The sequence below is a fragment of the Pantherophis guttatus genome, chromosome 2 (assembly GCF_059756535.1).
Source record: "Pantherophis guttatus breed Tessera chromosome 2, ASM5975653v1, whole genome shotgun sequence".
Lineage (NCBI taxonomy): Eukaryota > Metazoa > Chordata > Lepidosauria > Squamata > Colubridae > Pantherophis > Pantherophis guttatus.
Genome location: NC_142064.1, coordinates 85382311 through 85454399, shown reverse-complemented (window position 1 = coordinate 85454399; position 72089 = coordinate 85382311). Strand labels below are relative to the sequence as shown.

Here is a 72089-nt window from a genome sequence, read left to right as displayed (position 1 = left end):
ATGTACATTAATCAGCATACATTAAAATGAAATTTCGTTGCATAGAAAATGTTAAGTGAATCTGGTTTCCCCATTGACTTTGCTTGTCAGAAGGTTGCAAAAGGTGATCACATGACCCCAGGACACCACACCATAACAATCATAAATGTGAATCAGTTGTCAAGCATCAGAATGTAAATCGTGTGACCATTTGGATGTTACAACGGGCATAAGTGTGAAAAATGGTCATAAATAACATTTTTCAGTGCCATTGTAACTTCGAATTGTCACTAAGTGAACTGGTGTAAGTCGAGGACTACCTGTACCAGACTAGAAAACCAATGCTATTTAGGTCAGGATAACTTTTACCAAAAAGCAATAAAAATGGAATCTTTTAAGTTGGAATGTGCTTCCCTCTCCTTCTTCATGTGAACTAGGGAAGCACTTGTCTGAGTCATTTACTCATATTACATTCTTGGCCTGGGCTCAGAGACTAGACTAGACTAGACTAGACTAGAGCTGGAAGGGATCTTGGACGTCTTCTAGTCCAGGAGCAGGAGAACCAGTGGTGAGTTTCAAAAATTTTTACTACCGGTTCTGTAGGTGTGGCTTGGTGGGTGTGGCATGGCTTGGTGGGTGTGGCAGGAGAAGGATACTGTAAAATCTCCATTCCCACCCCACTCCAGGGGAAGGTTACTGCAAAATCCCCATTTCCTCCCAATCAGCAGGGACTTGGGAGGCAGAGAATAGATGGGGGCAGGGCCAGTTAGAATTTTTACTACCGGTTCTCCGAACTACTCAAAATTTCCGCTACCGGTTCTCTAGAACTGATCAAAAACTGCTGAAACCCACCTCTGAGGAGAACCTATACAATCTCAAACAAGTGACTGAATGTTGAGTCTCATGCACAGAAGAGAAAGCAATTAGGGTTGCCAGGTGTCCACTATTTGAGCGGACTGTCCACTTTTTTCACATTATGTTCACTATTTTTTTTCACAAAATAGTGGACATTTTTTTTATTCAAAAGCTTTATGATGAAATGGTACGTAATCTAAAGCTGTACAGTCTAAGAGAATAAGAATAGGAGAATCGTGTTTTGTCTTTTTTTTCATAAGTTAGAATGAGACAAAGATCAAATATCCATTGAACTCGATTCTCCAAAAAAATTAATGATGAGATTAAAATAAAAATATATTATAAAATTATGTACAGTTCACATTTTTAAAATGTATTGTAGCTTGTGTCGACTGACCTAAAATGGCGTGTTAAAATGTTTGTAAGAAAATATATAATTTAATTGTAATTTTTTTTAATTTTTTTACTACTTAACCACCACCACCCTGCTTTTCCGCTATTTTTTGGAAGCACACTTGGCAATCCTAAAAGCAATTGGTTCTTAATTTTCTGGTTTGGGTGAGATGGAAAAAGCTGTAGTGGAATCCAACAATTGGAGGGCATCTTAACCCATTGTGTGGACAGAACTCTTGGCCATCACTGTGAGCAATGTGGAAGAAAGGGTTAAAATCCAGGAATGGTTTTCTTAAATAGACTCTCTCTCCAAACAGTTTACACACAGAAGAGAATAAACTGGTGAATGTGATGGGGAAAAGCTCTTAGGAAAGGCTAATTACAGCAGGGGCTAAAAATTGAGCCATAAATTTAGATGCGCTGCTGCTGCTAATGACATAACAGTATTTCCTAAATAAAGTTTAGTTTTATTTTCTTTCACGTAAGACGCAGCCTTGGGAATACTTCCTCATAAAAGACTGGACTCCTAACTGCAGTGCCTCTCACTTCCTGCACTGTTTCTGCTATACAATCTGTCCAATAATTACCACAAGCAAAAGCAACAATATACCTATAAATCAGGGTTGAAAACACAATTCAGTTCTCTGTTTTGATGTTCTGATTTGGGACAGAGCCAGATAGCAGGCACTGTTTGATTATAACTATTGCTGATTAGACTGAGGAAGAATTAGGGCATGTAACAAAAGGAGGAGAAAATGTACGTATATTAGAGAAGATTTTGTATACTATGGGTTTTGCATTGTGATATATGAACTGGATTATGTAATAATCGGATTATATAATAATTCTCACAGCGGAATGGTTCTTTGAATTTTTATTTCCCACTGGGAAGGGTTTGTAGCTCTGTAATGGAGCCTGTGCTTTAGCTAATTTCAAGGGTTGCATCTTCAGTTTAAAAAATTAGGCAAAAACCTAAATTTTGTGAAAAACCTTAATCTACAAATTTGGGAGCTCTGTACTAGTCAGAATTGACAGTATTGGGTGGGGGGGGGGTGAAGGATCCTGGGGTATAAAGCAGTGGTGAAATCCAAATTTTGTTACTACCGGTTCTGTGGGCATGGCTTGGGTGTCATGTGGCTTGGTGGGTGTGGTGGTGGGTGTGGCAGGGAGAGGATACTGCAAAATCTCCATTCCCTCCCCATTCCAGGGGAACCATACTGCAAAATCCCCATTCTCTCCCTACTCCTGGGGGAAGGACATTACAAAATCTCCGTTCCCATCCCACTCTGAGGATAGCCAAAGTTGGTAATTTGCCAGTTCTCCGAACTACTCAAAATTTCCGCTACCGGTTCTCCAGAACCTGTCAGAACCTGCTGGATTTCACCCCTGGTATAAAGTGCCCACTTTTGTTCTCAGTTCAGTCCAGATCTAAAAATTTTAGCTATTAAGAAAACAATCTCATTGAAGTAATGCTTTCATTTACAACAGAAAAAAGAAATCAAAATGGTTTGCTAAACTAGATAAGCTACTGGCTTAAGACAAATAAGAAACCTTTGTACACTAGGCAGTCCAATTTTAAAACTCACCATCACAAAATCAACAAGAGCTCTGAGGGGAAAGACGGTTTAGTAATAGGAAATATAATAAATAAATAAATAAAATAAAAATTAAGAACAGCAACATTTAACATTTATGTCTAATAGTATATCCAATAAATATCTACCTCTCCATGGTCACTTTCCTATTCTGAGTTAAGTATGATTCTTATTTCTCATGAATTATATACCAGAGGGGATATCAGCACATTGGGAAAAATCCCCAAGATTTATATAGGCATTACTTGTCCTCATGAAAAGAAATCTATAAAAGTGCATGGTGGTGATAGCAAAATACCCCAGTGATGGTTGACCAGGCTTAGTGAGCATTTAATATAGAGTGATTGGAGGCATGGAAGAACCTGAAAAATCAGTTGGCAGATGGCTACCAGATCTGGACTGCAAACATTTGCATGGTAAGAAAATAGTGGCAGAACAATACATAAATGCCAACAGAAGAGAATATTTGTAGTTCAGTGTTGAATTAGGTAACTAACAAAGTGTCTGCATGAAAACAACTAAGCTCAGAGAGCACCAAAGACTTTACAATACAGAAAAATCCCATCTATTTACTGCTATCTAATGGCCCTCCAGGGCTTTGCTGCCAAGATTTGGGAGCCCTACAATGTTGTTGCTGTGACGATGCCTTAGAACATTCCACATTATAGCATTTTGTTGAATTTTCCCCAGTGTATAATTTACCATCAAATGGTTTAACAAATGAGTCCCTCTGGATTTTACCCTGCTAGTAGTTGCTGATCAGAGGGGGCAGTGCTCATCTCTGTTTCAAGGCCATTGAGCCAGTGCTGTCTGAAGACATTTTCACCATCAAATGGTAGAGATTAAAATTAATTAAAGGAAATAGTTTTTACTTCATTGATAAACCTTATCATGATATCTGTCTGCTCCAGGGGTGAAATCCAGCAGGTTCTAACAGGTTCTGGAGAACCGGTAGCAGAAATTTTGAGCAGTTTGGAGAACCGGCAAGCACCACCTCTGGCTGGCCCCAGAGTGGGGTGGGAATGGAGATTTTTCAATATCCTTCCCTGGAGTGGGGTGGGAATGGAGATTTTGCAGTATCCTTCCCCTGCCATGCCCACCAAGCCACACCAGACCATGCCCACCAAGCCACGCCCACAAAACCGGTAGTTAAAAAAAATTGAGCAGACCAATTCACCACTGGTCTGCTCATTATATTAGCAAACAGGATGCTGAAAAAAAAAGATCTGTTGGTTTAGACTGAGTTGTATTTCCTTAAGTCTTTCTCCTTTTCCAGCTCAGCTTTCATTTGCAGTCTGTATATATTCATACACAAGACAGTCTGATTGATTCTAGTGGAGATTGTGAGTAAGTAGCAAATTCCTTTCCTTTCTCAATCCCTGGCAAATTTTCCTCTGAACCCATGCCAATCATTCTTAACTCCAGTTTGAACCCAGAGTCAGCTGAAGGATTAACACAGAAAAGCATCTTTGGAAGAGAAAGAGCGAGGCTCCAGTGAACCCTTAAATTCAGGTTGATTTGAATAATGAAAGCATTTTGGAGAACAGGCTGTATTCCTTACTCATCTGACATTATGGCAAATAGGAGAAGGACAAGGATAGTGTATGATGAGAAATTACATGTCTCGCCAAAAGCAGCAAGTTTTTAAAAGATGCTAACAGAAGTGACCTCTCTCTCTCTCTCTCTCTCTCTCTCTCTCTCTCTCTCTCTCTCTCTCTCTCTCTCTGTGTGTGTGTGTGTGTGTGTGAGAGAGAGAGAGAGAGAGAGAGAGAGAGAGAGAGAGAGAGAGAGTAAGTTAAGTGTCCTATCTATGTTTTATTCAGACCCTTGTATACCAAGGATTAAAACAAGGCAAGCAGCCATGCTATTTTAGGTTAGAAAAAAAGAGGAAATCAAAGTTAGGTTGATAGTGGGTAAAATAGGAAAGAAAAGCTTGTAATTTCCTCACTTGTAAATACATTCAAGGTTAATGTGCAAAACAGCAATTATTGTAGTTTGGTCATCATTGGGCAATTGCTCTTTCTTCAGTAAAGGACTTTGTGCTTTTAGTTTGTATGCTGCATGCGGCTTGAAATGGTGGGATAGGTTGTTGGAGCACAATCATCCCTAAACAGATCTCCTGAGTATAAAATCATTTACAGATTAAATTGATTGATTATGTACTTGATGAATGCACTTTTTCTTTGGAACACAAAGAGCATCCTCTTCCAATTTTATCCTCATGGGAATCCTATGAGGTAGACTTTTATTTATTAGTTTGATTTATATCCAGTCCGTCCTCCAGGAGCTCAAGTCATGAATATCTCCTTTCCTGCTATCCTACAGTCACATTTTATAATGGAGAGAGAGAGAGAGAGAGAGAGAGAGAGAGAGAGAGAGAGGGAGGGAGGGAGGGAGGGAGGGAGGGAGGGAGGGAGGGGAGGGGAGGGGAGGGAGGAGGGAGAATCAAAATTATCCATTCCACTTCCATGTCTGAACTGAAATTGGATCAGGGTCTTCCCAGGCCAAATCCAGCCCCTAGCCACCATACTATACCACACTATTCATCACTTTCACCAATTCTTCTTTCTTTGAGAAAATAGAAATATGACAAGCTTCATGTAAGAATCAAACCATTCCCTTCCTTTCCTCCATCTGCCTTCTTGTCTTCACTGATCAAATAGAGAGTATAAATTTGTAGCTTTTTTAAAAAAATCTCTAATATTCAACAAACTGTCTTTTTCCTCAGTAATGTTTCTTTCTGCCCTTGATGTATTTGCATCTGAATAGATGGAATTCAAATTAAAATTTTCAGGTTAGAAAAAAAGAGGAAATCAAAGTTAGGGTAATAGTGGGTAAAATAGGAAAGGAAAGCTTGTATTTGCTCACTTGTATGTACATTCAAGGTTAATGAAAATAAAAACTTAGTTCTAATAGAAAAAAATATGTATTTCAGAATACCTAAACTAAGCTCAGAACCATCAATCAGCAACCAATTATCATAGCTCTTTGGATTGCAAAGTGACAAGTTTATTATATCTCTGTCAAAACTATGACATTCTGAAAGTGGCAGCTAAAGGAATTGATTCTTAGTCTGCTTTGGCCTTGCACTGACCATTAACTCTAGTTCTGAATACCAAAAGTTGACTATAGCAGGATAATAACAAGTTTGTTGTGAAATGCCAGTTCAGCTGTTGCTGCATGAAATATTAAATATATGGCTTATGTGGTTAAGAGTCCATTTCAGCCTCAGAAATGTCTGTAAGTTGCTTCTTGTTGCCAAAAAGAAAATGAAGGAGATTGACTATTAAGAAGAAGCAAAACTGAGATAAGTGCTGCAGATTGTTGCTGACATTAAAAAGAAACTGCAAGTAGTGATTGTGCAGAACGTTGCTATGGATAATAGCAATTAGGTATTATTTTAGACTAATGAAAAGAGCAGGGTTAGCTTGGACTGCTGGCCTGCTTAAGTCTAGTGGATTTCAGAAGAACAATAGGAAATAGTGCTTCCGAACCCAGAAGCTGAAGAAAAGTTTTGATTACAGAAGCAAACATATTTTGTCTGGAAAAAGAGTAGGTGTAAAGTTATGGCTTGTCTTTTAGATGGTCAGAACGATGCCCGACTGAAATCTTTGAAGAATAGAAAATAGAATAGGTATGGAGGCGGCCTTGAATAAGAATTTCAAACTACTGAATAAAAGACAGCTTAGCCCTGAAAGAATCATGGGGCTGGAAGAAATCTTGGAGGTCTTCTAATCCAATCCCCTGCCGAAGGCAGGAGTCCTTATATTATCCTGAACAAATGGTTGTACAATCTTTTCTTGAATACTTCCAGCAATGAAGCACACAGACTCCAGTAGGCAAGTTGTTCCATTGATTAATCATTCTTATTGTCAGGGAATTCTTCCTTATTTTCAGGTTGAATCTCTCTCTCTCTCTGATGAGTTTTCACTTATTGTTTCTTGTCCTGCCCTCAGGTGCTATGGAGAATAAATCAATTCCCTCTTCCCTATGACAGACATTCAAATATTGGAAGATAGCTGCAATGTTACCCTTAGCCTTCTCTTTGTTAGGCTAAACATACTTAAGACATTCATCAAAAGTTAAACGTATCCTTAGCTGTTCATCATACAGTTTAGCCTTCAGACCCCTTAACATCTTTGTTGCTCTTCTCTGCACTCTTTTTATAGTCTCAGCATCTTTTTTACATTATGGTGACCAGAATTGGATGTGGTATTCCAAATGTGGCCTCACTAGTGCAGTATAGAGTGGTACTATCACTTTCCATGATCTTAACCCTATCTCTTTGTTGATGCAGCTTAGAACTGCATTGGCTTTTTTGGAAGCTGTAGCACAGTGCTGGCTCATATTTAAGAGATGATCAATCAGGACACCTAGATCCCTCTAATTCTTACTACTGTTGAGCCAGGTACCTCCAATTCTATACATATGCATTTGGTTTTTCCTGCCTAAGTACAGGATCTTAATTTTCTCACCACTGAACTGCATTTTGTTGGTTAAGGCCCAATGCTCAAGTCTGTCAAGATCCTTCTGAATCTTAAGTCTAATCTTCCAAAGTGTTGGCAATTTTCCCCAGCTTGGTGTCATTACAAATTTGATGAGTTCCCCTTCTCTCACCTCATCTAGATCATTTATCAAGATCTGAAGACCATTGGGCCCAAGATAAAACCTTGAAATATCTCACTGTATGCTTTCCTCAACCTAGATGTAGCTCCACTAAGCAGTGTACTCTGAGTGCAGTTGCAACTGTTAATTCATCTGGTGGTGGTATTGTCTATTTGACATTGTTCTATCTTATCAAGAAGTGAGTTGTGGTCTACTTTATCAAATGTCTCACTGAAGCTCAAGTACAATATATCCAGAACATTCCCCTGATCTACTAATTTAGTCACTTTATCAAAGAAGGCAGTAAAGTTTGTTTGACATGATCTGTTTTTAACAAACTCATGCTGGCTTTGAGTAATCACCTTGTTCATTTCTCAGAAATCCACTGTGTGACTATGTTTTCTGGGTATTGATGTCAACCTAATTGGTCTGTAGTTTCCTAGATTCACTTGTGTACCCTTTTTGAAGATTGGAATAACATCAGCTCTTTTCCAGTCCTCTGGTAGTTCCCTGGTGCTCCAGGAGTTCTGAAAGATTTCATTCAGTGATTCCAAGATCACAGGGAGGAGTGAATGAGAAACGCTGCCCTACCTTGATTAACTTTGATATAAAGGGAGTGAGTAGGTGAGAAAGAATCTCTGTCAGGCTTTCAAGATGCTATTGTTACATCCTACATCAAAAAAAGGAGTTCTAGTTATTGTTTAAATGTCTCTTTTCTAGCCTAACCTACCTTGAAGGGCTGACATGTACTGAAATGGAGAACAAGAAACAAGCTTATAAGATGTCTTAGAAAATTAATCAAGAATCAAAGAAACAGAAAATTGATGAGATATTTAGTGGCTACATGAGGAAGCCAAAGAAATAACCAAGTAAACAGTGCAAGTTGAAAAAAGGAAAGCTTTTCTGTTCCTTTATTGCATTAGGAAATGAACCAAACTCTCTTAATATCAGATGGAGAGTTTTATGTGCACCTGAATTCTAACTAATCATGTTCATTATAGGCCTCTAAGTCCCAGTTTAAATATCGGGAGCTTTTGACCAATTCAAGTAATCATTTTTAAAGTATCAGCTTGAAACCAGTCTTATATAGCAATTGCCATGAATTCTACTACTGCCTTAAATAATAAAACTAGTTTTCCAGCTTGCTTACTTTATAATGAACCAATTGAGAGGTCAGTGGGACCAAAATGTGGTATATACATTTAAAAAATGGCTACAATGTTTATTCACAGGGCTCAAGAGGAATATAATTCTATACATCTATGCACCTATACACCTTGCCTGTAAGATAGGTCCAAAAAATATTGTTAACTAGCCAAGGGTCACCTAACAATTTTATATATACTTTACATTAGATAAAACTCTTTTCCTGGAAAACCCTTCTGTACTTTAGTGAAGTGGCATAATGTTAGCCTTTTGAGATACTCCAGACAAGAAGCACACACAAGTACCCAAAAACTAGCTCTAACTTTATGCAAAGATTAGATTAATAGAATCTTGCAAATCTGAAAGTACATCTCTTTCCCCCTTTACTTTTACAATCCAAAAAACTAGGGAAGGACCCTTCTGGGAGGTATGCCATGTTTCTGCAAGCTCATCTGCTGCTTGTCTGATTGTTGTCTAGTGTTCAGCTCTTCCTCCTGTCTCCCCAAGTCATCCCACATATATTACACAGAAGGAAAGTAGCAACATCATCTGAACAATTATTTCTCCTTTAATTCCATAGTTGGTAAAAATCAATGGAACCACCGCAGCATCAAATGAAAGAAGAATAGAATAGAATAACAGAGTTGGAAGGGACCTTGGAGGTCTTCTAGTCCAAGAAGATCTAGTCCTGCTTAGCCTAGTCCTGCTTAGGCAGGAAACCAGTGGTGGGTTGCCCCCGGTTTGGACTGGTTCACAAGAAATAGTAATAAAACTGGTGGGAGGCCCCGCCCACCACCCCGGATGTCATCATTGGTGATCTGCGCATGCGCAGAAGCAAGGCAAGGCGATGACGAGCGATCCTGTTGCGAACCGGTAGTAAAGGTAAGTAGAACCCACCCCTACAGGAAACCCTATACCACTTCAGACAAATGGTTATCCAACATCTTCTTAAAAACTTCCAGTTGGAGCATTCACAACTTCTGGAAGCAAGTTGTTCCATTGATTAATTGTTTTAACTGTCAGGAAATTTCTCCTTAGTTCTAAGTTGTTTCTCTCCTTGATTAGTTTCCACCCATTGCTTCTTGACCTTCCCTCAGGTGCTTTGGAGAATAGCTTGACTCCCTCTTCTTTGTGGCAGCCCCTGAGATATTGGAACACTGCTATCATGTCACCTATAGTCCTTCTTTTCATTAAACTAGACATACCCAGTTCCTGCAACTGTTCTTCATATGTTTTAGCCTCCAGTCCACCAATCTTCTTTGTTGCTCTTCTCTGCACTTTCTAGAGTCTCAACATCTTTTTTACATTGTGGCAACCAAAACTGAATGCAATATTCCAAGTGTGGTCTTACCAAGGCCTTATAAAGTGGTATTAACACTTCACGTGATCTTGATTCTATCCCTCTGTTTTTTGTTTTTGTTTTTATTTGATTTATATGCCGCCCTTCTCCGGAGACTCAGGGCGGCTTACAATGCATTAAGCAATATGTTTATGCAATGCGTTAAGCAATATGTTTATGCAGCCTAGAACTGTATTGGCTTTTTTGGCAGCTGCTGTACACTGCTGGCTCATATTTAAATGGTTGTCCACTAGGACCCCAAGATCCCTCTCACAAGATGACTTTTTCAAATCAGGTACGACTTTGGCAACTTCGTGGAGATTTATTGACAACAATACAGAAGCCATTTGCCACTGTTTTCTTCTGGGAAGTTAATTTAACTTTCCATGCTAGACAACAGCTGGTTTACTCCTGATGTTGCTGAAAAAGCAGCTTCCATCATCATAAGAAAAAGTGTTCTTTTTCACAAGAGCTCTGTCTAAGGAGCAGGAATTAACAATTATCATAGCCTCAATCACAAATCATAAATTCAGTCTAATGAGGTTAATTGAAAAGCTTCTCCTGAAGATATTTCTAGTGTTACCAATACTGTAGTTCTTTGCTACATGACATGTTAGATGACAAGCAATCTTTTATCCAGTCTCTTCTTGCAACAAGATGTAATTTATTTTGTTTTTATTCAGATGAATTAAGTTCATCCATCTTTTCCAGGTTACGTTTACACAGTCACTTGCAAAGCTGAGACTGCATATTTGAACTAGCACATTGAAAATAAGGTCAGCTTCCTTTCCTGGAAGGTAGCTTGCATATGAAGTAAAATGGTCCATGAAGGCTATAAGGATTTGCTGTGCAAAATAATTTTGACTTGAAAAGTTTAACATTACTAGATACTTGCATCCTGTTTCTAATTCAAAAGCATTTAAAATCAATTCAGCCTGATTTATTTTCCTGCTAAACAGTTTGGGGAACAATTGTAGTTGCTACCCGCATCTCATCAGAAGGCAGTGCTACAGTGACAGTAGGACACAGCTAGTAGAATTCCCCCTTTCATTTAGCTCTTAAATCCACTTTGATTTCTGGAATAGGCTTTTTAAAATAACAAGTAATAGTAATAGGTTTCTTGCAGTGAAGAAAGAACTTTTACTTTTCCTGAACAATGGCATTAATTTCCTTCCTGGAGGAGATACATGAAAATTCATGTATAAAATTCATACCATGAGCTATTAATATAGCGCTACTAAGAGCATCAGGAAACGACAGAAGAATTGGTGACTGCGTCCAAGCATGAAAAGGGTTCCAAGTTGGGGGAAAAAAGGATTCTTTCCATCCAATCTTGCTGGAAAAAAAGATCTAAAAATCAAACACGAAACCACTGTGAAATATCAATGAAACTTTCAGGTGACAGCAGAAACTAGCATCTGATTTCTTGAAGGGAGATAGGGACTAGAGCAGGGGTCAGCAACCGGTGGCTCTGGAGTCGCATGTGGCTCTTTCATTCCTCTGCTGCGGCTTCCTGTTGCTGGTCGGCTCCACAATTGATAGGGCTTTCGGTTAGGACAGGTAGAGGGAAAAGGATGTTGCGCTAGGAGGAGACTTTATGGTAGGGCAACCAACTTCCAGTCGGCAGAGGAAAAAGGACGCCGTGCTAGGAGGAGACTCTATGGTGGGGCAACCGACTTCTGGTCAGCAGAGAAAAAAGGACACTGCGCTAGGAGGAGACTATGATGGGGGAACTGGACTTCCGGTTGGCTCCAGAATTGAATGGGGGCTTCTGATTAGGAAGCCCCCATGGCTCTTTGTGGCTCTTTGAGTGTTTAAAGTTGCCGACCCCTGGACTAGAGGAACATCAACAAAGAGAATGAAAAACCTAATTATTCTGGGACACAAAAGAAATAGAAAGAATAATGAAAGCACACGAAGATCAAAGTATCATTGTATCTGTCCCTTGTTATGTTTCCTTATTATGTGATTGGAATAAGAGCCCAAGTGGGATACATTAGCAGTGTCTATGAAGATGAGTTAAGTTCCTCCCAAGAAATAACTTAGAAGAAAGCAAAGGTACCAATTAAAACATGCTTAATTAAAACCAATTAGATAATTAAATAAATAATTAAATAATTAAAACCAATTAGACACTTAGACTAACAGCATTTTTATAGTATATGCACAAGTTAAAAGAGATCCCTTATTCAGGTCATATAGAGTCTAATCCTTTAGTATAAAGCTAAATTTATACTGGTAAAGTTTTGACAACCACATAAGATAGTTTTGGAAATACATGCCTGGCGGGGGGGAAAGCACACTTTTCATTTGAGTGTTTGTTATCTTTTTAAGACTGCATTCCTTTTGTGTAATACTGTGGGCCAGAACTTTTTAATGTACTGTATGGCTCTCTAGATTAGTGATGTATAGCAAACCAAGAATTTCTTTCCCTCAGAAAGTATCCAAATTGTATAAGAATTGTATTCCCTATTTCAAGATTTGAGTCATAATAACAGGATGCCTAAGGAATATCTTTAGTCTCGCACCAGTTTGTAAGGCCAGTGAATGCTACATCTAAAATTCTTTCTAGCATTCCAGATCTTTGACAGAGAAGCCAAGCTGATATTGGAGCAGAAAGAAGTTCTTGGAAGCTGGTAAAATCCAGGAGAAAATTATAATCAACAAGAGAACGGAAGGTTTTTTTTTTTTTTTAAAAAATTCAAACGATTTTTTGGATCCAAAGATCCAAAATGCTAAGGTAGTCATAAATTCCAATGTTATTAATCTGGGATAAATTTCTCTAATACCTACCTTTTAAAAGGAAGTTACGGAGGAAATTATAGTTTCATAGATATTTTGCTTTCAGTGTTGTTAAATGGAATTCTCTTAATATCCAGTAATGAGCCACTAATGGAATGCATAGACCCAATCATTACACTGTCCACAAAATATGTTGGTTATTGAAGGAAAACTGCAAATAAAACATATACCAAAAAAAAAAAAAAAAAAGGAAAGAGGATGTTTGGAAGAGTGAACTATGTGACAAAGTGCTAAGGTATGGAGCAGTGATGAAATGTAAAATTTGTTACTACTGGTTCTGTGGGCATGGCTTGGGGTGGTGAGGTAATGTGACTGGGTAGGTGTGGCTAACTTTTTTTGTTTTACTTTTTTAAAGCATTTTTTTTTACAACTTATTTGGGCGAATAGATTGTAAAAAAATGCTTTTAAAAGGTAAAAAAAGGCTCTGACGATCACAGCTGTGGCACGTGATCGTCAGAGCCTTTTTTTAACCTTTTAAAAGCAGGAAGGAACAACACCTGGGCAGGTGGGCGGAGCCTTGTGCCGCCATCGCTACTGGTTCTCCAAACACCTGCCACAATCACTACTGGATCGCCCGATCCGGTCCAAACTGAGAGCATTTCACTCCTGGTGTGGAGTTACATTAATAGGAAGACTGAAAAAGGATGGTAGAATGATTGTGGAAGAGGCTATGGAGGTGAAAAATGCATATAAGAGAATAGTTGCTGCCAAAATGAGGAATGTATTGACAAGTATCAGGCAATGACCAGGTGCCAGAAAATTGGTTCTTTGAGGATCCAGAGAAAGATAAATAAGTAAGGAGATTTTAATCTTTATTAGCAGGGAAGACGTGATGGCTCAGCAGTTAAAGTCACTGATCTTCTCAGCTGGAAAGCTGATAACCTAGGTTCAAGACCCGAGCACCATGCAACAGGATGAGCTCCCATTCCTGCCCCCAGCTCCTGCCCATCCAGCAGTTTGAAAACATGCAAATTTGAGTAGATAAATAGGTACCACTTTGGTGGGAAAGTAACAGCGTTCTATGAACCTCGGCATATAATCATGCTGGCCACATGACCATGGAAATGTCTTCGGACAGTGCTGGCTCCCTTGGCTAAGAAATGGAAATAAGTGTCTCTCCCCCCTCCCCCCAAGAGTCAGATACAACTGGATAGGGGAAATGTTCACCTTTTATTAACTTTAGCAGACAGATGTAAACAGAAACACAAAAGTATAGCATGCCAGGGAAGATGACAAATCTCCATTCAGCTGTTGGAAGTCTCAGTGAAACAACAGGGAAGAAACCCCAAAATGGCCAGATTATAAAGCATCAGGGCTTATGCCTGGGTTGAAGGTCAGAGGGCAATACTAGGATTTTTATTAAAGCCCAGTATTAAAATCTCATAACCCTGTTCCCCCGGTAACAAAATTGCAAGGCCTGACCTTGATTGGATGATGCATCTCTTTATCATGTAAACTGACAGAACTCTGCGATGGGAACAAGAGTCTGGGAATGATACAGATAAACCAGGGTTAATCCAAATTTCCTACTGCTGTGTGAAGATCCCCCCTTTATTTAACAAGCAGGAATGAAAAACAAGCGAGCTAAACATTTTTGTGACTCAGAATGAATTTTAAACTTCTTAATGTGAAGGAGAAATTAAAAGATGTCACCACACTCTTCAAAGTACAGTGGACTTTTGCAGGGCCTCCACAAGGGTGAAAAAAACATATTGTATAAATTGCGTATAGATAAAGAAAATGCAACGAGAGAGAACAATTAATAGTTAAGATTAAAAGTGGCAGGAAAACCCCCCTGAGTGATTTGATGAAAATAAATTGTTTTGGAATTGGATGACGAGGGGTAAATAAAGAATGTCAGAATGAGAGGATTATTTTTTTTTCTTTTTGAAAAAAAAATGATAAAAAATCATTTGGATGAAACTGAAATGCTTCAGACAAATACAGAAATGATCGCAATATGTGATATGTCCAACAGTGGAATCAAAATAAATTATATGTCTAAGAAGCAATTCACAAGAAAGAAATCATAAATGTTACAAGATGTTGGAAAACAGTAAGTCTGTTGGTGTAGATGCAGTAATCGGGCTGCCACAAAGAAGAGGGAGTCAAGCTATTCTCCAAAGCACCTGAGGGTAGGATAAGAAGCAAAGGGTGGAAACTAATCAAGGAGAGAAGCAACCTGAAATTAAGGAGAAACTTCCTAATAATGAGGACAATTAATCAGTGGAACAACTTGCCTCCAGAAGTTGTGAATGCTCCAACACTGGAAGTTTTTAAGAAGATGTTGGATAACCATTTGTCTGAAGTGGTGTAGGGTTTCCTGCCTAAGCAGGGGGTTGGACTAGAAGACCTCCAAGGTCCCTTCCAACTCTATTATTCTAATTAGAGAAATATTAAAGTATGAATGCATGAGATGTTACTGATGCAGCTGTACGCTTTAGTGAGTGTGGTCCACCAAGGAGCCTTATATGGCCAGCCAACATTTTTTGAAAATTCACTTTTACTTGCCAAACACCTGGGGGAAAAGCCAGAACATTACAGCTCTTCTAAATAACAGCAGATTGGGGGGTCATTTGGATCTCAGAGGGAACTTGTTGATACTGTTACGTAGGAAAGGTTGAAAAAGTTAATGTAATAGCTATAAGTGTATCTCAAAAAATATTTGGCAGAAAGATGGACAAAATGTGAGAAATACATTATAGTATAGCAGGCTTTATGCCACATGGGGGCTATGCAGCCCAACTTTTTCCTCTTCAGAAAATAATTGAGAATTATATGCCTGTGAAGAAGAAATGTTATTGGACATTGTTATTTACAGAAAGCATACAGGCTTGAATTATAGAATGTTTGGTATTGAAAGTTGGTTGTAGATGTGGTAAGGATGGTACAATAGAAGTAAAGAATCAAAAGTAAATTGAATACTTATAGAATGGTTCAACACTGAGCAGGGAATAAACAAGCATATGCAATGCCACTTTGGATGTTTAACAGAGGTGGGTTTCAGCAGGTTCTGACCAGTTCTGGAGAACCGATAGCGGAAATTTTGAGTAGTTCGGAGAACCGGTAAATATCACCTCTAACTGGACCCGCCCCCATCTATTCTCTGCTTCCCGAGTCCCAGGTGATTGGGAGGAAATGGGGATTTTGCAGTATCCTTTCCCTGCCACACCCACCAAGCCACACCCACCAAGCCACATCCATAGAACCGGTAGTAAAAAAATTTGAATCCCACCACTGTTGTTTAATCTATGTATGGATAAATAGTGGCTTATGGTGATACAAGAGTTGCGTTAGGAACATGATTGCATATTGTTATGTAGATATACATATTACTGGATGAACTCAGATAATTTGTAGTAAACACAAATTCATGATATATTATATGATGTGATGAGGTAGACAGAACTGAAAATTAATATTTCCATGACAAAGATGTAACAGAAAAATGGAGTGAGCATTTATGACAAACGAGGCAAATTGCTTCAATTGACTGCAATTTGTATATTGGCATTTCTTTCATAATCATTTTTAATAAGTGAGATGGGAATGGACAAAATTATGAACATGTGTGAGGGGAGGGCTGCTCCACAACTTAAAATAGCCTTTTGGATGCCATTATTTTCAAAGGTCTGATTTTTAAGGTAGCATCAAATTAAACATATGCTTGCACAAAATATTTTGGCCATTTTTAAAAAGTGAACTTGCAGCTTGCAGGGCCTCTGGGTATCTTCTTTCAATCAAAACTGACAGTGACTGCGAAAGTCTTTGTGATTTGTTAAAATTGTAACTTTTAAAACACCGTGAATATGCTTATGTGAAAGTTTTCAAATTGCAAGCAGTCACTGTCAGGAGAACATTTAAAATTAAATGCTGCACTGGGAAATAATTTTTAATAAGGTCTTCGCCTTGCATCTTAGAGTGGGAAAGAGATAGATAAAGGCAGAATTTTATTCTATAAAGGCCCCATTGCTTTGTTAAAAAGGAGAATAGTTTGGAAAAGGGAAGATCGAAATCAACGATAAGCATGTATAGTGCTATTTTCTCTGTTTACCTTTTTTTAAGATTGTACAGATAGTCCTCAAAGTTACGACTACTCATTCAGTGACTGTTCAAAGTTACCATAGCATCGAATGAGGAGGGTTTAGGACAGGGGTGAAATGCTCCCAGTTCGGACCAGATCTCCCGATCCGGTAGCAATGGCGGCGGGTGGTTCGGAGAACTGGTAGCAAAAATCTCTGCACCCCCCCACCATGCCCAGCTGAGCCGCACAATCATCAGAGGCTTTTTTTTTTACTTTTAAAAGCCATTTTTTCTACAACCTCTTCCGATGAAAAAATGCTTTTAAAAGTTAAAAACAAAAAAGCCTCTGATGATTGTGCGGCTCAGCTGGGATCCTCAGAGGCTTTTCAAAACATTTTTTTCTGCAACCTCTTGGCCGAAGAGGTGGTAAAAAAAATGCTTTGAAAAGTCTCTGACGATCCCAGCTGAGTTGCCTGATTGGCAGAGGCTTTTCAAAGTATTAGAAAAAATACTTTGAAAAATGTTTTTTTTAAAAAAAGTTGGCCACGCCCACCCAGTCACATTAACCCCCCCCCCCACCCACCAAGCCATGCCCACAGAACCGGTAGTAACAAATTTTACATTTCACCCGTGGTTTAGGATGCAGTCCTCTGCGTTCTATTCATTACAGCATCCTCACTGGATTGTTGCAACCATACACGCTTCTGTTTTTTCTAGATTTCAACATAATCTTCCTCCAGTGCAGGGCTATATTACCCTAGTGGTAGTAGTTATTTAATCTTAACTCTTTTATGTACTTAACAGCAGCAGAATAGAAGTGGAATGATTGTAACTGAGATGTCAGTGCCCAACTCATGATTCTGGTCACAAAATTGCAATTTCTGATGTTTCTTGTTGGCTTCCCACAAGCAAATTCAATGGGGAAGCTGGCAAAAAGTTGGTAGTAGTTTCTACTCTCACTATCTTTTTGGCCTACCCATGCTCCATAGTGCCTATCTGGTGTACTATCTACCTCTCTGCAGCACCCACTTACTCACCTGTAGTCCACAGTACTTGCCCATGGCATTCCTCTGCAGCATTTATGCACCTGCTCACCTGCCTGTGTCACCCCACCATAACCTGTTGCTCAGTGGTGAAATCTGAACCGGTTTACTACCGGTTCGCTGGCTGCGCATGCACAGTGCATACCACACACCAAATGTGAGGTGTGCACACGCAGTGCATGCTAAAAGGAGGCATGCAGTAAGTGGAACAGCGTGTGTGTGTGGGGGCAATCAGCTGTGGCACACAATCTTTTTTTTTTACTTTTAAAAGCATTGCTTTTAAAAGTAAAAAAAAGCCTCTGACGATTGCGCTGCTCAGCTGTGATCGTCAGAGGCTTTTTTTTTACCTTTTAAAAGCATTTTTTCTACAATCTCTTCGGCTGAAGAGGTTGTAAAAAAACTACTTTTAAAAGGCTCTGACGATCCCAGCTGAGTTGCCTGATCATCAGAGGCTTTTTTTTCCTTACTTTTAAAAGCATTTTTTCTACAACCTCTTCGGTCGAAAAAAAAGTAATTTCTGATGATTGTGTGGCTTAGCTGGGCATGGGGGGGGCAGGGATTTTGCTACTGGTTCTCGGAACCACCCGCCACCATCGCTATCGGATCGGGCAATCCAGTCCAAACCGGGAGCATTTCACCCCTGCTGTAGCTCTCACCCATAGTTATCATTTCAGCAAACTGCTTACTTGAGTTTCCTGTCACTTCTGGCTTAATGAGCTATGCCAGGGTGTCAAACTCACATCATCATGTGACATATTGGGATTCCCCCCACTTCACTAAACCATGTGTGAGCTTGGCTAGCGCATGACGCATCTGGCCTGCGGGCCAGGAGTTTGACAGCCCTAAAATATGCAGTTTTGGGATTAAAAAGAGCAACCAATACTGCTCGGATTGCCGTTGCTAAATGATGCAGTCACGTGACATTGTGCTTTATAACCTCATTGCTTAGCAACAGAAATTCTGGTCCTAATTGCCGTAGTGACCCGAAGACTACCTGTAGTTCATAGGCTTAATGAGAAAAAAGCACTGATTTATTTACACTTCTGGCACTCACTAAGAAATTTAAATCCATTGGCTAAAGTGGAGATATACTGAATCACAAATGATAATTCCATAGAGTCTAGTGCTGAGGCAACAGATCAAGAAATATTCTTTCTTCCCTAAAATCTGTGGACTGACCTTGGATTTCTTCAAATGGTTTTTAAGCTCAGGTACAGAAGTAAGGGGATGTGGTGACTCAGTGACTAAGACGCTGAGCTTGTCGATTGAAAGGTTGGCAGTTCAACAGTTCGAATCCCTAGTGCTGCATAATGGGATGAGCTCCCGTTACTTGTCCCAGCTTCTGCCGATCTAGCAGTTCGAAAGCACGTAAAAAATGCAAATAAAAAAATAGGGACCACCTTTGGTGGGAAGATAGTGTTCCACGTGCCTTTGGCATATAGTCATGCTGGCCACATGACCACGGTGACGTCTTCAGACAGTGCTGGCTCTTTGGCTTTGAAACAGAGATGAGCACCGCCCCCTAGAGTCGGGAACGACTAGCACATATGTGCCAGGCGAACTTTTACCTTTACTTTACCTTACAGAAGTAAAACGTAGTTAATCGGGTCATAACAAATAGAGGAAATCAATTTGCTTCCAGATTTTGGAAGGCCTGCTTGCAATGATTAAATATTAAAATTCATTTGTCATCTGCCCATCATCCAGCTTGATCAGCCTGCAGCTTAGCGATCCACTGAGTCTGAGAGGGACCATCCTGCTGAGATTAGATCTGAGTGAGGAATTTCTCAGTTTGTGCCTTGGGCTTATTTCACTCTGGAGTTTTATTACAGGCTGTTTGACATTCAAGGCCGAACTGACAGACATCAAGAGGCTTCCCAAGTATTTCCATCTCTGCTCAGTGATTAAAGGATTTGTTCCTTCTTTACTATGCAGCACAGAGTTTTAGGAGTTTCCATGTCTTTCTCTGGGATGATAACTGTGCTAAAATAGTGGGTCCTTTTTCTTTCACCTTATCCAGCAGGAGTTTAGAACGAGAATGAGGTCATTGAGGCAGCGTGTCACAAGGCAACATCGATAATGCTTGTCAGCCATTATAGGGGCAATCCATTGTCTCTGTGTGGAAATGGCTGCTTTCTCTTTTGGTTCCTTTTTAAGCATTCATGTTGATGTGACAGCTAAACATCCCCGTGACTGTTCAAAAGCAAAGTTAGGCAGCACCTCTAAGAAGGAGAGGTTGCGGGAGATTAAAAGCAAAAATATATTATATTAAACATCAGACATTATCCTACTTAAGAGATCACCTGCTAGGTTAGAGATATCTTTTTTATTCTTACTGTTTCATGCTAGAGTTGCCTCACTTAAAAGTCTGGTTTGGAAGCATTATTGTTTCAGACAGGAAGACTGTGCAGAGAGTGGCGAGGATAGCAGAAAAGATTATTGGCAGTTCACTTCCTTCTATCCAGGACATAGCATATAAGCGATGCTTGAGCAGAGTCCGCAGGATTGTCTGGGATGCTAAACATAGCATAAAAAGTAAAGGTAAAAGTTCCCCTCGCACATATGTGCTAGTCGTTCCCGATTCTAGGGGGCAGTGCTCATCTCCGTTTCAAAGCCAAAGAGCCAGCGCTGTCCAAAGAAGTCTCCATGGTCATGTGGCCGGCATGACTAAACGCCAAAGGCACATGGAACTCTGTTACCTTCCCACCAAAGGTAGTCCCTATTTTTCTACTTGCATTTTTTACATGCTTTCGAACTGCTAGGTTGGCAGAAGCTGGGACAAGTAACGGGAGCTCATCCCGTTACGCAGCACTAGGGATTCGAACTGTTGAACTGCCAACCTTTTGATCGACAAGCTCAGCTTCTTAGCCACTGAGCCACCACATCCCTTACACATAGCATACAGAAGTGCAATTGCAGAAACAATCCGGAAATTCAGGCATCATCAAAGTATAGTCAGCCAATCAAAAATTAGAAGAATTGAGGTTCGGATAGCCATTGAATTTAATGTAACTGAATTCAAACAAAACAGACTTAGATATGGTAACATCACACAGCAAGATACATTTAACCATTTGGATTCTGATAGTTAAAAGTTAAGCGATCAATTTAAAAAATAGCAGACAAAAGAATTTATGTATAAGCAACATTCTCCAATATTTCGAGAAAAGAAAAAAAAATACTAAAATTGTGATTAGTCTCTATGGAGAATGGGGGTAAAGAGGAAAAAATGAACTACCAAAAGTTCTTCATTAAGATTTTAACATTGTACTTTTTTAAATTTTACTTCAGTATTTCAGTTTTCTATAACCATGCTTCATTTTCCTATCAAACAATGTAAAGTGATCATATGTTTATAATATAGGTTCCTATTAAAAAGAGAGAGAATGGCAGGAAAATATGCTAGGGTGTTTCCAACAAAGAGCCAGTGGCCAGTGGTAGCTACCTCCACCAGATTTGACCTAATTAAGGTTTTGATTGCTTTGGTTTCTCAAGAGGTTGACAAGAGAACCTCTTCTTTCAGTTCCCCTGTGTTTGCAGCACATTCTTGGGGTGGACAGTTGCTCCATCATCTGACTCATTTCACACCTGGCTTAGTCAGTTTCAAGTGCTTGATTATTGGACATTTGTCCAGAGCTAGCTTCTCTGCAGCCAATTCCTCCAACTCAAGAAGTCCATAATATATGCAAACCTAGCAAAACACTTGAAAATCCTGGTTCCAGTCACATACAATACTGTCCATTTTCATCCTTGCCCACTTTCTGCAACTTCCATGTCCCAAATATCAAAGTGAGGTCCTTGACGATTCCAAGGGCATCTCATCTTCCAATGCACAGAACCAAAAACATCAAAGCTAGTGGTGGGATTTAGCCAGTTCGCACCACTTTGGGAGAACCGGTTATTAACTTTCTGAGCAGTTTGGCAAACTGGTTGTTGGAAGAAATCATTAGGGCAGAGAACTGGTTGTTAAATTACCTGAATCCCACCACTGATCAAAGCCACAAACAAACAAACAAAAACATGGTTCAGTACAAGATATGAAGCCAGTCAATAGCTCCAACCAGCCATCCTAAACACTATGGCTTTTAGTTGTCATGGATTTCATCTCTCAGGATTCTAGATAACTAAGGGAAGAAGTTAAAGCTTCTTTTTTTCCTAACGATAGCCTTAGGTCAGAGTTACTTGAAACCTCAGTGGATTTCTTCCACTGTTGTTCATGGATAAATATAAAGATAATTGCCCTGTTAGTTGAGAGGCTATAGCTCATTCCTGGTGGCTACCCTCTGAATTTCTAAGCCAACTATGGAATGGGAATAGTTAAAGGGTAGCTGATATGGAAGGCCAGAAGGAGCTGGCCTAAGCCTCATGCTTTGTTTATTCATTAGTGGAAGGTACTAAATAAGCCCCAGATAATTATTGACAAAATCTTATTTTTTTTTACAAATATAGATCGGCCTTTTCAAGGACACACATTAACGTTTTCTGTCTTACAGGATGTATGAAGGCTCCATATCCAGAAAGACTGCCAATAGGGAATGGGAGAAATAGAATCAATGGCTCACATTCTTTATCATACTTAATAAGAAGTATAAACAAGCCAGACACTGAAAAGTAATTTATTTAAAGGTTTAAAGGACATCCCCAAAATTGTTTATTTTGCCCAGATATATATCTCTGCACAAGCTGTATGAAAGCATAAATGCCTTACAAATAATAAAAAAAGCATCAGCAGGCTTAGCCAGGCAAATATTTACCTGTTATCTCCCTTTAATATTGTATGTCATAAAGTTATTTTCTCTATTATTTTTTCTTACTCTTTCTTGCATGTACTCAACCAAGGGTAATAAAGTAGCAAATAAAGTAGACAGGTTTTACAGATAATAGGTTTTATAAGTTTAGTTAATTAGGTCAGCTCAACATGTTTTATAAGGTTGGGGTCTATAATTTTTTATGTTTAATTTACCTATTTTACTTCTATGCATATGGATATTTTGCTGTATTTTTTTTTTTGCACTGGTCACTAATCATAATAAAGTTTGTTCCAATCTATTCAATGTGTTAAATAGTTTTATCATTTCAGACAGATGTATTCCTAATCGAGGGGTATCATCTAAACATGATGATTAGATATCAATCAATTCTGATAATAATTTGTATAGTTACCCAAGATCACATGGTAATATATCAGGGTGAAATTTTCTTGAGCATTACAAAAAGCTTTCCTTTGGGGAAAAGCATCAGAAAGCTGTCCAGAATCACTTTATCAGTGAGATGGACAACACAAATAAGTAAATAAATAGATAATCAAATAAGTGTGATCTACACACTTATTAAGAGTATTAAGTTGTTGCCTGGTCTTGGTATGTATTTAAAACACTTGTGTTTGGTGGAATGTTGTCCACAGTCTTGGTTGTCTTTTGGTGCTCTTCAATTTCAGAAGAATTCACATGAACTGGACACAGAACCAGTTACATAACAGCCTTGCTTTAAGGTATTCTGAGACAACATTCGAAAGGCGCAGATAGATAGTTGAGATGTATTATCTGGGTTTTACCAATGACTTATGGATTCTCCTGGACTAATTACCCAAACTACTGATAAATCAGGACTTTAATTATAACAACAGTTTTGAAGTCTTATGCAATACATTTGATTACGCAAATGCAACAATTTTCAATGAATTAGCCATCTGTTAAGCCCACGTGATATCTATGTTGTCAAAATCAGTATGTTTTCCCAACAACTGGGACTCAAGATACCAATCTTGCATAAACAAAACACTTCAGATAATGTCAAGTAGGGATTTTTCTATAAAGGCTCCTATGAGAAGACATCTTGAATATTTTACTAATTCCAGGTTATTATTTACCCAAATGACACAGATTTTTAAAAAATGAATAAATAGCTACAATGCATTTCCCATCCATTATACTGATTTTCAAAAAAGATTCTATATAGTGGCAGAAAGCTGTAAAGTACTAAATATAATTTGAATCCTAATAACGTCTTAGATTCATGTCTGCAAGATTGTTAGTGTGCAACTGAGTGTCTCCTAAAGCCTTCTTGCTGGAGCTGGACTGTGGGAGTTATATACCATGCCTGCCTTCCTATCAGTGGTTTCCATGTTTTGCTATAAAATAAGCTTTAGCTTTTCATTCCAGTTTTGCAGCTGACTCTGGAGGAAAATAGTCCGTACCTTTCTTGATGCAAACTATCCTTATATATACAGACATGGTTCATGGAATTTTAGCCAGTGTGCCATGAATTATGCAGATTTTTGCCATGAATAAAAAAAGAGCCTGCTATAAAATTTGAAATGCTATGCATTTGAAGAAAAATGAAGCCCAAGCTAGTGTCTGTTTATTCAGTGGATAAATGACAGCTGTCACCATAATTTCATGCAGTCCTTGGGAATCTTACAAAGCTGCCGGTTAATTTTATTATCCTTTTCCAGTTCATTTAAATAAAGAGGATTTAGGATTTCTTTTCACCTTATCCATTTCCATTATTATCCAGTTTTTCCCAACCATTTTTTGTTTTAAAAAATCTTCTAAACTCTATTTGGAGGGGAAATGTAAGTGTGGGACGTGAATGAATTTTTCATTGAGCAGAAATTCTCCAGTTCTCTCAAGGGAGAGATTATAGGTTTTTGGGCTGTTTCTGCTCCTGATGGTGTTTCTTTGCAGATGGTAGTAGCAGCAGAAACCTTTCTACCCGTTTGACCATTTGGCACTGTGATAGCATATTACAGCCCAGGGCTGCCTGCCATCCTGTGAAATATTCAGCCAAACATGCTCACCATACTTTCTCACAGACAGGAATTTTCCCATAGGAAAAAAAAGGAAGAGGAACTGTTGCTGAGCTGGCAAGGGAGAAGAGAGAAGCAAAGACTTAAAAAGAGGGAAGAAGGCTGTAGTGTGGCTGGCAAAATCAACATGGATTCTACACAGTACTGGCTGTTGATGGCTTGTTGGTTCCAGGAGATCCCCAGAGTAATATTTTTTTAATTGGTTTTTATTGGACAATTTTTAATAGTTTTTAACTATTTTCCTCTTTGCAACATTTCCGCATCAGTGTACATCTGTTATATATCAGTGTACATCTGTTATATATCCATATTTTCCAGGGTGAAATCCAGCAGGTTCTGACAGGTTCTGGGAGCGGAAATTTTGAGTAGTTTGGGGAACCGGCAAATACCACCTCTGGCTGGCCCCAGAGTGGGGTGGGAATGGAGATTTTGCAATATCCTTCCCCTGGAATGGGGTGGGAATGGAGATTTTGCAGTATCCTTCCCCTGCCATGCCCACAATGCCACGCCCACCAAGCTTCACCATGCCTATCAAGCCACACCTACAGAACCAGTAGTAAAAATATTTGGATTTCACCACTGCTGCTTTGCCTCCTATGTTTTTAATATACTGGTCATGTAATCTTTGCCTTGCCAGGTCTGTTTTCTACTTTTTATTTGGTCTTTCTTTTACATCGGTGTGGTCTGTTCACTCTTCAGTAAGCCTTTGTGACGTATTAGCTTCAGCATATCTTCTTCACTGTTCATCCAATATTCTTCCATTTTCCTATTTTCTTCTTTAACTGTCTAGTGTACTTGCAAAATTCCATGCCCACCTATGCTGTTTGGTATTATATTGTGCCTTTGAGTCAGTGTTGATTTCTTGTGGCTGCCTAGATTAGCCTCTGCAATTTTCTTGGCATGATTTTTTGGAAGGGTTTGCCTTTTTCTTCATAGGACTGATGGGACATGGCTGGCTGAATGTCACCCGGATGGCTTCATGCCTAAAGCAGAACTAGAAATCCATTCACCTGGTTCTTAGTCTGGTGCCTTAACCACTACACCAAACTGACTTTGAGCAGTAATTCTTAAATTTAAGTAGCAATGTACCCAATTGATTGACAATTTAAATTGAATATATACCCATTACAAAGTTGGTTGCTTTAAAAAAATACTTGGACAGCTCCCGGTAGTATCTGCAGGGTGATCAAAAAAAGTGAAAACCAAAGTGATTGAAATCTCATCCATTTTGTAAAGGCCTTAATGTCATATACATGTTTAAAGGGGAGAGCATTGTGCTGCTGGAACTTTCCCTTTGCTTTTTTGATTATTACCTCTGAACACTGCCAGCTGCTCATAAATCCAACATCCGTTTCTTGCTGTTATGCTGCTTACGAAAGAAAGAAAGAAAGAAAGAAAGAAAGAAAGAAAGAAAGAAAGAAAGAAAGAAAGAAAGAAAGAAAAGGCAGGAGACTGAGGGAATATAGCTGCTGTAATTAAATCTTGCCTTAATTGTTTACATGCCTGGGAACAAAAATTAGGACGCTCCTAATGTTTATAAGAGAGGGGTGGGAAATCACCAGAAATGTGTTATGTGCTAAGAGAAGTCCCATGAATCCACAAATCCCTTGTAACAAGTATGGTCCATGAAGCACCAGACATAGTTTTAGTGCAAGCATGGTAGTAGAAAAAATGAAAAAGTAACTTTGTGACTTGTGCTGGATTTACAACCTTCGCAGATCTGTAAAGCAAAGGAAGGTGAAGTAAGATTATACGCACAGTCACTGTTCCACTGAACAAGCACTTCATTTAATGACCATGTTTCTGGTTTCAATCGTGGTGTCATTAAATATAGATTACCTGTAGCAGCAGGTCCTCTGGCTGAATGCATTCTGGGCTGCTAAATTATTTAGGGGCCCTTTGAAATGGCAAAGAAGCTACCCCACTAGTAATATCCCCATCATGTTCAGCTTCCAGTCCCATCAGCTTCTGAAGCTGGAATGAAGAAAGTATCCTTTCCCTCTTCATTTTCAGGCAAAATAAATCAATAAATAAAAGATTTTAATTGATTCTTCACATATCACAGCATTGCTTTCTCAAATGGGGCCATTTGAAAAGAAATTACCTTGGGAGACATAGCTCCCTTACGAATATTCAGGTGTCATTCATGACAAATTCCAAGATACTCTCTACTCAAGAGTATCCCACCGAGTCCCATCCCAGTGTACGCTACCTTTCGGAGACACTTATCTTTTTTAATAATTTACTGATTCCACATCAGGCTTTTGATTTTTAGAGTTTGAATTTTCTATTCTTGAGTGTCTCTTTGAACAGTGACAAACCTACAATGAATACCTTCCATAAAACCTTAAAATAGAACAATGGCAGGATAATATTACTTCCAACCCTCGTTGGATCTGACAGTCCTCAAAGAGTGCCTAAAAAGAGCTGAAGATTGACAGCTATGGTGTTCGTTGAAGCAACATTTGCTGTCTTTTATCCAATAGCTAGTTGAATGTTAATGAGAACCGAGAGATACACATGTACGTACACATCCATATATAATAGTACTACTGATATATTTCTATCTATCTATCTATCTATCTATCTATCTATCTATCTATCTATCATCTATCTACCTACCTACCTACCTACCTACCTACCTACCTATCCACACACACACACACACACACACACACATCTATATTGTATACTTGTTAACACATAGAAAGGCAAAAAAGAAAACATGATTAATGTTTGATTTAAATTTGAAGTCTGTTTGAGTTCACTCCCCTATGCTTAATACTTTACAAGGTGAAAGTCCTTTAAAGTATTACTTTGAGTAGTAAATTCAGTATACAGTTTAATTTGTATATTTAATGAGATCTCCAAGGGCATTTACTATTTGTCAGTTGTCAAAGGAGTGGTGAAAAGTATTGCTGCTCAATCCAAGCATACATTGTTAATGCTGAACAGCTGTTTCTTTATTCTGGAAGAAATATTTTGGGAGAAACTACTGTGGTATGTAAATTATACATAGACATAACTCATCACAAACAGACATACTTGAACTTCTGGTTTACAGTAATAGAATTAATAAAGAAATAGTAAGGCATTTTGAAATAATATTCCTTTTAACTGTGTCCTTTCTAATCTAGATGTCACACTGGAGGACAGACACAGTTCATTGATATGTTTCCTCCTTGTAATAATTTTAAGAATCTGTTTACACATATTATTTTTTTCCTCTGGCAATAGATGATATTTGACTGCAGAATACAAAGGAGTGAAATTTCTTCTGGCCCTCCAGTCATAATTTACGACAAAGTACCAAGTGGATACAAGCAGTATCACATAACTTTTAGGTGATGAAATGTCATATCGGTTAAGAAATAAAAGAAAATATTGAAATATTATTGATTTCAGAGAACATAAGGCTAAGGATGTTATAGGATTCAGGTAGAGATTAAAAAAGAACTCCACTATGTTAAGAATGGATTTGGGGGGTCTTCATTTCCAGCGGATTTATGATTGAACAAATAATGGGACAAATATTAGCTAATAATAAAAGTCTAGCTAATATTACTTGCTTTTAGGAAAAGCAAAAATCTATACTCCCCTCTTAAGCCATTCCAGAAAATGCCATGGAAAAATCTCTAGTCCCACTGAAACTATTTTTTTTTTTATTTTGAAGAAAGACAAATTAAACACTTCAGCTATGTTGTGCATTTTAAAATGCAACTACAGTGCTCATTATCAATCTTATTTAGCAAATTTATTTATGGATTTATTTTTTTAAAAAAAAACTTGGAAAAATTATTTATCAGAAATTTCCCCATAGGTGGGAGTGTTAAGAAGAGTAAACAAACCTAGTTTTGTTGTAGGTTTTATTTTTCTTTAAAATAAAAAAAATAATTACATGTTTTACATTAAAAGGTCTTTCTATTACATAACAGAGACCCAGCAAAGGACATTTGGTATGTCACTAACTTCCCATTATAACAAATAATATTTGCTGCACTTCTGAAAAATCCAGAATTCTACATTAATTGATAAATTCTAAAATCTCAATATATAATTGAACATGATACTGACGTATTGATATTTAATACTTTTTCTAAACCCTATTGATGAATACAGAGATATTTAACCAAAGCAAGACAATACAGTATTGAACAAGCCTGTATCATAAATGTAGTCTTCTTTACATTATTTTATACTTCCACCTAATAGTACTGGCAGCCAGTATGTTCCAAACATCACTTGGGTCCAAAAACATGAAAAAATATCTTTTGAATAAGTCTTATCTTAAAGTCATGAGAAAACTTTAAAATTTTAACCATTGACTTGTTAATATAGGATATTACAACTTGTTCCAAAGTGTCATATTGGATAATGGATAGTTGCCTTAATAATCTATAAAAATCTTGTTGATTTGGAATCCTCTGAAATATATTTTATTTCAGGAGTTCAGAAGGGCAACTAAGCAGTGGTGGGATTCAAAAATTTTTACTACTAGTTCTATGGGCATGGCTTGGTGAGCGTGGCATGGCTTGGTGGGCGTGGCTTGGGCATGGTAGGGGAAGGATACTGTAAAATCTCCATTCCCACCCCACTCCAGGGGAAGGATACTGTAAAATCTCCATTCCCTCTCCACTCCAGGGGAATGTTACTGCAAAATCCCCATTCCCTCCCAATCAGCTGGGACTCGGGAGGCAGAGAACAGATGGGGGCGGGGCAAGTCAGAGGTGGTATTTACCAGTTCTCCAAACTACTCAAAATTTCCGCTACCGGTTCTCCAGATCTGGTCAGAATCTGCTGAATACCATCTCTGCAACTAAGGCATGTAGGCCAAATTGCATAATCAAGAAATATTGCAGTTTATGGCCAATCCAGTTTTAATCCCTCCAGACTTCTTATCTAATATCACAGATTGTTTACCATACCTTTAGTTCATGAATAATAATATTAAAAAAAGAAATGCAATGTTCAAACTGGGATTGTCTCTGACTGAAAATTTATCATGGGGATAAAGGGAGAAATCTCCTTGTATTTTTGTAAAAATAGGTTAACAGGCAACTTCTGTTTAGCACTATCAATCAAGCCAGAATGCTTAAATATTAAATGTCTCTTACAGGGAAAAAATGTCCAGGCAGTATTTTTTTGTCAAATAAATCAAAATGAAAAGAAAGGGAAATAAGCCAAATGAATGGATATAAACATACAATGGAACCACGAGGAATGAAGTATACAAAAAGAATGGGTTAGACACTTTATAATACATACTGTACATTATTCATTGGTTGTAAGTTTTTAATGCATTGAAGAAAAGGTTGATTTTAGTTATTTACTTTATTGATTTATAGTATAGTATATTGCTTATAGTAAAAAAACCCTAAGCAATTCAGGATAATTTTTTGTTTTTTAAAAAAACTTTAGCTGATGTAATTATCAACAGTTATCTAAAAATCAAAAGGGAGGCAGTGGCTCAGTGACTAAGATAGGTCGGCAGTTCAGCAGTTTGAATCCCTAGTGCCGCATAACAGGATGAGCTCCTGTTACTTGTCCCAGCTTCTGCCAACCTAGCAGTTTGAAAGCACGTTAAAAAATGCAAGTAGAGAAATAGGGACCACCTTGGTGGGAAGATAACAGCATTCCGTGCGCCTTTGGCGTTTAATCATGCCGGCCACATGACCATGGAGATGCCTTTGGACAGCGCTGGCTCTTCAGCTTTGAAACGGAGATGAGCACCGCCCCCTAGAGTCAGGAACGATTAGCACATATATGCGAGGGGAACCTTTACCTTTACTAAAAATCAAGAAATCAACACCCTCCCAATTGGCCTAAAGTACATCCCAAAGCCTAATAATCATTGTGATGAAACAGAATTTTGCTACATTTCTAGAAATTGTGGATGAAAAGTCAGTAGTAAAAAAGCAAATACCTTTGATTAATGCCCTCCTTCATAAGGGGGTGACATGAGCTCTGCATGCAGAGGGATGATCAAGGGACAATTAAATAAGACCTACAGGGAGAGAGGATTGATTTATTCTCTAAAGCACCTGAAGACAGGACAAGAAGCAATGACTCGAAGGTCCTCAGAGAGAAATTCAACCTGGAACTAAGGAGGAATTTCTTGACAGTGACAACAGTTAATCAGTGGAAAAGCTTACCTCTCTGACTTGTGGGAGGTTTTTTTTTTAAAGGACAAACATTTGTCCAGGATGATATAAGGACTCCTGCCTTGGGCAGAGGCTTAGAATAGGTTCCAGTTCTACGATTAATACCATACCACTGATTCAACTGAAGTTCTGCCTCAGTGACAGAAGCACAAACATATCAGACAACAGATGGTATTGTATTTTCCCCCAATGATGCTGAAGATACAGTAAGGCATTAAACTTTCCTAGTGTGAGTGCTGTTCGGTGTGTAGCAAAAGCAATCCTGTAAGAAGAGTTTAGAGTTCATGGAAGGGTTATAAAAAAGGTCTTTGAGGCAATAAGATGGAATATTAGATCTAACGTTCTGTATATCCAGATCAAGAGCCCTTTCTTTCACGCTGCATGTGGCTTTATCAATTTCAAGGGATATTAGGAACGAGGCAGAAAAGCCACAAATGGACAAAGTCACTGGCAGTATTCTCCTTTCAGATGAAAATGACCTCATCAGCAAAAGTGAGCCCGGCCAGTGATTCATCCTGGAGAATCTGTCTCAGCCAATATTTTAGGCAGTAGATTCTCACTTAGGCTGCTATAGAGAGATATCCAAGTTCTAACTGGAGAAAGACATTTGAATTGGTACAGGAAGCTCACAACAGGATTCTAATTGCTCTAGCTTGAATAGCTTCAAAATCAGGATAAGCACAAAAATGGACACTAAACAATAATAGGTTCAGCACCTTAGCATTATATACTTAAATAGGTACAGGGAATGTTATGTTCCAATTGCAGCTAGCAAATCTAATTCTTGAGCTGGGATCTTTTTGAACTTGGGACATAACCTCTCAAACTTGCAGTGTCCAGGAATTAGAAACCAGAAAATAGATAACTAAATATTTAAATACTTTTAGTTCCTTGGTTAAAAAAAACAACAACCTGTATTGGTGATGTTTCTTTATGAAGATCAGCTCCAGTTTTAGAATAGTTTATTCCTAGACTCTCAATTTGGCAATGTTCAGTCAACTCCTAAAGGTTTTGATGGAAGCCAACTTGGGTCAGGGAAATAATTATAATCGGCATTAAAGGAGCATGGAAATTAATCTATGTTTAAGTGAAGAAGGATGTGATTTGCATTTGGAGAGGGCCTGTACAGTCCATTAACATAAAAATATTAATAGAAATGGGAGCAGAACTCAAGCATCTATACCCTTGACATCATATTTAACTTGCCCAAAGGTATCCCCATGAAGCATTAGAATTAGTCCACAGAATCTATAATTTTATTCATTTATTTAAAACATTTATATAGCCACCCAATTTATACCTGGCTCCCTGTGTGTGGCTCCCAATTAAGGATTAAAACAAATGTAATAAAAAAACATAAAAACAACATTAAAAACTATGAACATTAGAAGCAAAAAACAAAAAAACATGGCACCAAGATAAATTTCTGACACACAGGCACTCCTTCTTATCCCAGAGCTTGGGGAAAAGCCAGGTCTTCAGTGCTTTTTGGAAGGCTACGATGGTAGAGGCCTGCCAACCTCAGAGGGAAGGGTGCTCCATAGACCAGGAGCTTCCTAGTCCCATAAGGTGGGATTGTTACAGCAAGGGACTACAAGTGGGACATCCCTATCTAATCTGGTAGGATGGGATTATCTTTAGGGAAAGATAATCCCACACATAACCTGATCTTGTGCCATATGGGACTTTAAAGGAAGTCAGCACAGCTTATATGCAGGTTGTGCAACAAAAGTTTTACATGGCGGCAACCATAACCGCATGCACCACCATATTCTGGACCATTTGAAACTTCCAGATGGATTTCAAGGTCAGCCCTGTGTATAGCATAGTGAAGAAATCCAATTCAGAGGTGACCAATGCATGAGTGACCATGAGAAAGGCCTGCAGCAGGGGTGGGTTCTACTTACCTTTACTACTGGTTCGCAACGGGGCCGCATGCGCAGAAGCATTTTGATGACATCGGGGTCGGTGGGCGGAGCCTCCGGCCAGTTTTACTATCGGTTCGATAGAACCGGTGTGAACCGGGGGCAACCCACCACTGGCCTGCAGGTACAGGAAAAGGGTCAACTGGAACACCAGATGAATCAGGGGTGAAATCCAGCAGGTTCTGACAGGTTTTGGAGAACCAGTAGTGGAAATTTTGAGTAGTACGGAGAGCTGGCAAATATCACCTCTGGCTGGCCCCAGAATGGGGTGGGAATGGAGATTTTGCAGTATCCTTCCCCTGCCAAGCCCGCCAAGCCACGCCATGCCCACCAAGCCACGCCCACAGAACCGGTAGTAAAAAAAATTTTGAATTTCACCACTGAGATGAATCAGTGCAAAATCCACCTAGCCATGGCTGCCACTTGCTCCTTGAGCAGGAGCCGTCAGTCCAGGAGGACCCCAAACTGTATATCAGTCCAGGGAAAGGCAACTCTACCCAGAATCAAAGATGGAATATCATCTGTGCCTGGGGGAAAAAGGGAAGGGGCAAAAATCCAGAGGCACTCTGTTATGTACGGATTGGCTAGAATCTACATAAGTTTTCATGCTCGCCATGGATTGGCTAGAATCTGCATAAGGTTTCATGCTCGCCACGGATTGGCTAGAATCTGCATAAGGTTTCATGCTCACCGCTGATTGGCTGTCTGGACTGTGGGAGATTTAACCTGCTGTCATTGGCCGGCTGGTCTGCCTGGAGCTCCTTAAAAAGGCGAGTGCAGTCGCACGTTGCTGGAAATAAAAAGGTGCTGAATTCACTAATGATTCTCTCCTATTGCCTTGCGCCGATCTAACACACTCCATCTTGCCAGAGTTGAATCAAAGCCAGATTCTTAAAGCCTCCAAGTACAAGGCCATCACCATTGCAGCATCACTTGTCTGGCTAGGGATCATGGAGTATTATAATTGAGTATTATCAGCATGGATGACCTCTCCCAGTGATTTCATGTAGATGTTATAAAGGAGAAGTGAAAGGCCTGAGGCAGCCCAAATGGCAGAGGCCTAGGATTCCACACTCTTCTCCTATGAACACAAATAGGAACCAGGCATAGAGGAATTGTTGAATCCTAAACTAACTTCAGATCAGTGGATGCTATTGAAAGGGTCTGAGAGGGAGGATAGGATATTTTTCAGCCAGATATTATAAAAATGATGGCTTGGTCAGAAATCAAGAAACCTTGTCTAAAGCAAGTTTGTTTTATGGATGAAATATTTTCTTGAATCCATCAATTTCATGTAGAGATGTCAGCATATAATCTCCTTATTATCTTTAATACACTAACAAGGTGAAAATTGACTGGAACTGACTTTTAACCTTTTTAAAAATTGAAATGATTATTTAATGGTTTCACTCATTAGGCATTGATCAAAGTGAATAAATAAAGAGGTGGCCAAGAGAGGGGGCCACTGTTCTATATTAAGGTTTAAAAGTGCAACTGGGATCAGATCACCATGGCTACTTTTACTATTTTTAATTGAATTTAACCGTAAGGATCTCTGAAGTAATGATAGGCACCAGAAGGGAAGATGGTTTCTAATGAAGGAGGAGGCATAGAGGGTTGGAGAAGGTTGAAGGAGATGGCGGATGGCAGAGGTCAACAAAGAGAAACCTATGAAGAAAGCACCTACTAAATTACTCTTACAATGGCCTGTACAGTTCAGTTTTCCCACCCTCCTACTTTGCCTGGCCTTAATTCATTGCCCAGGGAAATTAAAATTGCCTAGGGTTCCTCAAACTGGAAAGTTTTCCTCAGAGAGAAGAAAAAGAGCTGAAGATTATACAAGTAAGGAGTTGCCTATAGAACCACAGTGGCTGGAAGATGTATCCGGGGTGGGCTTCAAAAATTTTAGCAAGGAGTTCTCTGCCCAGTTGTTGGGTGGGCGTGGCCATGGTCGATGTGGCCTAGTTGGCCTCCTGCACCATGGCAGGGGGTGCGTTTTTGCCCTTTCCAGAGTCTAGAGGCTTTCCTTGAGCCTCCGGGAGGACGAAAAGGGCCTCCCCCGGCTCCAGAGGCCCTTTGGAGGCTGGAAACGGCCCCATTTCCAGCCTTCTTGAAGTTCCAGTAGGCCCATTTTTCACCCTCCCCAAGCCTCCACATGTGCCCTGCACTTACCTGCATCCAAAATCGGCCACATGGAGACTCCTGGGAGGGGCGGAGTGGGTGGGTCAGGAGGATTTGGAGGTTTTCCGAACTTCACAGAATCTTAGCTAGAGGTTCTCCTGAACCCCTACGAACCCCCAGCAGCCCACCCATAGATGTATCAAAACTGTTAGTGAGGAAACAGGAGAACAACTTTCCATTGTCTGTGGAGATTCTCATTCATCTAGGTCATGGTTGTCCCAAAGGTGCTTTTTCAAGAAGCAACTGGACTTTCTGGTTTTTCTTTGCTTCTCATCCAAGATTGCCTCTTGAAAAAGTACTTTTCGGACAAGCTTCCTATTGCTACTGCCAGAACAGTATTAACCTCTTTGCTTAGGCATTTTAATCTGAACATTATTTAGGTGCTTAGTGAGGGACCCTGAGGATACAAAGAGTCTGTTTTTGTTTTCATACCTTGCCCATGAATGCTAAATGGCTGGACAGCATAAACTTCAGCTGGTTCTCTATGCACCCGTGAATAGTGCAGTGTTTGTTTTCTATTACTTGTTAAAAAGCTCTCTGCTTTTCTGTCTTCAAGGGTCTCTGCCATACCTGATGAAGTGCTACCAAAAACAGATGCAAGTGTTATCCTTTGCTGACAAGAGGATCTAAATCAAGCTTTGCAAAAATAGAAGGACACTTATTCCTAACATGGAAGAATGGTTGCAGAAGTTGATTGAGTCGGCAGAAACGGCAAAACTGACTACTATGATTAAAGAAAAAAACTTTTGCTTCCACATGTAAACCACTTCTGAACTTCGTGCTTGATGTGGAAAAGAATATAACTCTGAATTTGGGTTTTACAGTTTAGATTGATAGATCTTTATAGAAATGACTTGTTTATACTATTATGGAAAAGCAAAAAGCTGTGATTTGATGTTAATTCTTTATTTTACTGTAATAGAGTGAGTCGGAAGTCAATGCTTCTTTTTCTCCCCCCCCCATCTTTCCTCACTTCTCTTCTCCCTTTCCCCTCCCCTTTCCCACTGTTCTATTTACTTTTGTATTTTGTATTTTATAATACTCTATAACTTGATAAAACTTTAGATTCTAAAAAAAGAAGATCTAAAACAAACTTTGTTAAACCTACTTAGAACATACAGTAGAACATAAAATAAAACATAGAACATTGTGGTTTCAATTGCTGTACAAGAAAATAATGGAACACCATTTTCCTCAAATTGGCAATACTTTTATATGGAAACTTGAAATGGGTAAAATTTGTAGTGTTGTGATGCATTCTACATCTTTCCCAAGAAAAACACATATATTAGAAATCCAACTGGAGAAAAGGTAGAGAAAACACTTTCACTGTACTTGGAACATTGTCCTTAAGAATAAAGTCATAAAAGTTTGTTAGCATATTTGTCAATGCATTTGGGATACAAAATTTGGCAGCATCCCCTGAAACCTCCCTTTTCTGTACTGATTCAGTGTCTCTGAAGTGGCTTTACGTGGTTTATGTAGAATACATTTCCCCAGCATAAAGAGAAGCCTGTGTTTGTGTAACTGGTGATGTCCATATCTCTAAATAACATCTGATTCTGTTCATGTACATCTTAACAGCTATTTCCATTGTTATCCGCTATATGGCTTAATCTATAAGGGTTCAAAATCTCCTAATAGAATTCTCCATTCTATTAATGCAAGGCAAACAAGCAAAAGTAACAACATAATAGGATTATCCCAAATCACTTTGTCAATTCATAAAGCTTTGACCTTTATCCTTAACTCTTGTATATTGACTACAACGGGAAAAAAAACCTTATATTTGTTTTAACAGTTCGCTTTTTCATAGTTGCTTAAGAGAAATTTAGTTTTTAGTTTTTTCACCCAGCTTTAACATCATGGAGCGCTGAATGGAAAGGTTTTGTTTCTATGCATTAATTGGGTCCAGGAGAACAAAGAAATTCACAGCATTTAGTGGACTGGCAAAACCATTCCCATCTTCTCTTTGCCAGCATCAAAGGGGTTTTTGTTTCCTTAAAAGCATTTTTTTTTTTTTTACTACAGGAAAGTAACAGCAGTATTCTCCTATTGATGTTTGGAGCCACAAGGTTTTTGTAACACAATACTTCACACTGTTGCAATGTTTTGAATGTTCTCAGGAAAAGAAGGAAAGAGAAGAAATCACGCTTGAAACGTTTTTCTGAGTATACTTTCATGGTCTATGGTTGATATACTTTGCTATAGTTTATTGCTAGTTTGACCTTGTGCGGTGTTCACAGTTTCAGCATTTTATTGAATATTGGTGCCAGCTGATAAACAGAAGACTAATCATACCCTGCAGAACACCTGTGTTTAACCTTGCTTTTGTTTTAGATGGCACTTTTATTATTTGCTATCTACCATCAGTAATGTGAAATAATTGTACGGAATGGCCTTTAAAATCCTCTCTCAAACCACCCTTCTGATCTTATCCCCTAGATTGGACTTACCTGACAGATGCTTTAAAGCAACTGTCCTAAACCTGTCTGTTTTTTAATATGACTTAAGGGACCATGGTATGAAATACTTTCGCATTTCACCTTAGCTAATTAAATACCTTTGATGGCTCCTGGGTGCTCTTTGAACTTGGTTATTTTCTTGTAGACATTTCATTACCCAGACTAGGTAATGTCATCAGTGCTAGTAGGGAGTGGGGACTTCTTATCAGCACTGATGATGTTACCTAGTTTAGATAATGAAACATCTGCAAGAAAACAACCAAGCTCTGAGAGCACCAAGGAGCCCTCATTTCAACCCTGAACTACAAATATTCTCCTTCATTGAAAACCTCAATAATCAAATATAAAACATGTGTTACAAGGTGATCCAATAGGAAAAGAAATCCAAGAATTGTTTGATCCTATGCCAATCTTACTGAGATTACTTGTTCATATTGCTAAGAACTTGACATGAAAATATTTATCATGAAGAATTAATAATATTGTGACTTGCTTGACAAACAGAACATTCTCTGCATCTACCTACAAAATGGAGAGTATATAAAAGAGATATATACATTATCCATAGTATGGTCACACTGTTTTATCATAAATGCTCTTTAGAAAGAGGACTGGATATTATTCCAGCAAAGCCTAGGGTTTAGAATTTTTATCTGTGGAATCAGTGAAAAATATTGTCAGAGATAAAGTGCCTACATTTTCTTTTAATTTTGTCAATTTTTTTTTACTGAAGGAAGCCATTGAATTCTTCATCTCTGTTAGTAACTCATTGGACTACCAGATCATTTAAATGTTTACCTGAAATACTTGCTTTCCCTTGGTTCTAAGTAAATATCAGGCTTTTACAAAAAATATCTGTCAATGAAGGTTTATAGCACTTTTCTCCATATGATCAATGGCCTAAACAATGGAGAATCCAGTTTACTTTTTTGGTATAATAACTTGATTCTATATGCTAGTTTAGAATACTCACTGATTAACTATAGTGAAATTCAAATTCAGAAGTGAGTTGGAAGGGACCTTGGAGGACTTCTAGTCCAACCTCCTGCTCAAGCAGGAAACCCTATACAATTTTAGATAAGTGGCTGTCCAGTGATGAAGCACCCACAAATTCTGAAGGGCAGCTGTTCCACTGGTTAATTGTTCTCACTGTTAGGAAGTTTCTCCTTAGTTCCAGGTTGCTTCTCTCCCTGATTAGTTCACATCCATTGTTGTTAAATGTGTTAGAAGAGGCTGCCAAATGGGGTATTTTAGTCATGCCCAGAGGTTCAGCAGATTATAAATATAAGACCCAATGTGGTGTAATGATAAAGCTATTGAGCTAGAACTGGAAAGGTTCAAGAAAATCACAGTCTAGCTTTGAACCAATTTTAGGGGGACTGTTGTAGAGATAAAATTGGAAGTAGAAGTATTATATAGGCTGCCTTGAGTTTCCTCCAGAATGATGAGTTATAAATATAATGAATATATATTAAACACAAATAGCCAAACTGTTAAATGTCAATGTGAACTATTGCTTAGAAGTAATAGAGTTCCTTTCCCCCCTTTATCTTGAAATCTTTAATTTTGTGTGTAGCTTATGGGTGTGAAGTGGGGAATTATTTATTACCTTTCATTAGAAAATTAAAATCCTGAAAACAAAATATTATGAAGAGTTCAAGTCAAATATTCAAGCTCTGCAAAAGTATGTCTCAGGAATCTTAATATTCCTGAATTAATATGTTTTTCCTACACTTTATTTCCTTCTTGCAATATATTTAATCTGCTAAGGCTCACTGCATCTATTATCCAGCTGGCAAATGTTAGCATTTTTTTTTTTATTTCAGTCAGACCAACATGACATAAATAAAATCACAACTCAAACAATAGAATTTAAAATATAAAATTAAGTATTAATAACACAATAAAGATATAATTATTCAATATGTTTGCCTCTGAGATATCATAGGGTTTCTATAGGATTACATCAGGAGTGGGTTCCCACCGGTTCGCAACAGGAAGCTTCTGCGCATGTGCAGATCGCTAATGACAACATCCGGGGCAGTGGGCGGGGCCTCCCACCGGTTTACTACTGGTTCTTGTAAACCAGTCCAAACTGGGGGCAACCCACCACTGGATTACATATATAAACTCAGAAGTATAAGGAGATAAGTGTAAGAATAGTTAGATATAATACCTTGGGGCCAACTCAGTTGTAGCAGTTATTTATATTCAGTTATAGTTTGTATGCAAAGAGCAGCATGGTGGCCTAGAGGTGAAAACACTCGCCTCCCACTCAGATGATTGATAGTTCAATCCAAGCAGGGGCAGATGTTGCTTTATCAGGATGCAAAGAGAAAAATATCTGCTATGAACTCTGCATAGGTGTTGGGAAGGGCATCCAGCCAGTAAATGCTTAGCTCCATTCAGTCGTCCCGACTCCACCCGAATAAAGGGATTAAGGATCGTAAAAAGAAAAAAAAGCAGCTTGAATGGAAAACCTAGCTACGCTACCTAAAATCACTAGCTTCTGGTCAGCTAAAAGGAGGTTAATCTACTTAGCCTTCATTCTACACCTGAATATTAAGTTAGGAATGGGGATATTTATAAAGCCCAAAGATACGTCTCTTTCTCTCTTTTTTCTTAAGAAAGGCAGCACAGCAACACATGGCACAACATTTCCATTTTCTCCTCACCACAAAGGCAAAGCTGTTGTTCTTTGATTATACTGCAAAACCTGTCCTGCAAACGAGCCAAGAGAAGAGCATTGCAACAGGTTATCGCTAGTCCTCATTTAGCAACTGTCTCATTCAGCAACTGCAATTATGATGGTGTTCAAAATATAACTTTGTGACCAGTTCTCGCATTTATGACCTTTGGGGCTCTATAATGCAGAGGAAACCTGAGGTAAAATCATGAGCACAGAGATTCTTTCACTTAGTGACTGCTTCACATATCAAAAGATATTGTTGATCCCAATTACGGTTGGGATCCGGTTAATCTGGTTGGATTACGGTTAAATAAGGATTAATTGTAATGTAAAAGGCCTTTCTGGTGTTTTTGGAGATAATATTGAACAGGCAGATGGAACACTTTTTTCGGTTTGGGATAATATAGGGTGGGGCCTGGCTGAAATCACTTTGCAGGTCAATATCTCTGGCATATTGCTTGAAAAATGCTCTGCCTGTTGGAATTAGTGCATACAAGGAGAGCCCATATCTTAAGATGGCACTGAATGAATTCTAGATAGAACAAATGGAGTTGTTTTGTACATAAATCCCCAACTAAAACCAGAACTTGTATTGACTAATGACCATGGTACATTTGTTGAGGTGGAAGTTAATTTGCATGGGACTAAGACTCTAATATTGGAATTTATGCCTCAAATGAGGATAAAGTACAGTTCTATAGATGACTTATATTCAGCCGAATAGATTTTTCTTATGAAAATCAGTGTTTGATGGGAGATAAACTGTAAGTTTTTAGATCATAATCCTCTGAGTTTGGTTTATAAGGGAAAATCCATTTCTCTTAGATGGAGATTAAACGAAATGCTGTTGCAGAAAGAAGCAATAGAGGAGAATTGGGGAAAAGAATTTTAAAAATTTTCTGAAAATAATTTAAACCAAGGTACTGATTTAAGAATGATAAAGCATTTATCAGAAGTTACTTTGTACTAGGAGCAAGAGAAAACACAAGCTATTTTGAATGAGGTAAAAAGAGAAGTATTAAAGAAATTTCAAGAGAAGATAAGCATTTCTCAACAAATTAAACTTTTACAATGACGATTATCTATGTAAGAGTAAGAGAAATAGAAATAAAACTATGTGAAGCCAAAAAACCTTTCAGTTTGCAAACAAACCAGGCAGTGAGTGGCATATAAATTACAAAAAGAATATATATATATATATTGAAACTACAAGAGGGAGATGTTGAATAAACAGATAGTATGGTCATACAGAGAGCATTTCATCAATATTATTCTAACTTGTATAAAGAAAGTGACATTTCTCTGGGAAAAATAAATGAATACCTCAAGAAACACAACTTACTGAGGATTACAGAGGAACAGAAAAAGATTATGAATGGAGCTATAACAGAAGTTTCTGAAGCTATAAAAAAGATTAAACTAGGAAAGGTACTTTGACCAGATGCATTATCAGGTTCTTATTATAAATGTTTTGAGGAATGAACTTTTGCAATCTGTACAAAATAGCTTTAGCTTATTGAGAGGAAAGATGCTATAGAGTTGGAAAGAGGCTAGTATAGCACTAATACATAAAGAGGGGCAATATTTGATTTTAACAACAAACTATAGGCTAATATCCCCATTGAATAATGACTACATTTGCAATGATTATTTGTAATACTTATTTTCTTTCTTTTTTAAAAAGTTTTTATTAAACAGTTTTGTCTTTAAAAACAACATAAAAAATACTTGAGAGATAGAAATGGTGATTGGATCACAGGGGAAGAAGGGAAGAAAAGAATAGCGTAGGAATTTTATACCGACTTATATAGAAAAGAAGATAAGTCTGAGCAGGAAATAAGGAAATACCTAGAAGAATCTGACCTACCCAAAATATCGGATATGTCTAGGGAAATACTGGACAGGGAGATAACGGAAGGGGAAATTGAAAGGGTTATGGGAAAACAAAAAACAGGAAAGACTCCCGGTACGGATGGTCTCCCGATAGAATATTATAAGGCACTTTGGGAAGTCTTAAGCCCTTATATGACAGACCTATTTAATGGGGTAATCCGGGAGGGAAAGATCCCGAATTCCTGGTTAGAAGCATTAATAACCTTCTTGCCGAAGGATAGAAGTGATTTATCCCTAATCCAGAATTATAGACCTATTTTGCTCCTTAATGCAGACTACAAACTATTTGCGGAACTATTAGCAGAGAGGCTAAAAGGTTTCCTAAATCAATTTATACATGAAGATCAAAATGGTTTCTTACCCTGTAGGCAGATTAGAGACAATGTGAGAATAATCATGAATGTTTTGTAACATTATGAAACCCACATTGATAAACAATTGGCTTTGGTTTTGTGGATGCGCAAAAAGCCTTTGACCGAGTGAGTTGGAGTTTTTTAGTGGGCTTATTACAACATATGCAATTCGGGGGAAGGTTTATCCGGGCAATTTGAACAATCTATTCGAAGCAGTCTGCCAAAATCTTAATTAATGGAGATGTATCTGAACAAATCTGCATCGAGAAAGAAACTAGACAGGAGTGCCCGCTTTCTCCGTTGCTATTCATCTTAACATTAGAATCTTCATTGAGGGAAATTAGGCGCAACTCAGGGATAAAAGGATTGCATATTAAGGACCAACAATATAAGGTACAAGCATATGCCGATGACGTAGTATTTATATTGGAAGATCCTATTCTATCCGGCCTGAATTTGATCTATGAGTTAGAAAAATACGGAAATGTAGCGGGCTTAAAAATAAATAAGGAAAAAACTAAGGTTATCATTAAAAATTTGACAACAAAGCAGGGGAAGGAATTAGAAGCGAATTTGGGATTTCAAATTGTCAATAAATTATGATATCTAGGTATTATATTAACAGCCAAATGCTCAACAATCAAAGAAGATAATTACTTGAAATTACTTCAACGAACAGAACAGGACTTAGAGAAATGGAAGAACCTTCAGACGTCTCTATTAGGTAGGATCGCGATTATAAAATCCTATATCCTCCCAAAATGGACATATTTATTTTATACAGCACCAGCTAGATTAGACAACAATTTCTTTAAAAAGGTAAATCAATGTGTCCTTAAATTTATCTGGCAAAATAAAAAGTCCAGAATTAAACTTAAAATGCTTCAAGAGCATTGGAAAGGGTATTTGACTCCATTAAGATTGTCATTGATGGATAAAAAAATTAGTAAACAATGTTGGAGATGTGATATGGAATTAGGGACTTATGAACATATGTGGTACAAATGTGATAAAGTTAAAAAGTTTTGGCAACAATTGGAGGAAATGATATTTGAAATGATGGGGAAAGCAATAATATTGAGACCAGAAACTATATTACTGTTGATAATTAAGGAAATAGAACCAACAAAATATGAGAAAGAATTGATTAGAATTATGATTATAATGGGTAGAATTATAATAGCCAGATATTGGAAATTAGATGTGAATTTTAGAATAGAAGAATGGTATTGTGAAATGTGGAAATTAGCTTTAAATGATAAAATGACATGTGATATTAAAATTAGAAATGGTGACTATAAAGAAGACATTTTCTGGAAAATTTGGAAACCATTTGTGGACTATGCGCTGGGAAAATTGGATGCTTCGGTACCTGTACCCCGAGAACGTGGATTTTGGCGATCATGAGGATATATCCGAAGAACCAAATCTTCCTTTCTTATGTATAGCACAGGGTGAAATATTGTATATGTTGTTTGTAATGTTAGTAATTTAAAATATAAAATGTTAAAAATAATAATAATAATAAAAATGCTTCAAGAGGTGAAAGAAAGAGGGGGATTCGGCTTATCAAAATGGGAATATTATTATCAGGCTGCAAACTTAGTTTGGATAAGGGAATGGAGCCTGCTGAGAAGAAGACGGTTGTTGATTCTGGAAGGTTCGGGATTACAACAGGATTGGCACTATTTTCTTTGGCAAGATAAGGTTAAAAAATATATGAGCTTTGCAGGTCATTATGTAAGGAACATCTTAATTGAAACATGGAGAAAAATCAAAGGTAAATTCTACTTCTTGACCCCGTCTTGGTTGGTCCCACTAGAAGCTATAACATATAGCTCGCTTTACAATAAAGAAAAACACCTATTTTACCGGGAGCTGTTGGATGCCCAAGGCAGGAAACTTCTTCAGCTCTGACTGGATGATGGGGTGTGGAAGGATTTATATTCCTTGCAGACAACTGGTCATTTGCATTCTTTTTAGAGAGTCATTGAGGACACAGATAAACCTCCAGGTGGCCTCAACGACTATCTAAAAAGAATGCAGATGACCAGCTGTTTGCAAGGAATATAAATCCTTCCATTCCCCACCATCCAGTCAGAGCTGAAGAAGCTTTTTGGATGAGAAGCGAAATGTCTTCAAAGAAAAAAACCAGAAAGTCCAATTTGGGACATTGGTTATGATAGTTCATGTTTTAATATATTGATTTGCTAGTCACCAAATTCTTGGTGCATTGTCTATCAATTAATCTGTTCTTGTTCTACAGGTATACAGCATCCTGATAAGGTAGCAATAATGTTCCTTTCGCCAAAGGCATCTGAAACAGACAAACAAAACTACCAGATGCCCATTACACCTCAAGGCACTGCTAATAGCCAGTTTTCTATATCCGGCTTGCTTTTGTTTTGGTGAGTTTTGACACAATGTCTTCCCTAGGGATAATGTTCCGTGGCTTGGATTATTTGACTCTGACTGATGCCCCAAATCTATGGCCTGCAGCAACTGCTTTATCTTTTCCCATGGCAGGACTACCTCTGCAGGCTTGTTCAGCAAAAAGAGAGCAATTAATTGTGGTGACTGTGGTGAAGAGTATGAAGGATCAGTGCACTTGTCCGTGTCGATGCCAGCTCAAACACCACGTGTCCTTTAGGTACCATGCAGTGATCAGAAGGAAATAACTATTTCAGAGAAGCACTTGGTGTGAGTCACCCATAAATGGAGAGGAAAGGTTATACATAAGAGGCATCCTGCTGTTCACAGCTTTGTCGATTTCACAAGCCTTTCCTCTTTTCTTCTCTCCAGGGACTTTGAAAAAAAAAAAAAAAGGGAGGAAAACAACATTTTTCTTTGCAATGTAAAATCTCTTTAGTCCCATCTGCTTTTTTGGAGGACAGATCCATTTATATGAGCCTTTTTAGATGATTCAGATGCTCGATTCCATTATTATAATTTCTCAGATTTTTACATGTTTCATTTTTGAAAGCAATCCTTTTTTTTAAAAAAAAAATTGTAATCCCATTATTCATAAACAGTCTTTGATATGATATGTCAAAAGTTTACTTAAGGCATTCTTCCTCTGGAGCGTAGCCAGTTCTCGACACGAACCATCATGTTCCGCAAATTTAACCATATTTTTCTCATAAGAACTTTTCCACTTCTATGTTGTCCTGGTTCATTTCTTTCCTCCAAGGCCATTTTCAGTTGACTGGGGGCAAGAGGTTCCTGCACCCCCGGGACCTGCATCCCCTGGGAATGTTCCATGCTGGATGTGGTTAGTGGATTCAAGAGAAGACTTTGCTTCCACCCTGCTGTATATTGATTCCTAACTTAGCTAATTTTTATTAATTTTAATATTTAATGTTGTTTTGATGCAGGGGTGTCAAATTCAAGGCCCAGGGGCCGGATCCGGCCCATGGAATGCTTAGATCTGGCCTACGGGGCCACCCTGGAAACAGCAAAGGACTGGCCCATGGTGCCTCTGCCAGCGAAAATGGAGCTCAGGAGGGCCATGTGCGGCCCTCCTGGACTCTGTTTTCGCTGGCAAAATGCACGGGCCGCCACAGGTGTCCCCGAAATGAGTGATGGCAAGCTGGCCATGCCCACCCTGGCCACACCCACCCTGGCCCCTTGAGGTCAAACACAACCCTAATTCAGCCCTCAATGAAATCGAGTTTGACACTCCTGTTTTGATGTTTCTATCATGTTGTAAGCCGCCGGAAGTCACTTGACAGCAAGATAGGATAGATTTAAAATATAAAATAAAATAAAATAAAATAAAATAAAATAAAATAAAATAAAATAAAATAAAATAAAATAAAATAAAATAAAATAAAATAAAATAAAATAAATAAAATAAAATAAAATAAAATAAAATAAAATAAAATAAAATAAAATTATTAAATTAAATAATTAAATTAAATTAAATTAGTATAATAAAATTGAATCCTGGAAAGGCAGAGTGACTTTGAATTTGCGAATCCTTGGTTCTTTGAGAATGTCTATCTTTGTTCAAGGGTGGGGCTTCTGGTAGTTCCTGTGGATGAGTAATTCCTATTCAAAGACAGACCTATTCATGGCCAGGAATGTCTTTGTACAACTGTGATTGGTGCTCCAATTATTCCCATTCCTGGACCAATGTGTCCTTCTCACAGTCCTTGGGATTGTGTGGTCACCTTTCATTTGGACTATTGTAATATACTCTACATAGGGCTGTCCTTAAGAGTTTCTGGACCCTTCAATTAGTTCAAAATGCAGCACAACCCGCACAGTTTTGCACATGACTAGCTTTGCACATGAATCACCTCTTGTGCAGGATATGGATTGGTTACTAGTCTGCTTCCACATGCAATTCAAAGTGCTGGTTCTCACTTTTAAAGCCTACGTCGCTTGGGCCCAAATTATTTGAAGGACCACCTCTCCCCTACTCACCAGGACAGGTAGGAAAGGGCATCACATCTATTAGGGAAATATGGGACCAAGAAAAAGGGCCTTCTCGGTGATACTGTAGCTCCCTTCTTGTGGAATATAATTCCCACAGAGATAAGATGGAGGCCATCTTGTTACTTTTCTAGAACGCCCTGAAGACATGGTTCTGTCTATGGGCCTGGGGGCCTCAGACTAATAGGGAAGCCAATGAAATGGTTTATATGATTGTATTTTTTTGCTGACATGGGTGATAGTAGTGAAAGTGGTGGGATTGTATGGGTTTCTGTGCTTTGTAGTTTTTTTTAATTTTGTAAGCTACCCGGAGTCATCATGTTTGAGTTGGGTGGCCATATACATTTGTTAAATAAATAAATAAATAAATAAATAAATAAATACATAAATAAATAAATATTTGGCATTGTTAACTCGTGAATTCCAAACTTTTGCTTTTCTGATATGGTTATTATTTTAAAATAAAAACTCTTCTTACATGCAACTGAAGAATTTTTTAATGAGGTACACATGGGTATTGTGGCACACAGGACACTCCCAAGAGGCATCTGGAGAGGGAGAACAAATCAATTATAAGTTGATTAAAATTTTAAAATAATGCCAGTTTATGAATATACTTGTGAGAATGCCAATATCTAGCGAGATCCTGCTTGAAAACACTGAAACCTATCAAGATATGATTATTATTTTTTGAAATTTTTTTTTTATTTTCAAACAAAAAACAAACAAAACATAAAAACATCATCATTCCCAATCATTACAGACAGTGTATAGAACAGTTTTCATCCTTTTGTGCTCCTGCAATCTTCATAATATCAAGATATGGATTATTTTAACATTCATTGATTTATGGATTTGGGGATCTGCCCCTCGACTTTTGTATTGTGGAGTTGGTAACCGAATAACAGTATTGGAAGGGACCTTGGAGGTCTTCTAGTCCAATCCCCTGCTCAGGCAGGAAACCCTATACCAGTCCAGACAAGCGGCTGTCCAATCTCTTCTTAAAGATTTCCAATGTTGATGCACCAGTGCACCAGTGGTGGGTTGCCCCTGGTTCAGACTGGTTCGTAAGAACCAGTAGTAAAACTGGCGGGAGGCCCCGCCCACCACCCTGGATATCATCATCAGCGATCTGCGCATGCACAGAAGCAAGGCCCGTGATCCCGTAGTAAAGGTAAGTAGAACCCACCCCTGTGGTGCACCCACAACTTCTAGAGGCAAGTCATTCCACTGATTAATTGTTCTCCTTAGTTCTCCTAGGTTGCTTCTCTCCTTGATTAGTTTCCATCCATCGTTTCTTGTCCTGTCTTCAGGTGCTTTGAAGAATAGGTTGACCCCCTCTTCTTTTGTCAGTCTCTCAGATATTGGAACACTGCTATCTAAAACACTGGTGATTTAGTTCATGTTGTAGAATGAAGGTGAGGAGAAATCTAAGTTGTTAAACTTTTTCTTTAGCAAGAAAAAGAAATCATTCAGATCATGGCTTCTGCAGTGGTTTCCAACTTCTTTAACAGCCATAGTTCATAGGAGATTTTCTTCTGTGTATAACAAAGAAATGCGTGTAAGTATATTTATAAGGGTGTATTTCTCTCCAGGGATTAATCAGGGTATGTATGCCCACAAGTGTTTATATTATATATTTCTTTCTCTTTCTCTTTCTCTTTCTCTTTCTCTCTTTATTTGTATCTCTGTTTTCTGTCTGTCTGTCTGTCCGTCCGCCCGCCCGCCTGCCTGCCTGCCTACCATCATCCATCCGTCTATCTATCTATCTATCTATCTATCTATCTATCTATCTATCTATCTATCTATCTTCTTTTCTGAAGTCCCTACTGAATCCAGTCCATTTTCAATCCCGATCTTACTTTCAGCAGTTTCTCTTCATATCAAATTTGGTTTTGTTTTGGTCAAATTATTTTCCGGTGGACAGATTGGATTAAATAAATAAATGTCCTTCAGAGCTGCCAATATATCAGGATCAAAAATAGAGACATGATTAATGTAATGCACTGTGTGGTATGCAGATTGCACATTTGCACAAGTTCTGCTAAGCTCTAAAAGAAGACATCCATCAAAACAAGGTGTTAATAATGAGGTTTGAACAATGTGGATCCCGGGGGGCGGGGGGGAGAATTTTCCTTAAGGCCAAACCAAGAACTATATTTGAAAGCACGGTAATAGTTAACTGGGAAATAAAAAAGAACTTGTCACTATTAAGGAGGTATTTTCCTTGTCAGCAAGTATTTGTCAGTAGCCAGTTTTGCTTTATAGATTGTTAGTTGATATTGATCGCTACAAAGGTACAGTTCTTAATACAGGTAGTCCTCGACTTACGACCACAACTGAGCTCTACATTTCTGTTGCTAAGCGAGAAAGCGGTTAAGTGAATTTTGCCTGATTTTGCAACCTTTCTTGCAACAGTTGCTAAATGAATCTCTGTGGTTGTTAAATTAATAATGTGGTTGTTAGATGAATCCGGCTTCCCCACTGACTTTGCTTATCAGAAGGTCGCAAAAGATGATCATATTACTCCGGGACACTGCAACTGCCATAAATAAGCCAGTTGCCAAGTGTTTGAAGTTTGATTGTGTGATCATTGGGATCAGTGGTGGGTTGCTCCCGGTTCGGTCCGGTTCTATAGAACTGGTAGTAAAACCGGAGGGAGGCTCCGCCCACCCGCCACAATGTCATCATGGGTGATCTGCACATGCGCAGAAGCATGCGTGCAGTCCCACTGCGAACGAGTAGTAAAAGTAAGTAGAACCCACTCCTGATTGGGATGCTGCAAAGATTGTAAGTGTGAAAAATGTCATAAGTTACTTTTTTCAGTGCCATTGTAACTTTGAATGGTCACTAAATGAACTGTTGTAGGTTGAGGACTATCTATATAACAGTGCATACATTGAAGATCATTTGGAGGAAGTATCTGGTATCTCAGATCCATTAAAGGAGCCTATCTTTGTGAGAGAAATAGGCAGTTTCCTAAATTTGATAAACAAACAGACAGACATGAGCCTGAAAAAAAGATGCTACTGTTTTAAGAGCTGAATTGATACATTATGACTGGTTTCCTTAAAGGAAATCTGAAAAAGTTTGGCTGCTTGAGCAAATGTCAGAGAAGTGCTGTGCGTTAAGATGTGGAACACTTTTTCTGTATTATTTTCAAGGCATTTTACATACACTCTAGCTGCAGCCTATCTTCAGCTGACTTCTCTTAGGAGTTTGCAAAATTAGACTTTCCCCCATAATAATGTTGAAAAGTGCCTTAACAGAAAACATTATTATATGGGATCCGTGGTGTATATTTCATAAAATGAGAACTGCTCAACTCTGATTGGCCGATAGTTGCTGTTTAAATCACTGAGGTTGACACTGATCAGTCTATTTCCTCAGATCCCTGGCAGATCGATCTGCCAGACTCACACTTCAAAAACCCCATGCAGCGATCTGTGGTCAGCTTTATGTTAATAAAAACAGACAATTGTTCCAACAGAGCATCTATCAATGAGAAGCTCAGATTTTTCTTTTCATCTTGGATGAAACACAAATATGTCGTTTTGGTCCTGAATCACTGAATAAGAATTTCTGCTTTTTTTTTTTTTTTTTAACACAGCAAGAGATTTCAGACAAAAAGTTTGTGTTTCAGTGGGAGATGCTGAATTTCCAATTGATCCATCTCCTTCATCGACTGCAGTTCAGCAAACCTGCAAACGTGGTATGGCTTCTGGAAGTTTCTCTGAGCAATACTAATAGAAACAGATAGTCCTCGACTTACAACCATTTGTTTAGTGACCGTTCAAAGTCACAACAGCCCTGAAAAAAGTGACTTATGACCATTTTTCACACTTATGACTGTTGCAGCCTCCCCATTGTTACGTGATCAAAATCAGATGTCAACTTGCAAAGCTTTCAAGTTGCCATGAACAGGAGGGAGGGAGGACTGATGGAGCAGATTGATTTCCCTAACTGAAACTACATTCCACAGATGCTTTCTTACTGCAATCAGAAGGAGAGTGTTGGGTTTCACAGCCAGCCAAAGTGGTTAATTGGAGAATGTGATTTATGACATGGCCAGGGAGGAGGGGAGAGACAGGGTCATAGGGGAATGTAAATCTACATGGGATTAGTTCTAACTGCATCTGAATATTGTCGAAATGGTGCTCCTAATAAATGACTCTATTTCTTTTGAAGTTTGGCTCGTGGCTCATGAATTAATTAGGGCATCTTTCGGAAAAGTCACATCAGACCAGTGGTGGCTTGCCCCCAGTTCGGACTGATTCTATAGAACCGGTAGTAAAACCTGCGGGACGCTCTGCCCACTGACCCTGATGTCATCAGAAGCGATCTGTGCATGCGCAGAAGCTTTTGCGCATGTGCAGAAGCAAGGTGCATGCACGAGCGAAGCGAGCGCACACGCACGATCCTGTTGCAAACTGGTAGTAAAGATAAGTACAACCCACCCCTGCATCAGACACTTGGCCAGTGGCCTGTATTTATGACAGTGGCAGTGTCCTGGGTTCACCTAGTCACCTTTTGCGAACTTCTGACAAGCAAAGTCCATAGGGAAATCAGATTCTTTTAACAACCATGTTACTAACTTAACAACTGCAGTAATTCACTTAACAACTATGGCAAGAAAGGTCATAAAATAGGGCAAAACTCACTTAACAACTGTCTTGTTTAGCAACAGAAATTGCTAAACAATTACAGTTGTGGCTGTAAGTCAAAGACTACCTAGATTTGATTCTGACTCAGAAGATAATGTAAGATATTAATGTACTTGACCTAAAATATAATTACATGAACAAAATATCATTTTTGAATGCTTGCTCATCTAAGATTCCAGAGGTTTTGTCTGCTCCTTCTGATGGAACAGCCTCATTTTCATCACAAGAGTGAGTTGCGTGAAATAATGTTTAAGGCCATCCCAAATATTTATGACTATTTCAAGTGTGCAGGACATGCGTCATGATTGAATTTCAGATTGCTTGATAAACTTTCTAATAACTCATTATAAAATTAAATGCTGTTTTTTTTTCTGTGAACTGCTTTCTTTGCTTTTGCTATTTTTTCCCCCAGAATGATAATAGAGATCAACCAGAAAATTATGTGTGATAAAAAGAAAAAGCTTTTGTCCCTGATTTTGCTACTAGATATGCTAAATGGCATGCAGAGCACAATGGATTTCCCACTACTTTGTTTTGTCTCTAGAAGCTGTGGTATACTGTGCTTGCTAATTATTACAGACATGGTTTAAGACAAATTCTATAAGCTGAGTTTTCCAATAGAGAATTATGGTTAAAATAGCATTTATTTACCTGTGAAGTTCTTGATGTTCTCTGAGCTTGGTTGTTTACTTGCAGATGTTTTATTGCCCAGGTAAGTAACATCATGAGTATGAGGGAGTGTGGGAGGTTGCTGCCTGTGTGTGTATGTATGTATGTATGTATGTATGTGTGTGTGTGTGTGTGTGTGTGTGTGTGTAGATAGCAACTTCCCACATTCCTTTGTACTCATGATGTTATTTACTTGGGCATTTATAATGCATATATAGAGAATATTCCCCTGTTCTATATATAGAAGCTTGCAGTTTTTTAATAGGGGGGCATTCATTGATTAAAGTATTGTTTTCTGCCTGATTTATTTACTGAATCAGTTTATAGGGCTGCCCATCTTGCAAATGCTAGTCTGGTTATCTAACAACCTATTAAAACATTAAAAAAAAACAATAATGTATTTGGAAAGCATAAAAACTTACAATGGTCATTAAGGATAAACCCAGACCAAACATCTGACAAAGATATCTCAAGAAGCCACCATGCTGAGTCAGATTCATCCCTTGTTGTCTTCTAGCTATGCTCCAGGTATCTCTTTTTATGTTTCATCTCTCTCAGTGCCTCAGTAAATGGTAGGACGCCCGAGGAGAAAAAGGCCTCATAGATGAGATCCAATTCAGAGCCAGCCAGCCATTCTCTCATTACTAGCAACTGAGATTTTGATCAGATTGTGTGCCAGACCTTCTGGAACAACCCCAAGTACCATTTGTAACTGAGTGGGGGTGGGGGGGGTGTCCATTATTCTGGGGCAAAATGATCAGACAGGTCTCCCTCTCTGATCTCCCAGAAGGCAGCACTGAGGCAATCAGAAAGTGATCCAGCTGTACATGGAATGATGAGAATCTCTCCAGATCACACTGCCACTGCCCTGATATGAAAACCAAATCTGGTGAGGATATTTGTTATATGATTGGCCCTGGATCAAGTCTATGGTTGCCATAGTGACTGTCCTATGCTACCCCCGGCTCTGCACAAAGCGAAGAGAAGTGAAAGTCCCCTAAAACCATAAGCTAGGCAACTCCACTACCAACCTGGTCATGGAATCTAAGAACTCAGGCAGAGGGATTGCAATGCATTAGGAAGACTATACAGGAACAATAGCAATAACAATAGCACTTACAATAGCACTGCTTCACAGGGCTTTGCAGACCTCTCTAAGCGGTTTACAGAGTCAGCATATTGCCCCCAACAATCTGGGTCCTCATTTTATAGACCTCGGAAGGATGGAAGGCTGAGTTAACCTTCAGCCAGTCAGGATTGAACTGCTGGAGTGAGCAGTGAGTTAGCCTGCATTCTAACCACTGTGCCCCACGGCTCTTGAAGATTCCTAGAGCCCAATTTAACAAATATGGTCTGTCATCCAATTATCTGGATGCCTCTGAAAGCTACTAGAACTGTGATGGCAAACTGATGGTGGGACCGGAAGTCGGCAAACGGGCCTCTGGAGGGCCTCCGGGTGTGTGTGGGGAAGGCCGTTTTTGCCCTCCCCAAGCTCCTAGAAAGGCTCTGGAGCCTGGGGAAGAGCAAAAAATGGGCCTTCTGGTCCCACCAGAAGTTGGCAAATGGGCCATTTCCGGCCTCCGGAGGGCCTCTTTTTGCTGTTTTGCCCTCCCCAAGCTCCTAGAAAGGCTCTGGAGCCTAGGGAGAGAGAAAAACAGTCCTACCAGGCCCACCATGCCATCGTGTGCCAGGAGTGTGGGGGGGGGAGCAGGAGGGTCGTTGCGCACATGTGCGGGGGCGGGGGCATAGAATTATGGGCGTGGGCACGCATGCGCATGACTGCCCCCGCTCCTTGCATGCGATGACAAAAAGGTTAGCCATCACTGTACTAGAATATCCCAGATAACTGTAGCTTTTCCCCTGCCTCTGTTCTGGGCTCTAGCTAATGCTAGAAACCCATAACCTGGATAAACTCCCACTTTCAGGCCTATTCTTGTTTTGGAAATGCACACAAAATTTGCAATAATATTTTCCACATCTGCTTACTTTATTCTAGATATATCAAAAATGAGCTTTAATTGAACCTTGAGAATCTTCAAAGATAACTACTGGAAAAACTTGTCATCTGTGTAAGAAATGCCATCTGTACTCACTGAAGTGTTTTTTTAAAAAATAATAATAATCAAAAGTTGGATAATTGCTTTTGATTTGCATTCAAGCTGTATTTTTCAATGCACTTGATAGGGTGACTGGTTTCCACAAATTTCCTAGCAGTATCGTTATATGGAAACATTCATCTTATTAATTAATGGAAACAACAGTTGAAAAGGTAGTTCTACATTCACATCCTTGATAGCCACTGGATTATGTGGACTGGAGCAAGAAGTCCTCAGTGCTTGGGAGAGTTTTAAATTTCATTGACATTCTGCATTCATTATTTGTTTATAATTACTACATATACCTTTAAATCCTACCATAAGATATTGAGATGTTATGAGCAAAAGTATATATTAATATTATATAATTATAGTAGAAGCATCTTCTGTTTTTCAACTTATTTTTCAGGATATGTTCATATCCTTTTTGAATTTCTTTGCTTGAGTGTTTAAACATAATTTATTGTTGTGACATTCTATTTTTTTCTTTCCTTAATCCATCTATCAATTTGAAGTCTCTCTAGCTATTGACACTAAGGTTATAAAGAATGGTTGCTGGAATTGGGTATATCTAGTTTAATGAAAAGAAGGAGTAGGAATAACATGATAATTCTATTCTATTCTATTCTATTCTATTCTATTCTATTCTATTCTACTCTACTCTACTCTACTCTACTCTACTCTACTCTACTCTACTCTACTCTACTCTATTGTTAGTGGAATGAGACTATTTGAGAAACAAACAAGACATGTTTGCCACAACAGTTGATTCTTGTTTTAAACCAGTGGCCCCCAACCTTCTGGGCATCAGGGACTGGTTCCAATGGGAAAAGGTTTTTCCATAGATTGGAGGGGGCGCGATTTTGCATGCTGCCTACTGTACATCCCATGAATGGAACTTCACTTGTTTGTACAGTCCAGTTTCTGGCATGCTGTGGCCCAGTGCTGGTCCATGGATCAGGTCTCGGCCAGTCCACCCAACTGCACTGGAAACAAGCCAACACCAGATCAGGGGTTGAGCACCCCTATTTTAACCAGTTGCGGTTATTTGAAATCCATAAATTCCTTAGGAACTCTTTACCCGATCCTGATCCTCACAGTTTCTCTTTTTCAAATATATAATATACATATACATTATGGCTGGGCAGGCCATGTTGCAAGGATGTCAGACCACCGCATCCCCAAACAGCTCCTCTATGGTGAACTGTCTCAAGGAAAGAGACCTTTGCATGGGGGGGCAAAGGAAGTGATACAAAGATGCTGAAAGCCTCTCTCAAGTCCCTGGATATTGACACCACCTCCTGGGAAACCCTGGCACAAGATCGATCGTCATGGCGCACATTGATTCACCAAGGCTGCCAGACATTTGAAGACAGAAGGACAACCATAGCACAAGAGAAGTGAGCACTCCGCAAAGCCAGAGATGCAAATGCTGCAATAGTGGTACCCACACATGTCTGCCCGACATGTGGCAGAACATTCCATGCCCCTATAGCCTTACCAGCTACCTGCAGACACAGTGTGGACAGCCCACAACCCGTTAGATGTCAAGGTCCTCTTTGAAAATGATGGATGAACATCAATATACATATTATATATGTATATTGTACATATAACATACATATTATATGTTATGAGAGTGGTGCAGTGGCCTGGAGGTGAAGCTCTTGCCTCACAATCAGTGAGTTCGATCTTAGTTAGAGGCAGATATTTATCTCTCTGGGCACGTTGAGAATATATCTGCTGAATATAACTCCGCATTGGTGACAGTAAGGGCATCCGGCCAGTAAACACTCAACTCCATTCAGTTGCCCAGATTCCACCCCACAAGGGATTATGAGGTCATTAAAAGAAGATGATAATGGAATTGTTATGACTACACTGAAAATGGGCGAGGAAATTAGAGGCTTCAAGGTTTCTGTTTTCCCTCTATAATTCAAACATTATTGAAAAAGGTATCCTTGCAATAAACAAGAATTGTACATATATTGTACAGTTGTTGAACAAAAGCATGGATGTTGGTATTTGGGGTTATTAGCAAGCAGTTTTCAAACATTCTTGAAAAAGATTTTTTAGTTTTCCAATTTAATATTGAACATGTAACATTTTAAGCTTTGGTGCAGATTTTGCATCCCCAGATCAAAACAAAAGTTGTTTATTAATATTTCAGAATGATGAAACTGCCATCTTTGAACTTTGGAATATCTGTTTCCATTACAATTTTTAACTGGTGTGCCCTCAATAGGATCTTCAGTGGTTTATTTTTAATTGCTAAGCATGTTCTACACAAACAATTTCTTTATATCCATTTTTCCCCCAGGGTGAGGCCTATGTCCACATCAGTGGTGGGTTGCCCCCGGTTTGGACCGGTTCGCAAGAACCGGTGTGTAAAACCTGCGGGAGGCTCCGCCCACTGACCCGGATGTCGTCATAGGCGATCTGCGCATCGCGCGCGGGCAGAATGCAAACCGGGAATAAAGGTAAGTAGAACCCACCCCTGGTCCACATATATACCATTCTTTTTTTTAAGGCCCATGGAATTATTGAAGATTGAACCTATGAAATTTAGTAGCAAATCACCGAATGTAAACGTCAATATAAATAAAATAAACTAAAGGGCTTAATAGGCTTAAGATATCTATTTTATTTTAACCATGAACTCCCCCCCCAAAAAAAGAGGTATTACTGAACACTGTTTTTTTTTATTAAAAAGTTTTGTAGAAAATACAAACATTTTCATCCCCCCACCCTTCCCCGCTCAACCCCTCCCTCCCCTTTCCCACCCCCCTTTCCCTCCTCCCCCACCCCCCTCCCTAGACTTCCCAGAACAAGCACAGGGTATAGCATTCACAAATCAAAAGCTAGAATATGCTAACAAATTGTTACAATTCATATTCTCCCTAGATGCTTAACTCCTTATAATTCAAAAAACAAACATAAACTACTTAAAGTTACTTCATTCATATGCTATATGAATCTTCTTATTCGGATACTTCTTCTGTATGTAATCAATCTATCTTCTCCATTCCGATATATATCTTTCATAACACTGTTATGTTGCCTACATAGCAGGGGTGAAATCCAGCAGGTTCTGACAGGTTCTGGAGAACCGGTAGTGGAAATTTTGAGTAGTTCAGAGAACCAGCAAATACCACCTCTGGCTGGCCCCAGAGTGGGGTGGGAATGGAGATTTTGCAGTATCCTTCCCTTGCCACGCCCACCAAGCCACACCATGCCCACCAAACTATGCCCACAGAACCGGTAGTAAAAAAAATTGGATTTCACCACTGCTACATAGGTCTTGGGGCCAGAGCAGTAGGGAATGGAAACCAGAAAAAAGCTATTCAGTTGTCCACCCCTATATCTAAGGGGCTGTCCAAAGAAGGAGAGGGGTACTATTCTCCAAAGTACCTGAGGTCAGAACAAAAAACAATGGATGGAAACTAGTCAAGGAGAGAACCAACCTAGAACTAAGGAGAAGCTTCCTAACAGTGAGGACAATTAACCAGTGGAACGGCTTGCCTTCCGAAGTTGTGGGTGCTCCATCACTGGAGGTTTTTAACAAAAGACTGGACCACCATCAGTCTGAAATGGTATAATGGTATAAAGGGCCATGATGGCCCTCTCTATGGGCACGCGAGCCATCGTCCCAGTTCAGTTCCGCTGCGCATCCGCACGCACCTTCCACCAGCCAGCTGGTGGTCGGGTCTCTGCCATGCATGTATGGGAGTTACATGCAGGGGGTACATGCGCACATGCAGGGGCCATGCAGGGGGCACATGCACATGCGTGGGGGTAGGGCGCATGCATGGGGCTGCACACGCATTGCACTTTGGGAGTTTGGGCACGCATGCACTTTGGGCACTCAGTCTGGAAAAGGTTAGCCATCACTGGTATAGGGTCTCCTGCCTGAGCAGGAGTTTGAACTAGAAGATCTCCAAGATCCCGTCCATCTCTGTTATTCTATTATATCAGGCCATCATCACACAGTATATCTCCAGGTGGATTAGATAACACAAGCAAGCTCACTTTCCACAGCATGCCTTTTTGCTGGTTGCAAGATGGCTATAAAGAATTACTCCTCAATAGGTTGTGTCAGGTTTTCAGAACACATCTTTGAGGCGTTGACTTCTTTTGACAACCTGTTGTAAACAGGGACTTTTGAGTATGATGCCTATAGCATCACTTGATGGATTGCAACTCATAAACAATCCTTTTCCAAAATGTGTCTTTCTATTTGGTTCGACGAAAGATAAGGCCCCAACATGTGGAAATATATTGTCTCTTAAGATACCATGCCATTTAATTAAACCCTTCTCCGTTTTTCTTTGACAGGTGAAATATGAGCTTGCTGATAAAGAGCTTTCCCTTTTGATTACTAGCTTTACATCTTAAGAGGAGGAGGATATTGATTCCCCCTCTCCCCCAGTATACTATATAGCTCATTTCTTTTGGATTTTTTTCTCTCCCCTTAGGACAAATTTGTTACATTTCCTATGCTTGCTTAGCTAAGCTTGCTTGAACGGTAATGGGCAGAATATCTGTTAAGCTGAGCTTGCATAAAACTATTGAAATCATTATCCTTTTCCATAGAGGTAATTTTGTCTAAGTTTTCCAAGTTTTCCCGGAATTCTTTGAAAAATCCCAAAGTGCTTTTCCAAAAGGCAACTGGACTTTGTTTTTCCTTGAAGATGTTTCGCTTCTCATCCAAGAAGCTTCTTCAATTCTGAGAACTGAAGAAGCTTCTTGGATGAGAAGTGAAACATCTTCAAGGAGAAACAAAGTCCAGTTGCCTTTTGGAAAAGCACTTTGGGACAATCATGACCTGGATGACTTAGAATGTCTGTAGCGATCCTTTGAAAAATATGAATAATATACAAGATATACAAGATACAACATATATATAATATACAACAAACTGAATATAAGTAGTCCTCAGCATACAACAATTAAACCCAAAATTTCCATTGCTAAACAAAACTGTTAAGTGAGTTTTATTCTATTTTACAACTTTCCTTCCCACAGTTGTTAAATGAATCATTGCAATTGTTAAATAAAGGTTGTTAAGTGAATCTGGCTTTCCCATTAACTTTTTCAGAAGATTGCAAAAAGTGTTCACATGACCCTGGGGCACTGCAGTTATCATAAATATATGCCAGTTGTCAAACATCCAAATTTTGATCACATGACTATGGAATGCTGCAATGGTTGTGTGAAAAATGTTCATGTCATTTTTCTCAGTGCCATTGTAACTTCGAATGAGCGCTAAATGAATGATTGTAAGTCAAGGACTGCCTCTGTTCAAAGAACATTTGCATAGAAATTACAGATTTTTTTTTAAGTTATTTGTAACACCTTTCTGCTAATGCACTACAACAAAAGGTACAGGACCATAAAGAATGAGTTGTAAAAGACGTGCATTAAAATGCAGGAAGGCTATTAGGGAGTATTCATATTAGAACTATAGAAAAATACGTATATTAGAAAAATATGCATATGTGTTTTCATGTAGAGTTTTCATATAAATCACAAACAAATATGGAAAAGGGCTAGAATTAAGATTTGAAAATTGAGACGCTGGAATAAATCAAATGTGACAAGATCATCTGTTCATATTTATAGGAGATCTTCAATGTGCAATCTTCATTCCTCTCAATCAGACAATTTATTTAAAACCTTCTTCCTTAAGCACTAACACTTCACACAATGTGCAACTACAGAAGAGTACCGTATGGTGCATACTTGGTCCATATGGAGCAGTGATGGCTAACCTTTTCTGGACCAAGTGCCCAAAGCGTATGTGCACTTTGCAATATGTGAATGGCCCCCGTGCATACGCCCCGCCCCCCGGACATGCGTGGCAGAGACCCGCAGTGGCGCTAAACTGTGGTGATGGCTTGCATGCCATCAGAGAAGGCACTGCGTGCCACCTCTGGCACATGTGCCATAGGTTTGCCATCATGGATATAGAGCGCAACAGATTCAAAAGGAAATGCATAATTTTAGTCCCATAAAGAAACCTTTCTCTGCAAAGAAAATTTCCATTTATCAAGTTTCCTAATTATTCAACTCCTTATCTCAACCTCACTCCCAGCCTATCCCCCCTTCAAACCAGAAACAAAGAGATGTAAACAATACTAGCCTACCAAAGAGTGCAAAGTTGAGCCTGGTGAGAATTACTGCGAGTTCAATTCTCACCAGGCTCAAGGTCGACTCAGCCTTCCATCCTTTCTAAGGTGGGTAAATTGAGGACCCAGTTGTGGGGGCAATAAGCTGACTTTGTATAAATATACAAAAGTATGAAGGCTATTGCTTAACGCATTGTAAACCGCCCTGAGTCTCCGGAGAAGGGCGGCATATAATCAAATTAAAAAAAAAAAAAGTTAATGTGAATTCCCTTAAAAAGATGCTTTGAACAATTAACAGAAGCACAAAGTATTAACTTGTTCAGAAGAGTTCTAATGGTTTACTATATAGCTATTTTAAATCTGCCCAGCCATATGTCATCACCTACCTGAACTGACTGATTTAAAAAAGCTAATTAGCTAATGAAGCAGTATTGGACCTGACTAATGCTCAAATGGAAGATGACTATGGAATACAAAGGCTATAATGTAGACAAAGAAGTAAAAGTAACACCCCAAAAGGAGATAACTGCAATTTGTTCATCTCCCCAACACCCACCTCAAACTTGCATAGATGAGTTCAGCAAAAGTCAAGTTTGATTTAATCTTTATTTTAATCTCACAGCAGTGGCCAGACTGTTAAAAATACTGATTAAGAAAAAGACCACATTATATTGGTATTAAAAGAATGTTTTGAATACTGATATTATTAAAGAAATGGGGTGTGATGGCTGAGGGGTTAAATATACTGAGCTTGTCAAGTGGACAGGTCATAAAGGGACCATAGTTGCCTACCCCTATTCTAGTACTTTGCAGCATCTGTTGCATTGTTAGCTTTCCTGCCCTTTATAACAACATTCAAGGAGTTGAGTAGTATGATCAGCTCCCTGATATTGATGTATCTACCCAGTGAATTTTATAATCTCTGCAAATTTATCTATTAGAGAACTTGTACAAGGAGAATAAAAAGGGACGCGGTGGCTCAGTGGCTGAGCTTGTCGATCAAAGGTTGGCAGTTCAGCGGTTCGAATCCCTAGTGCTGTGAGCTTACTTGTCCCAGCTTCTGCCAACCTAGCAGTTTGAAAGCACGTAAAAAATGCAAGTAGAAAAATAGGGGCCACCTTTGGTGGGAAGGTAACAGCGTTCCGTGCACCTTTGGCATTTAGTCATGCTGGCCACATGACCACGGAGATGTCTTCAGACACTCTTCGGCTTTGAAACAGAGATGAGCACTGCCCCCTAGAGTCAGGAATGACTAGCACACATGTGCGAGGGGAACCTTTACTTTTACCTTTACATTCCAGGGATTTCAAAGTTTTTCAGGTCATGTAAGCCATTAAAAAAAAAAGTTTCTTAGACCTCCCTCTTTCTACCTCTTAGATGCTCACAGAGTAAGAAGCTGCCATAACCATAAATTCTATCTGGAGATGGAGCTTCCAAATGTCAGCTGAGAAGCCTAGTGTCTTTGCCTAGAAAATTTGCTGTGGATGTAACTCTCTTAGGTAACTCTCTATTCTATCATCCATTCAAGCTCGCAGTGGTCTGAGTATACATGCTTTGTCCTCTGGTGCTAAAACTGTGGAGAAGCCAGATAGACTTAGAAAAAAAAAGAGAGAAGGCAATTTATGTTGGTCTAAACTGCTTTGGGTTCCCTGCAGAGGAAGGAGGTGTTACAGGTGAATCAGGTTACAGGTGATCATGGTGGGAAAGCAAAGACCTCAGTCTGCCTGTCTGTGTTGCTGAATTGCCCAAAAAGGCACCTCATGTTAATCTTAGGCTGGTAGAATTTTTGAATAAGCAGCTTTGCCTATTGGTTAATGCATCTCCATGTTAGCTAATAGTAGGTTAGGCCAATAGTAACTGTGAGTGTGTAGATTCACTACATACCCAACTCCACAAGAGTAACTACCTTGCATTCACATCCTGCTAGAGCAGGGGTCAGCAACCCGTGGCTCTGGAGCCACATGTGGCTCTTTCATCCCTCTGCTGCAGCTCCCTGTCGCTGGTCGGTGCCACAATTTTGAGAGGAGCTTCTGGTTTGGGGGGAGGGGAAAGCATGGCATGCCAGGAGGAGACTCTATGGCAAGGGGCGGGTTTTCCGGTCAGCTCCACAATTGATAGGGCTTTCGGTTAGGACTGGTAGAGGAAAAAGGACACCGTGCTAGGAGGAGACTCTATGGTGGGGGAACCAAACTTCCAGTCGGCTCCAGAATTGAATGGGGGGCTTCCAGTTAGGACCTTTGTGGCTCTTTGAGGGTTTAAGGTTGTTGACCTCTGTGCTAGAGCAATGTTTCTCAACCTTGCAACTTTAAGATATAAGGACTTCAACTCCCATAATTCCCCAGTCAGCAAGATGGCTGGGGAATTCTGGGAGTTCAAATTCACACATCTTAAAGTTGCTATGATTGAGAAACGCTGTGCTAACTATTCCCATCTTCTTTTGCAAGTGCTTTATTCCATGTCCTCTTTTTCACCTTTCCTTAATAACTGCAAATCATTATCATCCAGCTGCAGTCCGAATTTATAAATTTATAAAGCAATTCCCTTTTTGAAACTCTGATGAATTTAGTAGGCCTCTATTCTGTCACTCCCACATATAATTCTTGTAAATAACACTGTAAGAACAATAAAAAATAATAAAAAAAGCTTTTCTGTCAGTTGGCATTATAAGGGACATCACTATTTCTCTCACTGGGGTTTTTTCCTGCTGATTTAATTACAGTAAATTGGAATAATTAGAACGAAATTATATGAACCCAACAATTCCCTGTGGTCTTTGTGCTGCCTTTTAGTATGATAATGAATGTTAATATAAATAATTGATATATTCTGACTACCTCTGAATCTTTATTGCTACCTTTTTTCCCTCTTCTTAATTTTGCCCCAGATAGAAGGTGATGCATTCTAAATTAACTATAATATGTAATATTTCAGCACAGCAGAAGAGGTTAATTAAACTTTGGGGAAAACTTATTGCATATAAACCATAACGACAGGCAATTTTGCAGCAACAGATTGAGATGCTGACATGAAATTCTGGCAATTTCGGTAAAACCACTGTTGCTTACTTAAATACTTAGGTTACTTTTGTAAATGGTGGCATTAAAAACAAGGTTGAGTCATTCATATTAAAATAGTAGAATCAAGGATTAAAGCAGTAGCAACTTTCAGTCCTGTTTAAAACTAAGCGAACACATAGCTGACATAATGTAACCGTTGCCCATAAAAAAAGAATGCATCCTGAAAGCATTTTTAAAAGCTAAACTAAAAGGATGCATCCCTTCTTTCTCAATTTATTCCTTCCTTGGAATATTTTCCGAGCATGTTTTATTGTAAAACTAGAGGTGTAAATGTTGTAGGGCAGGGGTGTCAAATTAAAATTGTCAGAACATCATCACATGAGGTATCACAACTTTTTCCCCCTTCGCTAAACCAGGCATGGGCATGCACAGCATGTGACACATCCAGCCCACAGGCCGCAAATTTGACAGCCCTGATGTAGGGAAAATAGGAGGAAGCACATCCACTGTTTCAATCTCCCAAAGATCCATATGACAAAACTAATAAGGTGATAAAGTAAACTTAAACAAGGGATTGATTGGCTGCCATATTTGGCCTGTATGTCCAAAAGACTGCTAGACAGCGTGTACAACACAAACTTTAGGATGAGGGTGAAGATTCATTCTCCGAGCTTGTGGGTTGATTTCCAAACCTTTCATTACCAAGCTAGGTAACAACTTCAGCGGAGTTTAGGTGGTATCAGTGTTCTTCTGTTTATAAGGGCTTCGTCTGATCAGTAGGTCTTTTGTGGGTGTTGTTCTGTCCCCGTCTCACACACGCACCCCCACAGACAGGCAACAGTTAAAGAACTCAGCCAACAACAGTTTATCCGGTATCAGAATTGGCAGCAACTCAGTGGCTGGCTGCCAGGTATTCTTTACCCACGAGGGGGGAGTTTCTCCCTTCGTCCGGGAACAAAGCCAATACACAATAATCAACAAAGTCCAGTAAATACAAAGAAGGTCGTCCGATATCCGTTTTTTGCTTGTCACAGAGCTGAACCGGCCATCGCACCCTCTTTTATACCCTGTGGGGTGTGGTCCAGTGACTCAGCCTAATCCCTGGCACGCCTCTTTCTCTGCTGCGTGCGCTTATCTCTGTGACGCTGTCGAGGGTCCAGCCAAAACTCATCTTCCTCATTACTATCCACCTGTGGCTGCGTGGACGTGCTTGGCCCCGGGCCTATCTCTTGACCTTCGGAGGACACCGAAGGCATTGCCAGAGAGGAGGGTCCTGGAGAGGGAGGCCTTGCCAACTCCTCTCCTTCACTCTCGGAGTCCTCTCCTGCCGATAAAACAGGCTCAGGTAACGGAGCCACAACAGGTGTGTCAAGTGATGGTCTTGTAATGGGTCTTGTGATGGGTCAGATGTGAGTCATCAGTGAGAGTCTTGTGATGGTAGGGCATGTCAAATTTTTCAACTTTCAATTTCCAAACATTAGAGGTGCTCAAAAATTGTGACATGCCTTGGGGATTGTAAATATATTTTTGTTACTTTAATATAATTTAGATGTGCTTAGTGAGTAACTACATAAATATAACTTTTAAACATTTTGTTTGTTTTCATTTGATGGGTCTGTGATAGGGAGGTTACATCAGGTGAGGGTCATTGGGAGGTGAAGTGCTGGTTGGGAGGGTGGGGGGGTTGATTGAGGGTCAGTGCTATCCCTTATAAACAGAACACTGACATCCCCTTAGATGCTACCTAGCCTGGTAACAAAATGTTCGGAAACCAACCCACAAGCTCAGAGAAGAAACCTTCACCCTCATCCCAAGGTACCGATAATTGCCACTATTGCAAACTATAGATGTAGCTAGCTCTTTTGGGACTGTGAGTGACATTAAGCATGTAAGCATGGTGAAGAGTCCCTTGGCATTGTGAACAGTGGTCCCCCTCCTAAAAGAACCAAACCAAACCAAACCAAAAAACCTAAATTAAGCCCTAGTTATTGTGGTCAGTTTTCAAATCTGAAGGATTTTCATACAATCAGAAAGCACCTGAATCAGTGGTGGAATTCAAATTTTTTTACTACCGGTTCTGTGGGAATGGCTTGGTGGGCGTGGCAGGGGAAGGATACTGCAAAATCCCCATTCCCTCCCCACTCCTGGGGGAAGGAAATTGCAAAATCTCCATTCCCACCCCACTCTTGGGCCAGCCAGAGGTGGCATTTGCTGGTTCTCCGAACTACTCAGAATGTCCGCTACCTGTTCTCCAGAACCTGTCAGAACCTGCTGAATAGCACCTCTGATCTGAATGGTATCTTCCACCTGCACGCAAAACTTAGTCCACAATAAAATTTCCACTGCCCATCTTTCACCTTTTTCAAATAACCTAGCTCTGTGATGATGAACCTATGACACATGTGGCATGCAGAGCACTCTCTGTTGGCACATGTGCCGTTACCCCAGGTCAGATCTCCATGGTGTTTTTCTGTGAGTGTCTATTTCCCTGCAAACTATGAAACAGAAGCTCATGAAAGAAAAAGATCTTACCTCATGCTGCACTGCCGGTGTTGGGATGTCCTGCCTCCCGCCGGCCAGCTGGTCTTCGGGTCTCTGCTGCGCATGCGTGCATGTCCATGCATGCACATGAATGCACATGCATGCATGCACATGCAAATGTCGGCACATTCACGTTTATACACATGTACGGACACCTTTCATTTTGGCTATGTGCATGTGCAGTTTGGGCACTCGGTGTCTAAAAGGTTCGCCATCACTGACCTAGCCCATGCCATGTAGTGCTTTATAGGTCATCACCAACACCTTGATTGGACCCAGAATAGAATTGGTAACCTGTGCAGCTCACAGAGAGCAGAGGTGTAATGGGCACAGAACTAGATGCACACATAACAGTCCATGCCTCTCCAGTTTGCACCACCTGAAGCTTTCAAATAGCCTTAGGGCAACCCCATGTACAGTGCATTATAGTAATCCATATGCAAGGTATCCAGGCATGAGGGATTGAGCATAGAGCCTCCTCTTCCAGGAATGAGCATAACTGGCACACACATTGAATCTGTGCAAAGCTACAAGCTTCTATTTGTTCTTCAAGCAGAAGTCATGATGCAAAAGGACTGTTCTGTCCCCAACCCCACGCACACACACCAACATACGTTCAAGAGTTAAAGACCAAACCAGCCGGCAAAATCCTTTTCCTTATGATAACGGAATTTGGCAACAACCTAGTGGCTGCCTGGCAAGAGTTTATTATTTACAAAGAGGAGAGATAACTTCTCCCCACTTCTGAAACATCAAAAGAAGCAACTCAATAATTACGGAGTCAAATCAAGTCCAGAGATAATCCAGTAAAGTCTTATAGCCAAAATTCCGGCAATGCAGAATGGCGTGGAAGCTTTCAGCTTTGTTCGTCACAAGGTTTGACTGGCCACCATGCTCCCTTTTATATCCTGTGGGGTGTGGTCCAGTGACTCAGCCTAATCTCGGGCACGCCTTTTCTTCTGTTACACGCGCTTATCTCTGTGACGCTGGCATGGATCCAGCCAAGACTCATTACCCTCATCACTGTTCATCTGTGGCTGCGTGGACGTGCTTGGCCCCGGCCCTATCTCTTGCCCTTCAGCGGACACCGAAGGCATTGCCAGAGAGGAGGGTCCTGGAGAGGGAGGCCTTGCCAACTCCTCTCCTTCACTCTCGGAGTCCTCTCCTGCCGATGACACAGGCTCAGATAACGGAGCCACAACAAGGACTTCCAGATTGTGCACTGATTCTGGATGGGTACAAACCCATCCAGAACCATATATAGTAAATTCTTAGATCCAGGTGGCCCCAGAATTTAGAGGCACTCAGTCTTGCTAGAGTTGGCCCAATGCTTCCCCATCCTAACCCCTCAGCCTTGAGGCACAAGGCACCATTCCTTACTTTACTAGCGATGGAGATATATAGTTGGGATGGCCTCCATCAGCAGCTTCATATAGATGTGAAATAGGAGATAGAGTGCACCTAACCCTGCGGCACCCCACAATTCAGATACTGAGGGCAGAACCTCTTACTGAAGTTGGGGGAGGGAAGTGTTTGAAGAATTATAGAATAGCAGAATTGCTGTATCTAGACTGCTGAAATATGGATTTATTATTGAATTATTAGTGACAAAAGAAAAAAAAAGAGTTTTCTGTATCTGTTTGCTGCCATTTAGTGGTTGTATGGATTTTTGCCGCCCATATGTCCCTAAGAATAAGCCTGTACAAATAATTAGTTCAGCTGCTCTGCTCCTTGTGTTTCTCAAAATGAAAAGCAGCTGCAATTGCTGAAAAACAGGACATGCTTCAAGGGTCTCCAGAGGCCTTCTGGAACTGCGTATTGCACGTATAGAAATGTTTCCACCAGTAAATGGGAGAAGCACATCCAGAGGGTTGAAATCCCGTGAGAAATGATTTGCACAGCCCTGTTGTGCAATGTCATTTTAAACAAATACCTGGCAAAACATGGCTGAATTTCTCTTTCTTTTTTCTAAATTAGTCTTTGAACAAGGCACCTGAGCATTGTGATATATTTAGAACTGGTGGATCCAGGGACTGAAAAACAAATGGGAAAATGCCTTTATGCAGATGTAAAAGAGATACTAAGGGGCCGTTTCAGACTAGGAGAGGTTAAATGAAAGCCAGACATATAGCTTCTGCCCTGCGCCAGATGGCAATTACAACTGATGACACTGCTGCCCCTTTGATGGCATCCAAACAATGAATTCTTTCTTTATTTCCTGGCTCATTTGAAGCTACATCTGTTCCCATAAAACTTGGGATCCTTAAACCTACAGCTGCATGTACTTTTAACATTGTAACGTGTGCCTTTTGTAGTCAAATATTGTAACTCTTAAAGTAAAGAACCTCAACATGTAAAAATATAGCCCATACAAGTGACTACTCATCTGCCAATACATGAACTCGAAAGTAGCCCTTTTCTCCCTCTTTATCTTCTGGACACACGTTAATGGCAATAACAAATGTAGCCAGTAAAAAGAAAGTTTCAGGTTGCCCCTTTCAATCATCAACCCCGCCCACTCTTTTAGTGGATCCAATCAGCTCTCTCGCATTAATATAAATATGAGACAGGTGACAGGGGTTGAAAAAGGTGAAAGCGAAGATGTGCAATAAATTGGCAGTAACATTAAATGAGATGAAGTTTTCAATTCAATATGGAATAACGAGGTACGTTTTGAAGGTGGTTGTTAGAAAAAGGACAAAATGGTCAATGGAGGACACATTATGCCAGCTGAGGCAGAGCAGCAATTGACAAGTTTAGACTTTGTGTTTTGCCCGCCTCTAGTCCTATTCACCTAAGGGACGCAGTGGCTCAGTGGCTAAGATGCTGGGCTTGTTGATTGAAAGGTTGGCATCAATCCCTAATGCCTCATAACGGGGTAAGCTCCCGTTCCTTGTCCCAGCTTCTGCCAACCTAGCAGACCGAAAGTACATAAAAAATGCAAGTAGAAAAATAGGGACCACTTTGGTGGGAAGGTAACAGCTTTCCGTGCACCCTTAGCATTTAGTCATGACCATGGAGACATCTTTGGACAGCACTGGCTCTTCGGCTTTGAAACGGAGATGAACACCACCCCCTAGAGTCGGGCACGACTAGCACATATATGCAAGGGGAACCTTTACCTTTAGTCCTATTCAGCAAGGCTCCCTGCCCAGATAACTGATTTTGGCTTTCATGAAGGATGGGACTTTTAGTGATATGATTGCTTCTTATAGTTTTGTATTTGGGGAAGATATTTCAGTAGCTTAGTTTCGCTCCTCTCCTCCTTCTTCTCCCTTTTTCTTTTACATGTACAGATAGCCCATGACTTATGATCATTTGGTTAATGGCTGAAGTAACAACTGCAGTGAAAAAGTTAGTTACAACCGGTCCCCAGATTTACAACTGTTGCAGCTTCCCCACAGCCATGTGATCACTATAGGGGCTTCCAACAAAGTCAACAAAGGAACCCAGATTTGCTTAATGACTACGGTAAAAAATGGAATGGGCAGCTAACCACGGCCAACTCGCCATGGGACAACTCACTGTGGGAAAATGTAACATTTCAATTTAATTAAAATAAATAAAACCTTATTTTAATTTTTGTCATTCACATTTCATTCTGTCCCTCTTTTTGCATCCTTTCTTTAATGATTGTATTCCACCATATCATTGATATTAGTGTAACTCTTGTCTCGTGACAAGTTGTCCCCATAATGAGTTGTCTGGGGTGAATTGTCATAGACCAGGTTAAAAAAAAAAAAAGGTCATAAAATTGACATTTTTGTGATTCATCTAATGACTGCATAATTTAGCTATGGACGTTCTGGTCCCAATTGTAAGTTGACGTCTACCTGTCTGTGTCTTTTTTCATCTCCAGCCATTTTCATTCTGTTTGGTTCTTTACCTGAAGTCTAAGTCTTTTGGGGATGACTGAAAAGTGTAAGAGGTAAAGTCTAATCTGAACAGAGGCTATGAAGTTAAGAGACAGCTGTGCAAAAGCAATTACCAGGGAGCTACTTACCTAGGCTTGTTGAATCCTTAATTTAGTTTACACAGAACTACCTAGCCGCAGCCATCTTTAATTCACTTAGTTTTCTCCAGTCATTCTTCAAAACCGGTAGCCCAGGGATATCCTCTTTTAAATTATTCATACTTTCCATATAATATAATACAGATCAGTGGTGAAATCTAAAATTTGTTACTACCGGTTCTGTGGGCGTGGCTTGGTGGGGGGGGGGTAATGTGACTGGGTGGGCGTGGCCAATTTTTTTTTAACTTTTAAAACCATTTTTTACATGTAAAACCATGTAAAAAAATACTTTCAAAAGGCTCTGATGATCCCAGCTGAGTTGCCTGATCATCAGAGGATTTTTAAAAAACCATCTGCCGATCAGGCAACTCAGCTGGGATCATCAGAGCTTGGATCGTCAGAGCCATTTAAAAGAAAAAACTTTTTTTCTTTTAAATGGGTCTGACGATCCCAGCTGAGTTGCCTGATTAGCAAGCAACTCAGCTGGGATCGTCAGAGCTTGGATCATCAGAGCTTGGCTTGTCAGAGGCATTTAAAAGAAAAAAAGCCTCTGATGATCGCGTGGCTCAGCTGGGCACGGGGTGTGGGGGCAGGGATTTTTGTTACCGGTTCTCCGAACTGCCCGCTGCCATCACTACCTACTTGCCCGAGCCGGTCCGAACCAGGAGCATTTCACCCCTGATACAGATCTCGACACACAATAATCTAGGAAATGGGATTAGGAGGGAACAGGGCAGGGGTGAAATGCTCTGAAGTCTGCTACCAGTTCGCTTTGCTAACAGTTTGCTTCACGTGTGCATGCGCGGTGCACGCCAAATGCATGCTTTGCACGCATGCGCACTGCAGGCACTACCACGCAGCGCTGAAAAAGGAAGATTAAGAAATCTTTTCTGAGTCTGCAAAGGTAAGTAGAACAGTGAGGGGGGGTGAACTTTAAAAGTTTTAATTGCCTATTTCCATTGAGTTGCATCAGTTATCCTATTTTCCATAGAATAGAAAAAGCTATGAATAATACAAATTCAAATAATGTGAAAATTTTATGAGATTCATTAACCATACTAATTAAGACCTGCACAGGTAGTCCTTGATTAACAACCATTCATTTAGTGACTGTTTGAAGTTACAAGGGCACTGAAAAATGTGACTTGTGACTGGGCCTTGCACTCATGACCATTTTAGCATCCCCAAGGTCACATGATCAAAATTCAGGCACTTGGCAACTGGCATGTACTTATGACTGTTGCAGTGTCCTGGGATCATATGATCATCATTTGCCATCTTTCCACCAGCTTCCTACCAGCAAATTTAATTGGGGGGAATCTGGATTCTCTTAATGACTTTCTTGATTCACTTAACAACTGCAGTGATTCAATTAACCGTGGCAAAAAGGACATGATTCAATCACCTTGCTTAGCAATGAAAATCCTAGCCTCAGTTGTGGTTGTAAGCTGAGGACCGTTATATTGACAAAAACTCTCTACGTACTCGGACCACTTGTTCAATGATCTTGAATAAAAGTAACATTGTTGTCCAAAATTACAAATTTGTATAATAAGCAAACCAAATTCCTATATGCCCATCACTGAAATTTTTTATAAGATAATAGATGCTATTTCTGAAGAGGTGTTCCACTTATTTCTGTTTTAGGCAGAGACAGAATAGTTATTTATGGTGCTATTAGAATGAGAACATCATTTAAAAAAATGAATCGGGCATTTGTCCCCTGTCCTTTAACATTGCTTGAAAAGGATAGTTGTCATTAATTAAAATTCACATGATTAATCAATAATTCATTGGGTGATTTGGGGGATCACTTGTTGCAGTTATCGGTAGGGCTGAGATTTATCATTTGCGATGATCCAAGAGCTTGAAGAGACTTCATCTACTAATAGATGGGCTTCTTGTAATCAGGGCAGGAGCCGCATGGTTCAATGTCTGTGGAAATATTTATTTATTTATTTATTTATTTATTTATTTATTTATTTATTTAATCAAACATATATTAGATAACAGATATAAGTATAGACATAGTTATGAATACATGAGATGGATACAAATAAAAGGGGACATTAGGACAGGGACGGTATGCACGTTGGTGTGCTTATGCACGCCCCTTACAGACCGCTTAGGAATGGGGTGAAGTCGACAGTAGATAGTCTAAGGTCAAAGTTGTGGGGGTTTGGGGAAGAAACCACAGAGTCAGGTAGTGCATTCCAGGCATTGACCACTCTGTTGCTGAAGTCGTATTTTCTGCAATCGAGTTTGGAGTG

The 72089-nt window shown here is 39.4% G+C and overlaps 1 long non-coding RNA gene across 1 annotated transcript; it reads left to right on the top strand.

Annotated features, from left to right (window-relative positions):
- The first annotated feature begins 56377 nt into the window (after positions 1-56377).
- On the top strand, positions 56378-69386 carry LOC117661998 (uncharacterized). Its single transcript, XR_004590218.3, has 2 exons — positions 56378-56601; positions 69104-69386. It is a non-coding gene; the product is annotated as an uncharacterized LOC117661998 (long non-coding RNA).
- Positions 69387-72089: the final 2703 nt, after the last annotated feature.